Genomic DNA, 72,089 nt, shown 5'->3' on the forward strand with positions numbered 1-72,089 from the left:
TGCAATGCACCAGCTACTTTCCAAAGATATATGATGAGTCTTTTCTCTGATCTCATTGAGAACTGTATGGAGATTTTTATGGATGATTTTAGCGTATATGGTGATTCTTTTAGCCTATGCTTGGATAGTTTATCTAGAGTGTTAGACAGATGTGTTAGTACAAACCTTGTATTAAATTTTGAAAAATGTCACTTTATAGTAAAACAAGGAATTGTACTAGGACATGTTGTGTCTAATACTGGCATTTCTGTAGATCCAGCAAAGATGGATATTATTTCTAGTTTACCTTACCCCTCCTCTGTGAGGGAAGTCCGTTCGTTCCTTGGCCATGCAGGTTTTTACAGGAGATTTATTAAGGACTTCAGTAAGGTAGCATTGCCTTTATCCATATTACTGCAGAAGGATATTGAGTTCGAGTTCAGTGCGGATTGTATGCAAGCGTTTGATAAGCTGAAGATCACCCTGACTCAAGCTCCAATAGTGAGAGGACCAGACTGGAGCCAGCCATTATGTGTGATGCTTCCAACCATGCAGTAGGAGCGGCACTGGCTCAACGTGAAGGTAAAGACCCTTTTGTAATTGCTTATGCATCTAAGACTTTAGATGCTGCTCAATCTAATTACACTACTACTGAAAAAGAGCTTCTTGCTATTGTTTTTGCTCTGGATAAATTCCGAGCCTATTTACTTGGTACTAAGGTAGTAATATACTCAGACCATATAGCTCTAAAATATTTATTAGCTAAAACGGAGTCCAAACCAAGGCTAATACGTTGGATACTGCTGCTGCAAGAATTTGATTTAGAAATTAAGGATAGGAGTGGTAACCAAAATTTAGTGGCAGACCACTTGAGTCGCCTTGAGCACATTAAGGATGACTCCACCCCTATAAATGATAATTTCTCATTTGATAGCTTACATGCAGTATCTGAAGTAGTTCCTTGGTATGAACCTGTAGCTAATTATCTAGTTAGCCACACTTTTCCTCCAAATTTCACTAAGCATCAAAGAGACAAGCTGAAAAGCAAGTCCAAATATTATATATGGGATGATCCATATTTATGGAGGTGTGGTGCTGACCAGGTAATTAGACGGTGTGTGCCTCAATCAGAATTCCAGTCCATTTTAAAGGCTTGCCACTCATCTGAGAGTGGAGGACATTTTGGCCCTCAAAGAACAGCTATAAAAATTCTAGACTTTGGATTTTGGTGGCCTACTCTTTTTAAAGACGCTGCTGAATTTTGAAAATCTTGTTCCCCATGCTAGAGGTTTGGTAATATATCCAAGAGGGATGAGATGCCTTAACAAATTATGCTTTTCTGTGAAATTTTTTATGTTTGGGGCATTGACTTCATGGGTCCATTTCCAAATTCTAATGGTTACTTTTATATATTGTTAGCTGTAGACTATGTTTCTAAATGGGTGGAAGCAATTCCTAGTACTAATGATGCTAACACTATTGTTTCCTTTGTTAGAAACCATATTATTTGTCGCTTTAGATCACCGCGAGCAATCATGAGCGATCAAGGCACCCACTTTTGTAACAGGAGACTAACAAGATTACTGAAAAAGCATGGGATAGTTCACAAAGTAGCAACAGCTTACCATCCCCAGACCAATGGGCAAGCAGAAGTCTCTAACAGAGAGATTAAACGTATTCTGGAGAAGATAGTAAAACCTCATAGGAAGGACTGGAGTGCCAGGCTACAAGATGCACTCTGGGCATATAGAACAGCGTACAAGACACCCATTGGGATGAGCCCCTTCCGCCTAGTATACGGAAAGGCTTGCCACCTTCCAGTAGATGTGGAACACAAGGCTTTCTGGGCTGTGAGTGAGTGCAACATGAACTTTGAGGAAGCTGGTGCTGAAAGGAAGCTGCAACTAGTAGAATTTGAGAATTTTCGCTTAGAAGCATATGACAACTCCAGGAGATATAAAGAAAAGATGAAAGTTATCCATGACAAGCATATAAAAAGGAGAGAATTTGGACCAAGGGAGTTAGTTCTTCTTTATAACTCCAGATTGAGGCTTATGCCAGGTAAACTGAGATCAAGATGGGAAGGCCCCTACAGAGTAGAAAAAGCAGAGCCATACGGAGTTTTCCACCTGCGTCATCCTACTAGCTCCAAATTTCTAAAGGTCTATGGACATCACCTAAAGCTTTATCATGGTGAGAAGATGAAGGATCACAAAGAACAAGAGGTCTTCCTCTTGGAAGACCCACTAATAGAAGCAGAATGAGCCTAAGAAGCGTCAAACTTAAGGACGTAAAAGCAAAGTGTGAGGTGGGAGACAACTCACCATGGTATGATCATTCCGTTTCAGTCTTAGATTTATTTTACTTTATTTTATTTTTTATGGTGTTAATGACTCTTCTTATAATTTCTGCATATAGCATGCATTCTGCATTTTTCATTTTGCATTCTGCATATAAAAAAAAACACGCATGCGACGCGTAAGCGTCGCTGACGTGTCCGCGTCACAGGTGCGTTGGGAAGAAAACAAAATCGAACAGAAAGTCACGCGAGAGTGTGGTTGGAGGCGCACCTTAGGAACAAACATGCCCACATGACCGCGTCGCTGACGTGGCCGCATCATTTTGAAAATATGTCTCCCACGCATCCGCGTCACCCACGGGAACGCGTGCCCCTAAAATCGACGTAAAAGAAGTGTTTGGAAGCAAGTTATGATGGAGTGGGGCTGGAATGATGCTAGAAGCACCAGCCCTATCACGTGACCGCGTGCCCCACGTGACCGCGTCATTTTTCAAAATATGGCCATTCACGCGATTGCGGCACCCACGCGAACGCGTCACCTTAAATTTTGGCAAAATGAGTTAGAAACAGAGAGTTGCGTAAACGCGAGGCTACACTCGCGCCAATCGCACAAATCAGGTCACTCACGCGTCTGCGTCACATGCGGCGCATAGCTTATCCAGATCAGCCAAATATCTTATCATTTCTTTCCCGAATCCTAATTTTTCTTATCCTTTCTTATTTCTTTCTTCTCCATTCTTCCTTCTTTACTCTTTCTCACTTTTTACTTCCCCCATCCCTTATTTTTCACATCCATTATCAAGGTTCTTTTCTTTTCTTCTTCCCTTTTTACTTTTCTATTATTATTCTTATTTTTATTTATGCTTTCTTCTTCTTTTCCTTTTACTTTCATTATATATGTTTTTCTTTTTCTTTCTTTTTCTCTTTATTCCTTTAATTGGTGTTGGAAATTTATTTGGGTCATTACTTTCTATATTTTGCTTGTGGATTATTAAGGAATCGCTTGACAATTAATATTACTTCTTAAAGGGTTGCTTGCATGTTCAATTTAATACTTTCAATAACATATTTACCATGCATGCTAAGTGTTTGTGAAAACGCCCATATGGCATTGTGCATTATTTTAAAATTATTCTATTCTACTACTTTAATGCCTGTTTTTCACAAAATCCCTTTTGTATTTTATTGATTAAATATAATTGTCAATACAAACAGATTATTAGTTTGAAAGGCTTGGTAATCTAACTTGGACATTGAATGCTTAATCTATGCTACTCATGCCTTTGCCAGCATGCCAATAAACATCTTGCATTTAATTGTCATCACATGCACTTACTATGTTACCTTTGATGAACTTTTCACATGTAGTCTAGACCATGTGTTAACGACATCCTTCTTTACCATGCATTGATTACCACCCATAATATTCGCTCCCTTGCTCGAACCCTTAGCTTTACATATTACTCTCTCTTTCCTTTTTCAGGATGGCCACCAAGAAAGGCAAGGAAAAAGCTACTCCTAAACCACCAGCAAGGAGAGGGACAAAAAGAGTATTAGTGGCAGAGCCATCTTCAACAGCGGTGAAACCCTCAACAAAACGAATCAAGAGGATCATTAAGGTCGATGAAAAAGAAAAAGCCTTTCTAGCAAAGGACACTGCGCAGTTTACTAATCGCTACTGTGAGCAGATGTTCCCCATCCTGGCAGCAAGGAACTATAACAATGAGCACCTTCTCATCCTCCTAACCCACATTGCTGAATTTGTTGAGCCCCGCATTGAGCAAAGACAATGGGAATTCCTACGGAGACAGCCACGGCAGGTTAATCTATCATGGGTAGTAGAATTTTACTCCAATTTTCACATGCCAACCGTGCAGTCTGTCTATGTCCGTCAGAAGCAAATCCCCATAATTGAAGAGGCCATTCAACGAGCTTTAGATCTTCCCCCTACTTCAGAAGGATTGGACGCATTCCAAGAAGCCTCACTCAAGCGCCAGACATACCAATTTGACTGGGACGCCGTTCTCAGAGATATAGCACAACCTGGTAGCAGATGGATCTACGGATACCATCGTTCCCGACCTAAGGGCATATCGGCTTCAGCACTTACCATGGAGGCTCGAGTATGGGCACAGATTATGTCTCATTACGTCTTTCCGAGCACTCACGAGTCCTCCTTGACTGCAGACATGGTTGTTTTACTCTGGTGTATCCTTACAGACCAGCCTCTAAACCTACCAAGACACATTCAGGATGCTATGGGACACGTACAAATTACGGACAACTTACCTTTCCCCGCCTTGGTTTCAGATCTAGTCTCAGCAACCGGAGTCTCCTACAGGGCTGGGGACACCAAAGCGATGCTTCCACGGGAAATCAGTACGTCCCTAACGGGAAATATATCAGACCTCCAGCAGCGACTACCAACCAGCCGGCAAACCCAGCTGAAGATATTCCTCCTTCCACACCACAAGCACCTACAACAAACCAACTGCTCCATCAAAGTATTAGTCTTATTTTGCATATGTATATAATAAGCATAGTCAAATAATGAGATTCTCCAAGGATTTTTATCTATAGGGCACCCCAATTGATTGAAAAAAATTTTTTTTTAAGAACTTGCTTGAGCTATATATTGTGGAACATAATTTTTGAGCTGAAAACACAAGCTTGTGAGACTTGAGCCTTAATTATGTGGTTACATCATATAACCACTTATTTTCGTTCTTGTGTGCATTATTCTCTTCCTATGATTGTAATCTTTGATTTGTTTGATTCTTTATATCCATTATTTTGTGTATGCATGCACTTATATGATTGAGGTCATTGTTTCAAATCGCTCACTTACCCAAATAGCCTTACCTTTTATCTTCCATTGTTAGCCAACTTTGAGCCTATGTTTAACCCATTTGTTCTTAATTTTTGCACATTACAAGCCTTAAGTGAAAAATAATAAATGTCCCTTGTTTGAATCTTTGATTAGCTTAGGCTAGTGAGAGTGTTCATCATTTGATTTTGGCAAGAGTTGGGAACATTGGGTAGAGATAAAAGTGTGTTTATATTTTTTGTTGAAAATTTTGGGAATTGGGTACATACTCATGTGTTAATTAAATGTAAGACCATATGCATTGATACTTTTGTATATACTTTATTGCAAAAAGAAAAAAAAAATATATATATAGAATAAAAATATATATATATATATATCAAAAGAAAAAAATATAGAAAAAGAAAGAAAAAGAAAAGCAATAAAAACGGGACAAAAATGCCCCAAAGTAAAGTAACAATAACAATGCATATGGAATGTGAACTAAAGAGAATGCATGAGTATGTGGAAAAAGTGGGAATCATGGGTAGCTAGGTATTGTATTGGAATGGTATAGGTTGTTATATGTGTTTGGTGAAAGTTTAAGTCAATCAAAGATTCAAATTTCAAGCTCACTTGACCATATGCATCCTACCTTAACCCTAGGCCCATTACAACCTATGGAAAAGTCCTCATGATATTTGTATGCATGCATGAAATAATTGTTGATTGTTAGATGAAAAACAAATCTTGGAAAGCATGATTAGGGGAGAATTGATTGAATCAACCCCATACACTTGAGAGACTAGAGCGGATACGCATCCGGTGAGGGTTCGATCGCTCAATTACATGTTTCCACCCATGATCACCCCTTTTTCTTGCAAGTTTGTAAGGTTTTTCAATAACTCAATTCAATTGTGGGTTTACTTTGATTGCTATTGCTTTAGCTCTCGTACTTGTATATGTATTCTTGGGGATTGATTTATTTTGACCAAGTAATTGCATTCATTTAGATCGTCGCATTTAGATAGGTTGCATATAGTTAGTTTGCATTGAATAAATGTTGATACCCTTTGATTCTTTCTTGATTTCAGCATGAGGATATGCTTGGTTTAAGTATGGGGAGGTTTGATAAATCCCAATTTTGTGGTTTATCTTGTGCTTATTTTGGGGAATTTTATCACATTTTCTCACATTTATTCAATGAAATAGCATGGTTTTATAATTCTCCCTTAATTTGTGCTTAAGTGTAAAAACATGCTTTTTAGGCCCTTAAATTGGTGATTTTAATTCACTTTAATTCCATTCGATGCCTTGATGTGTTTTTTGAGTGATTTCAGGTTCATAAGGCAAGTATTGGATGGAAGAAGTGAAGAGAGAAGCATGCAAAGTGGAGAATTCATGAAGAAATGAGCATTTGGAGAATTGAGTGCCACGCGCACGCGTCATGCAAGCGTACGCGTGAGTAGAGGTTTTGCCAGCGACGCGCACGCATCACCCACGCGCATAAGTGACGCCTGACACATGACCCACTTAAAGTGAAATCGCTGGGGGCGATTTCTAAGCTGCCCAAGCCCAAATCCAACTCGTTTTTGAGGGTATTTGATGCAGAATTGAAGATTGAGCAAAGGGGGAGCACTTAGTTAGTCATGATGAGCCTTTAGTTAGTTTTCTGTAGAGAGAAGCTCCCTCTTCTCTCTAGAATTAGGTTAGGATTAGGTTAATTTCTCTTAGATCTAGATTTGATTACTTGATTTCATCTTGTTTCCTCTACAATTTCTTGCTTCTAATCTTTCATTCTCATGGTTTGTAGTGTTAATTTTCCTTTTATGCTCTCTTTTATGTTCATGAATTCTCATGTTGGATTTGGATCTCTTTTAATGCAATTTGATATTTGATGCTCTTTTGGTGATAATCTTAGTTGCTAATGTTGATTTCTTACTCTTGTTGGTTATGGTTGTTATTAATTCTTGCATTTTGTGATATTTACTTTTATTACACACTAGGTGTTTGATAGAATGTTTCCTATAGTTTTTATTAGTTTTCTTTACTCTTGGCCTAGGCTAAGGGAATTTTGTGACCTTGAGTCTTTGGGTATCATTGAATTGGTGATTTGAGAATCCTTAGTAGTCAATTTGATAACCATTGACTCAAGCCTACTACTAAGTCAATTAGTATCTAGGTTAGGACTTATGGATTGATGTTGATCAAGCCATTTGACGTACTTCAAGCCTAGGAGTAGATATTTTGTACCTAAGGCGTTTGGAAGTAGACTTAATGAGCTTGGTTCCTCATAATTGTCAATATATGGTTTGTTGACAAGGATGGTGATCTCAATTTCCCATGTCTTAGCCAAGAGTTCTTTACCTTGCCTTTCTTAATTTTTGATTTACTTTTCATGTCATTTAAATTCTTGCCCATTTAATTTCTTGTCCTTTTATCAATCAAACCCGTTGTTCTTCATAGCCAATAATTGACCACTTCATTACAATTCCTTGTGAGATGACCCGAAGTCTAAATACTTTGGTTAATTTTTATTGGGGTTTGTACTTATGACAAAACCAAATTTTTTATTGGGAGGATTGTTTGTTGGTTTAGAACTATACTTGCAACGAGAATTCTATTTCATTTGAGGAAATTTTAAACCATCAACTAAATTCTCTCTATCAGGCTCCTCTCTTCTCTTCGACCTCATTCCGCAATTTACAGTTTTTCTGAATCCTAGTTTTTCTCTTTGAACTATGAGCAACTAAACCTCCACTGTTAAGGTTAGGAGCTCTGTCTATTGTATGGATTGATACTATTATTTTTCTATTTTAATTCATGTACTGATTTATAATTCAAGAATTGTTTTTGTCCTTTATTTTATGAATCTGGGTGGAACGGAAGTATGACCTTGATTCTAATTGAGTTCTTGTATAAATTGGAAAAGCTCTTTACTTGAACAATAACTTGAAAGTAATTTCTCCTGAATTTCTAATTATCTGGATTTAACGGGATACGTGACATATAATCCTCTTATATTTGGGTAATTAGGGTTTTTGTGGTATATAACTAGAATTGAACTTCACCCTCTAATTGAAACTAAGTGACCAAGGAATTGGCGGTTGATGAAGGTTAGAGGAGACTAAAAAGGTCTAAGGAATTAGAGTTTAGTCACATATAGTTTGCGACAAATTGAAACTTGCATGATTAAAATAGTTAGTAAGAAAAGTCAATCCGGAAGATAGATATCTCTGAAGCCTTAACTGTTTCTCCATATATTATTTCACAAACCGTTTATTATTTACTTCTGATTCTCTGAATTACTGTTTAATGCAATTAAACTTTCAAAACATCATTTTCTGTTTGTCTGACTAAGTAAATCACTTAACCATTATTGCTTAATCCATCAATCCTCGTGGGATCAACCCTCATTCACCTGAGGTACTACTTGGTACGACCCGGTGCACTTGCTGGTTAGTTTGTGGATTGTAAATTCCATACCACCCACCTCTCATAAGCATCACTTATTATACATCAACATCAACAAACATCATAGTTTATTATCCATCTGCACAATGATCATTATTTAACATCATCACAATCATCAAAATCATCATACATCACAATTATCAGCAATCAATTTCAAACGTATCCTATGGTTCACTAGACTAAGTGTCTAGAAATATTACATATTACATAGAGGAAACCAAAACCACACCTTTGACGATCCCCAATATGCACAATACACCAAAACTTGGATCCCACAAGCTTCCGAAAAGCCAAGACAACTCCAATAAGCGCAAAAGCTCAAACTAACATCATATATATATATATAAATCAAAACCTAATATTCACAATTTACCAAACTACAAGGGCTTATGAAAAACCTCACCTTATCCACAAAAATTGGGGATGAAACCCAATAATTCCTCACTAATGGTTAGTACCTAAACAACAAAAACTCAAGCCTTCAATTTAGAATTTCTTGAGCAGAGGAAAGAAGTAAGAAATTAAAAATATTACCTATAAAGCTTAGCTAGAACTGATGGGCTTGGCAAGATCTTCACGTAGCAACTGACGGCACGTGAATTGGAGCACCGTAGCTCGAGATATAAGCGAATAAAGGTGAGGGTGAATAGTGCTCTCTCTCCTCCTTCACCTCTCAATGCAGCTGTCTATGTGTGTTTGTGGAGTTTATGAGCTGAAAATCTCATTAAGTGTACTTTTATATGTTGGGCTTGGGCCCAACTTGGGCCCGGTCCAACCTGTTGGTGTTGTTAACCCTTTTTGGCCCACTTTGGGCCAAAACCTTTAGAATTAGTGTCCTGTTTTTTATTCTAAAAGTTTTCCTAAGCTTTCCTACTTTTTTTTATTATTCTCACACAGTACTGGACAAACTTAAGCCAGTACTACCAGCTAAATTACCGGTATGCATTTTTACACAATTTTTCGCTGAAAATTACATTTTCCCACCAGAAAAATTCACTGAATTCAAATCTCCCCGTTATATTTCTAAATTAAGACTTCTAATTTCTTGAACCTATTTCGGGAGATTTAATTATTTTATATTATCTAAACGGTCGATAGGAATTACGGTTCTTACACTCCTTCTTAGCCAAAAATTCTTCCGACCTCTTCCGTGCAATCCGAAGACCTAGCTTCCAGTGAACACATATCTCCTCCTTAGCTTTTTAATTTTCCAAGTATTTTGATGGCCCAGCTTATGGGTCTTTATAAACAATTTGGCTTTGTAATAGTTATAGTTGGAACTATTTTTCTTTTTATTTTTGTTCTTAAAAACTCTTCTCTACTTTTTGGTATGGGGCAATTTGGTATGGATGAATGCTGTTAACATTGCTTGTTATAGATATTTCTTAAGCTTTTTGTGACTAAAAAACTTAAGTCGATGATAGCTACTGCGTGAGCATAATTTGTATCTTTTCTACATGATTTATATGGTATTTTGTTGATAATTTAGAGGATTTTAGTGGATCAGGCCCATTGGATGCTACTTTGAGTTTTTGTGGCTTTTGATTGATTTTAGGTAGCATTCAGATGAAGAATTGGTGATAAAGGCATGAAAAAGCAAAATAAGACCATGCCTGCTGAGGAATCCATATTTGATGATAAATTTTAGATTGAATTGAGTGGATTTCATTATATAAACCCACATTTATTCATTTAGATAGTATAGTTTTGTGTTTTATCTCTAAATTATGTCTAATTGTGAAAACATGCTCTTTTGTGCTTAATTTAATTAATGTTTTTTTTCGATTTTCATTCCATTCGATGCCTTGATATATTTTATGAGCGATTTCAGGTGTAATAGGTAGGAATGACTTGATAAGAGTGGAAGAGAAGCATGCAATTGGGAGGAAACATGCAGAAAATAAAGGAGAAAAGTACTTCAGAGTGTGCCCACGCACAACCACCTGTGTATGCAAACAGAATGAGAATCGGCTAGTGTGCGTACGCACACACCTGTGCATACGCACAAGTCACAGCGTGTGACTTCATTAAAAAGTCACGTGGCTCGCAATTTTGAAAGATTAGAAGACCAAATCTGATGGCTTAGAGCTCATATGGAAGGGGAAAACATGAGAGGACCATACCATACCATTAGGAACATTATTAGATAGTTTTTAGGAGTTTTTAGCTTAGTTTTTCTTAGGTTTTTCTCTCAACTTTCTTAGGGTTTAGTTAAGGTTTATATTACAAGTTGCAGTTTCCATTTTGATATTGGATTCTAGCTTGCTTCCATTGTAAGTATTTATTGATTTTTTCTTTAATTACCATACTTATGCTACACTTTCTTGTAGTTTAAACCACTTCGTTTATATATACATACTTTTGTAATTTTGATTTCTGGTTGATGAATTTGATGATTATTGGTTATTAAATGTTTGTTTGAGCTGCCATTGTTGATTTTGTTCATTGATTGTTCATAGTTTTAAGTATTTTTGCAATATGGCCATGTTTTGTGATTATGCCCACCTAGTGTTTGTGGAAATGTCAATTTTGAATATGGAGTAGATTTCCACTCTTTGACTTGGGGAAATGAGTATGTGGGATACTAGAGTAATAATGTCTGACATTTAGTGGTTATTCTTGGATTGTTAGTTGTTCTTGTTTCCACTAACGCTAGCTTTTTACTAAAATAATTAGTAGGTTAGCTAGGATTTGTGGATTAAGAACAATTATGCTCACTTGACTTACTCTTCGATGTTAAGGGTTGACTAGGTGAGATTAATCCATTACAATTATCATAGTTGTGGTTATGACAAAGAAGGGATCCCTTAACTCAACCCAAGCCAAGGTTCCATTTATATTTTCAACTACAATTCCATCATTTTGAGCTTTACTTGTTCTTACTACATTAATAGTTCTTTAATTCCTTTATTAGTTCATTAATTGCAATTTTGATTGTTCTGTGATTCCTTAATTGTTTGCTTCATTATTGAAACCACGGATTTCACAACCAAACTTGTGCACTTGAAGTCACTAGTTCCTTGGGAAGATGACCCCGGATCCTACTCCCAGTTAATTTGGTTTGAATTGTGACATCTCTATTCTAAACTTTGATCAATGGTCACTTTGTGAGTTGGGACTATACTTACAACACAAACTTCATTTTGAGGAATTCCTAACTGACGATCCAGCCCGCATCATGTGCACATCATGAATGCGTATACATCATTGGAGCAGAAAGGGAAGTCATGTGTACGCACATCTGTAGGGGATCAATTAGACCATTTCTTCTCGGGACAGGTGGCACTAAACTCCACGACTCAGTGTTTAGCGCCAAGAGCTTCGTAACTCGTGCCCTTGTTCTGGACGTTGGGCGCTAAACGGCCACTTACAGGAATTGTGGTCCCCATTGTTGTGTGCACATTTGGTGCTAAACTCTAGGTACTGGGCATTTAGTGCCACCCAAACAGCAAGCCTTGCATGCGAAATTAGTGTCTCAGCGCTAAACGTCGATGGCTAGGCGTTTAGCACTAGGTGTCCAGGCTCTAGGCATGAATTATGATGTCATAGGCACTAAACACTGAGTCATAGTGGTTAGCGCCACCTATCCAGAGCTGAATAGCCTAATTGGGCTTTTGTAATTGTGCGTACACACAGCACATGCATATGCATGACTCCTTTTTCTACTGCAATGATGCATATGCATGCATGATGCGTATGCATGTATGTTGCATATGCATGGTCGTCTTTTGCTTCTTGATGCCCTTTTCCATCAATTCTTCGTCCGAATGCTACCTGAAATCAATCAAAAGCCACAAAACTCAAAGTATCATCCAATGGGGCGTAATCCACGAGAAAACTCAAATTAAATCGACAGAATTCCATGTAAATCTCATAGAAAAGATACAAATGATGCTCACGCATCACAACACTAAACTTGAGTTGCTTATCATCAAGCAACTTGAACAATGAAAGCAAAAAATGATTTTGATTAGAAGTTGGAGTTCCATTGAAGTTCATGCTTGTCCTATGAGTGGGGTTTAGTACATTATGATCATGAGTGCATCCTTACTTCTCATTGTTCGTTAAAAGTTTGGGAATGTCAACATCTTAAAGGAACTAGAACCCGGATGATGTCATTAATTCTCACTCCCATTAAGTCCGAATTGATCCTTAAATTCCTTTCTTTGAATTTAGAAAGAATTTTTCTGTTAACAACTCTAAATGCTCCATCTCAAGGCAACTTTTGATAATGAGCTTTCGATCGGTAATCCCGAACTACTTGGTTCAAGTTACCGGGTGATAAAGCACACCTCAGATCTAGTTACTCAAACCTCTCTTTGACACGGTTGCACCACAAGCATATAACTGAGAATTTGATTCCAAATATCGATGTCCAGAGCCTCTTTGGGCTACTAAATGTCTTGTCTCAAGGTAGCTTGTGTAACGGGTTTACAATCGACAATCTCGGACCAGTTGGTCCAAGTTGTCGGGTGATGAAGCACCCCTCGGATCTAATCACCCAAGACGTCCTTGGACAATAAACACCATAGGCACATAATTGGATCTCAACCATTGATGCCCAAAGCTTTGCAACTTAGCTTTTTCTCTTTTTTTTTTTTTTATCTTTTCATCATTGTTTTTGTTTCTTGCACTTTCTTTTTCTATCTTTTTCTTGTTTTTCTTTTCAATTCTTTTTGTTTAAGGATCAACCTCTTTCTCACTTATGGAGGTTTCATAACACTTATCTAAATTTTTGTTCCTCAAGAGTCAACATTTCTCTTTGTTCAAGAAAGTTCACCTATCATTCTCCTAATGCAATCATAATCACAACATATATATACCACCACATGCAAAGTAACAAGACAATAGTAAATTAAACTCAACTTTTAATCATAAACATAATTTTTTTTCTTTTTAATTACTTCTTGTAGACAGTACGTAAGATACCATTTGAAATTAAAAACATAAACTAAAACGAACTAAAAATTAAAGGGAAATAGAACTAAGAGCCATTCATTAACAATAAATACTAGAAAACAAAAAATAGAAAAATAACATAGGAAACCAAAAAGGGGAAATAGAATGAAAAAACCTCAACCACCTAAGTCATGACGGTGGCCATCTCCCTCCTCAGGCTGTGCTCCATATGGTCCTCTCAAACGCCCGATTTCTTGCCCCACTTAATTAAGCTCGTGATGTTAGCTCTCTTGCTCAGCTATAATTTGATGGAGGAGGACATCGTGGCTATCTTGAGTGACTCTCATCTACTCAACTGAAGAGGTCAGCTGTTGACAGTACTCCTGAGGTGGGAAGTAGTGCTCTTGAGGCACTAAAGATGGTAGATGTGCTTGCTGAGCCTCTTCTTCGGCTTGTCCTCCTCTTGAGACCCTTGTATATTCCCGTGCATGCTCCATGGTCTTCCTTGAAATTAGCCGCTCAATGGGGATAGGAAAGTCATTGTCTAAGCGGACCTCCGCGGCCTCACAAACCCAGTAAATAAGATGAGGGAAAGACAACTTAGCATATATGTTGTCGTTGGAAGCGATGTGATAAATTTGTTGGGGAATGACTTCACTTACATCCACCTCGTGTCCTATCATGATGCAATAGATCATGACGGCTCTGCCAGTAGTGCACTCAGAGCAGTTGCTTGTTGGAATGATGGAGCGTTGGATGAACTCCAACCATTCTCTAGTAACCGGCTTGAGGTCACTCCACCTCAGTTGATTCGGATAACCATCTGCTCCCATCCTCCATTGTACACTGGTTAGGCAAATATTTGCAAGCACTTGGTCATAATTCTTGTCCTTATCCATCCTCTCACTGTATGTGTGTACAAATGGGTCTAGAAATGGCAATTGGAAGGTTTCCTTGATGCTCCTCTTGCAAAAGTCAAGGACCTTTCCTCTCACATAGGTTCGGTAATTCTTGTCATTCACCTCGCGAGCAAGATCCTTGTATGTAATCCATGTATTGCCATAAAATTCTTGGACCTTCAGCTAGCCCACCTTAACGTTAAAATTATAAAGCACTCCTGAATATCTTCTCTCTTTTTCATGCCGGATTTTTGGATATTCGTCCGGCTTGAGATCAAACTTAACCTCCGAGATCATCATCTTCTTGCTTGTGATCTCAAAGAAATGCTTCTCATGTAGCTTAGATGAGAACCTCTTTGAGTCAAAGTTCCCAGTTTGATGTTTCTTTCCCTTTCTCTTCCATGAAGATGATTCTCCTCCCTTTGATGCCAATGATGAAAAGATAGAAAACAAGTAGCGCGACAACACCAAACATAAATGTTTCCTTGCTCTCGAGAAGAATAAAAGAGAATAAGGGGGATGGAGGTTTGGTTGGGGTAAGAGGGAAGGAGGGGGTTGGGGCATGAAGGTGAAGAAGATTTAAAAAGAAGAAGAGATAATAGAGGAGAGACGGAGGCACGAATTTGAGGCTTAGGAAAGGAAGAGAGGAAGAAGAAGAAGGACAGGAGATATGAATGGTAGTGTGTAGAATAGGGAAGGTGGGGAGCTGTATTTATAGTGGAGGGTGGAAAAAAGTTAGGGATATCGGGTGTTCTGGTGGAGTTAGTGGGGATTAGAATTTGATTTGGGGTTTGTTATAGGGAAGGGAAGAGAATCAATGGGAAGGAAAGTGATAAGATACGGGAGGAGATTATGGGGATGATGAATTTGAAGGGGAATCTTGGGGATTGGGGAAAAGATTTGAATTCAAAATGAGGAGGGAGAGGTGCAGCGCTTTCGGCGCTAAACGCCGAGTGTGGACGTTTAGTGCCAGCCCTCCCGAATGGACTTCACCTTTTGATGTTCCCTTGGCACTAAACGCCATGCTTTGGCATTTAGCACCCAACCTCCTTTTTTTTAAGGAACCCTGGCGCGAAACGCTCAAGATTGGCACTAGACGCCAGGATGGTAGAGTGTAAAATCCCAAAAATTGATAATCCTGCCGCTAAACGCCCAAGACTAGTGCTAAAGGCTAGGGGTCTAGTAGCCTTCTCCTCCTTTTATACTCGCCTGGCGCTAGATGCCCAAGGTGGCAGTGAATCCTCCTCAACTTGTGCGCAACTTGGCGCTAAACACCAAGTCCCCGCGTCACTACAAGAAAACATGGTTTTTGTTACGTTTTTAGCGTGGTGAAAAATAAAAAAAAGCGTAGCGATAGCTTTTTCCCACGCTTTTTGAGCTACCAGCACGCTTTTGAAAGGGTCACATCTGATAGGGTGCCGATTGCTCTATCATAACGCTTTTGGTGATCTATCATCACGATTTATTTTTTTTCATGCTTTTTGATGAGCGGATATTTTATACGATTTTTAACATCACTTTCATATAGTTTTTAGTGTGTTTTATTTAGTTTTTATTAAGTTTTTATAGGTTTTAAAGTTAAATTCACATTTTTGGATTATACTATGAGTTTTTGTGTTTTTGGGCAATTTTAGGTATTTTCTGGCTGAAATTGAGGAGTTGGAGCAGAAGTTTGATTTAGAGACAGAGAAAGCACTGCATATGCTGTCCAGATCTGACCTGCCTGCATTCTGAAGAGCTTTTCTAGAGCTACAGAAGTTTGAATGGTGTGCTTGCAATGGCTATGGAAAGATGACTTCCAAAAATTTCCAGCAATATATAATAGTTTATAGTTTGTTTAGGATTAGAAGGCCCAAACTGGCATCCAATGTCAGCTTCCTGCCTCCTCCCAGGCGTGCAGCGCCCAAAGAGCAGAGCAAATGGTCCAAAGGCCCAAAGAGGACCCCCTAGCTAGCATTCCACGCCCAAGGAGCCTCATAGCACATGCATCTCATTAAAGCTCAGCCCAAACACACACCAAGTGCGCCTCAAAAGTGGATTTTAGCACTAAATACACTGTTTTACCCTTACTAGTCATCTGTTTAGTATTTAAAGTGTATTTTACTAAATCATTCAAACATATCATACTTTTCACCATTATAAATGTTTTTCCATTATATTTACTCTTCGGCATGAGTTTCTAAACCTCCTAAGTTGAGGGGAGGAGACCTGCTGAATCCTATGAATTAATAAAAGTATTACTGTTTCACTTCGATCCGTGTTTGATCAATTCAAAGATGTATACTCGTTCTTCATCAATATGAATGCGTTGAACTGGCATAAGGTTATCACATTCTACATGTGTTTAGAGTATGTCTTTCATTGGACAATGATAAACCACTAGCTTGAATATACGTCTCTCAGACGGCTAATCCACGATTTCGTTGGGGACTTCTCGAGACATCAGTTTAGCCGATTTACGGGGAGATTAGGATCTCTGTGGTAGAGGCTAGAATCCTAAGAAGCTTCATCCTCAAGTAGAGATGGATCCGCACTAAACTTGGAGTTCATATCTGGAGGAGTATTTGCAGCTGCTCAAACCAGTGTCAATCACATACAGCCTGCCATTGAAGAAATCACTCACAAGCAAAGAAAGCAGTAATACCAGAGTTAATTTAGAAAGACAAAGCAACTCCGACTCTCAACTCTATTCCTATTATTTAGTATTCCCAGCATATAATTCCTATCAGTATTTTCTACCCCTTTTCTTTATTTAGCATGAAATAGTTTCTCTTCATGAATGAAAGCCTACAACCTTCTTATTCTGCCTGACTAAAACATGCAAGACAACCATAGCTTGCTTCAAGCCATAATTCTCGTGGGATCGACCCTGACTCGCTCAGCTATTACTTGATCGACCCTGACTCACTCAGGTATTACTTGAATGACCCAGTGCACTTGTTGGTACAGCGGTACAAAAATGTGGGGATTCATGCCCCACTTTTAAAGATCGCCATGCTTTTAAAACGTGGCGATATGTGCCAGATATGGTTATGCTTTTAAAGCATGCCAATAACAAGATATGGCTACGCGTTTAAAGCATGCCAATAGAGAGACATTTGGCTACGCTATTAAAGCAGGACAATAGCGAGACGTATGGCTATGCTTTTTGATGAGCGGATAATTTATACGCTTTTTGGCATTGTTTTTACGTAGTTTTTAGTATGATTTGATTAGTTTTTAATATATTTTTATTACTTTTTAAATAAAAATCACATTTCTGGACTTTACTATGAGTTTGTGTGTTTTTCTGTGATTTCAGGTATTTTCTGGCTGAAACTGAGGGACTTGAGCAAAAATTAGATTCAGAGGTTGAAGAAGGACTGCAGATGCTGTTGGATTCTGACCTCCCTGCACTCAAAGTGGATTTTTTGGAGCTACAAAAGTCCAAATGGCGCGATCTCAATTGCATTGGAAAGTATACATTCAGGGCTTTCCAGAAATATATAATAGTTCATACTTTGCCCGAGTTTAGATGACGCAAACTGGCGTTCAACGCCAGATCTCTGCCCTATTATGGAGTTAAACGCCGGAAACAGGTTGCAAAGCAGAGTTAAACGCCAGGAACAGGTTACAAACTGGAGTTTAACTCCAAGGAAGACCTCTACACGTAAAAGCTTCAATGCTCAGCCCAAGCACACACCAAGTGGGTCCGAAAGTGAATTTTTGCATCATTTACTTATTTCTGTAACCCTAGTAACTAGTTCAGTATAAATAGGACTTTTTAGTATTGTATTTACATCTTCGGATCATCTTTTGATCATGTTTTGATGATTGAACCCTCTTCGGGAGGCTGGCCATTCGGCCATGCCTGGACCTTCATCACTTATGTATTTTCAACGGTAGAGTTTCTACACACCATAGATTAAGGTGTGGAGCTCTGCTGTTCCTCATGAATTAATGCAAAGTACTATTGTCTTTCTATTCATTTCAAGCCTATTTCTTCTCTAAGATATTCATTCGCACACAAGAACATGATGAATGTGATGATTATGTGACGCTCATCACCATTCTCGCTGATGAACGCGTGCCTGACAAACACTTCCGTTCTACATGAAAACAAGCTTGAATGCATATCTCTTAGCCTCCTGATTCACGATCAGAGTCTTCGTGGTATAGGCTAGAATTATTGGCAGCCATTCTTGAGATCTGGAAAGTCTAAACCTTATCTGTGGTATTCCGAGTAGGGTCTGGGAAGGAATGGCTGTGACGAGCTTCATACTCGCGAGTGCTGGGCGTAGTGACAGACGCAAAAGGATTACTGAATCCTATTTCAGTATGATCGAGAACCGATAGATGATTAGCCGTGCGGTAACAGCGCATCTTGGACCATTTTCACTGAGAGGACGGGAAGTAGCCATTGACAACGGTGATGCCCTACATACAGCTTGCCATGGAAAGGAGTATGAAGGATTGGATGAAAGCAGTAGGAACGCGGAGATTCAGAAGGAACTAAGCATCTCTATACGCTTATCTGAAATTCTCACCAATGAATTACATAAGTATCTCTATCTTTATTTTACGTTTTATTTATATTTTAATTATGAAAACACCATAACCATTTGAATCCGCCTGACTGAGATTTACAAGTTGACCATAGCTTGCTTAAAGCCGACAATTTCCGTGGGATCGACCCTTACTCACGTAAGGTTTATTACTTGGACGACCCAGTGCACTTGCTGGTTAGTTGTGCGAAGTTGTGACAAAGAATTAAGATTATGAACGTGCGTATTAAGTTTTTAACGCCCTTACCAAGGAATGAACGATCACGATTTTCCCACACCAAGTTTTTGGCACCGTTGCCGGGGATTGTTCGAGTTTGGACAACTGACGGTTCATCTTGTTGCTCAGATTAGGTAATTTCTTTTAATTTTAATCTTTTTGTTTTTATTATTCTTATTCTCGAAAAAAAAATTTCAAAAATAAATTATTCTATGACTTCAGAATTTTTAAGAATGAATTCTAGAGTTTCTTCATGATCTGTTGAAGCCTGGCTGGCTGTCAAGCCATGTCTAAATTTTTGGACTGAGGCTTCCACTTATCATGGCAAAAGTCCTTGGACTCTCATCTAATCAGCTGTTATATGCCTGATTTGTATCTGCTGGAGCTTGGTTGGCCATTGGCCATGTCTAGTGTTTTGGACCGGAGCTTTCACTAAAAGCTTGGCTGGCTAGTGAGCCATGTCTAATTCCTGGACTGAAGCTTTAGACTAACATTGCATGATTCCTGGAATTCTCATTAAAAATTTTGAAATCCTTATTTTTGTTTTTCCAAATAGTTTTCGAAAAATCCAAAAAATTTTAATAAAATCATAAAAACAAAAAATTTGATGTTTCTTGTTTGAGTCTTGTGTCAAATTTTAAGTTTGGGGTCAATTGCATATTTTTAAAATTTGTGCATTTTTCGAAAACTCATGCATGTGTTCTTCATGATCTTCAAGTTGTTCTTGACAAGTCTTCTTGTTTGATCTTCATATTTTCTTGTTTTATGTCTTTTCTTGTTTTTCATATGCATTTTCAATTTGTTAGTGTCTAAACATAAAAAAAAATTTTAAGTTTGGTGTCTTGCATGTTTTTCTTTTCTTAAAAATTCTCAAAAATAAGTTCTTGGTGTTCATCTTGAAATTCAAAGTGTTCTTGCATGCATCATGTGTTTTGATTAAGAATTTTCATGTTTTGAGTCTTTTTATTGTTTCTCTCTTTCTTCATTAAAAATTCAAATAAAAAAAAATATCCTTCCCTTATTATCTCATAAATTTTCAAAAATTTGGTTTGATTTAGTCAAAAAGTTTTTAAATTTAATTGTTTCTTATGAGTCAAATCAAATTTTCAATTTAAAATTTCTATCTTTTCCAAATCTTTTTCAAAAATCAAATCTTTTTCATTTTTTCTTTCATATTTTCGAAAATTTTAAATTTTGATTTTCAAAATTTTTTTCTTATTTCCATTTCATATTTTCGAAATCAATGCTAACAATTAATGTGATTGATTCAAAAATTTTAAATTTGTTACTTGCCTAGTAAGAAAGGTTCAATCTTTAAATTTTAAAATTATATCTTTTTGTTTCTTGTTAGTCAAGTAATCAACTTTAATTTTCAAAATCAAATCTTTTTAAATTTCTTTTTCAAAATAAGTTTCAATCACATCTTTTTCAAAATCAATTTCAAAATCTTTTCTAACTTCTTATCTTTTGAAAAATTGATTTTCAAATCTTTTTCAATTAACTACTTGACTTTTTGTTTGATTTTAAAAGTTTACTATTTCAATCATATCTTTTCAAAACTACCTAACTAAATCTTTTTCTAATTTTCGAAAATCACCTTCCTCTTTTTCAAAATTCCTTTTTAATTAACTAATTGTTTTAACTTTTAATTTAATTTCATCTTGTTTTAAATTTTCAAATTTTAATTTTAATTTTAAATTAAAAACAAAAATATTTTTCTTTTTTTTTCAATTATTTTCGAAAATTCTTCTCTCTCATCTCCTTCTAATTATTTATTTATCGACTAACACTTCTCTTCCTCTTAAAAATTCGAACCCTCTCCCTCTTTCTGTGTTCGAATTTCTTTTCTTCTTCTACTCACATAAAGGAATCTCTATACTGTGACATAGAGGATTCCTCTTCTTTTCTGTTTTCTTCTTTTTCATATGAGCAGGAACAAGGATAAGAACATTCTTGTTGAAGCTGATCCTGAACCTGAAAGGACTCTGAAGAGGAAGCTAAAGCACAACTCTCTGGAGAAAATCTGACAGAAATTTTCGAAAAAGAAGGAGACATGGCCGAAAATAATAACAATGCAAGGAAGATGCTTGGTGACTTTACTGCACCAAATTCCAATTTACATGGAAAAAGCATCTCAATCCCTGCCATTGGAGCAAACAATTTTGAGCTAAAGCCTCAATTAGTTTCTCTGATGCAACAGAACTGCAAGTTTCATGGACTTCCATCAGAAGATCCTTTTCAGTTCTTAACTGAATTCTTGCAGATCTGTGATACTGTTAAGACCAATAGGGTTGATCCCGAGGTCTACAGGCTTATCCTTTTCCCATTTGCTATGAGAGACAGAGCTAGAATATGGTTGGACTCTCAACCTAAAGATAGCCTGAACTCTTGGGATAAGCTGGTCACGGCTTTCTTAGCCAAGTTCTTTCTTCCTCAAAAGCTTAGCAAGCTTAGAGTGGATGTTCAAACCTTCAAACAGAAAGAAGTTGAATCCCTCTATGAAGCTTGGGAGAGATACAAGCAACTGACCAAAAAGTGTCCTTCTGACATGCTTTCAGAATGGACCATCCTGGATATATTCTATGATGGTCTGTCTGAATTATCAAAGATGTTATTGGACCATTCTGCAGGTGGATCCATTCACCTAAAGAAAACGCCTGCAGAAGCTCAGAAACTCATTGACATGGTTGCAAATAACCAGTTCATGTACACTTCTGAAAGGAATCCTGTGAGTAATGGGATGCCTCAGAGGAAGGGAGTTCTTGAAATTGATACTCTGAATGCCATATTGGCTCGGAATAAAATATTGACTCAGCAAGTCAATATGATTTCTCAGAGTGTGAATGGATTGCAAGCTGCATCCAACAGTACCCAAGAGGCATCTTCTGCAGAAGAAGCTTATGATCCTGAGAACCCTGCAATAGCAGAGGTGAATTACATGGGTGAACCCTATGGAAACACCTATAATCCCTCATGGAGAAATCATCCAAATTTCTCATGGAAGAATCAACAAAAGCCTCAACAAGGCTTTAATAATGGTGGAAGAAACAGGTTCAGCAATAGCAAACCTTTTCCATCATCCACTCAGCAACAAACAGAGAATTCTGAGCAGAATCCATCTAGCTTAGCAAATATAGTCTCTGATCTATCTAAGGCCAATCTAAGTTTCATGAATGAGACAAGGTCCTCCATTAGAAATTTGGAGGCACAAGTGGGCCAGCTAAGTAAAAGAGTCACTAAAACTCCTCCTAGTACTCTCCCAAGCAATACAGAAGAGAATCCAAAAAGAGAGTGCAAGGCCATTACCTTACTTGGTGTGGCCGAACCAGAGAGGAGGAGGAGGACGTGAATCCTAGTGAGGAAGACCTCCTGGAACGCTCAGTGACCAATAAGGAATTTCCCTTTGAGGAACCAAAGGAATCTGAGGCTCATCTAGAGACCATAGAGATTCCATTGAACCTCCTTTTACCATTCATGAGCTCTCATGACTATTTATCTTCTGAAGAAGATGAAGAAATTACTGAAGAGCAAGTTGCTCAATATTTAGGAGCAATCATGAAGCTGAATACCAAATTATTTGGCAATGAGACTTGGGAGGATGAACCTCCATTGGTCATCAAGGAACTAAATGCCTTGGTTCAGCAAACTCTACCTCAAAAGAAACAGGATCCTGGTAAATTCCTAATTCCCTGTAACATAGGCACCATAACCTTTGAGAAGGCTCTGTGTGACCTAGGGTCAGGCATAAACTTAATGCCACTCTCTATAATGGAGAAACTTTGGATCTTTGAGGTACAAGCTGCTAGAATCTCATTAGAGATGGCAGACAACTCAAGAAAACAGGCTTATGGACTAGTAGAGGATGTGCTAGTAAAGGTTGAAGGCCTTCACATCCCTGCTGATTTTATAATCCTAGACACTGGGAAGGATGAGGATGAATCCATCATCCTTGGAAGACCCTTCCTAGCCACAGCAAAAGCTGTGATTGATGTGGACAGAGGAGAGTTGGTCCTTCAACTGAATGAGGACTACCTTGTGTTTAAGACTCAAGGTTCTCCTTCTATAACCATGGAGAGTAAGCATGAAAAGCTTCTCTCACTGCAGAGTCAACCAAAGCCCCCACAGTCAAACTTTAAGTTTGGTGTTGGGAGGCCACAACCAAACTCTAATTTTGGTGTTGAACCCCCACATTCAAACTCTAAGTTTGGTGTTGGGAGGTCCCAACAATGCTCTGAACATCTGTGAGGCTCCATGAGAGCCCACTGTCAAGCTATTGACATTAAAGAAGCGCTTGTTGGGAGGCAACCCAATGTTATTTAATTATATCTATTTATTTTCTATTGTTATTTTATATTTTTTTAGGTTGATGATTATGTGGAGGCACAAAAACTACTAAAAAATAAAAAACAAAATGAAAAATAGCTTTAAAAATAGCTCACCCTGGAGGAAGAACTCAGTGGCATTTAAACACCTGTAAGAAGCATCAAACTGGTGTTTAACGCTAGAAAGAAGCATCAAGCTGGCGTTAAATGCCAAAAACAAGCACCAGACTGGCGTTTAACGCCAGAACAGAGCATGGAAGTGGTGTTAAACGTCAGAAACAAGCAGCAAGCTGGCGTTTAACGCCAGACATGCATACTAAGGGCGTTTTACATGCCTAATTGGAGCAAGGATGTTAAGTCCTTGACCCCACTGGATCTGTGGACCCTACAGGATCTCCTCAGGATCTGTGGACCCCACAGGATCCCTACCTTTTCTTCTCTCCTCTTCACACCTTTTCATAACTCTCTGTCACAAATACCCTTCACCAATCACCTCAATCACTCTTCCCCATCACCTCTTCACCACTCACATCCATCCTCTCTTCCCCAAAACCCCACCTACCTCCAAAATTCAAACTCTTTTCCCTCCCAAACCCAACCCTAATGGCCGAACCCTAAACCTTCCCCCACTCCTATATAAACCCCTCATTCCTTCTTCATTTTCACACAACACAACTCTTTCTTGTTCCCCTTGGCCGAATACACACCTCTCTCCCTCTCCTCCATTTTTCTTCTTCTTCTCCTTCTTTATTTCTTCTTTTGCTCGGGGACGAGCAAATATTTTAAGTTTAGTGTGGTAAAAGCATTGCTTTTTGTTTTTTCCATAACCATTAATGGCACCTAAGGCCAGAGAAACCTCAAGAAAGAGGAAAGGAAAGGCAATTGCTTCCACCTCTGAGTCATGGGAGATGGAGAGATTCATCTCAAAGGTCCATCAAGACCACTTCTATGAAGTTGTGGCCAAGAAGAAAGTGATCCCTGAGGTTCCTTTCAAACTCAAAAAGAATGAGTATCCAGAGATCCGACATGAGATCTGAAGAAGAGGTTGGGAAGTTCTCACCAACCCCATTCAACAAGTCGGGATCTTAATGGTTCAAGAGTTCTATGCAAACGCATGGATCACTAGGAACCATGATCAAAGTGTGAACCCGAATCCAAAGAATTGGCTTACAATGGTTCGGGGGAATTACTTAGATTTTAGTTTAGAAAATGTAAGGTTGGTGTTCAACTTGCCAATGATGCAAGAAAACGCACGCCCCTACACTAGAAGGGTCAACTTTGATCAAAGGTTGGACCAAGTCCTCATGGACATATGTGTGGAAGGAGCTCAATGGAAAGTTGACTCAAAAGGCAAGCCGGTTCAATTGAGAAGACTGGACCTTAAGCCTGTAGCTAGAGGATGGTTGGAGTTTATTCAACGCTCAATCATTCCTACTAGCAACCGGTCTGAAGTTACTATAGACCAGGTCATCATGATCCATAGTATCATGATTGGGGAGGAAGTGGAAGTTCATGAGATTATACCTCAAGAACTCTATAAGGTGGCTGACAAGTCTTCCACTTTGGCAAGGTTAGCCTTTCCTCACCTCATTTGTCACCTTTGCAATTTGGCTGGAATTGACATAGAGGGAGACATCCTCATTGATGAGGATAAGCCCATCACTAAGAAAAGGATAGAGCAAACAAGAGATCATAGACCTCAACAAGAGCATGAGGAAATTCCTTACCATGAAATCCCTGAGATGCCTCAAGGGATGCACTTCCCTCCACAGAACTATTGGGAGCAAATCAACACTTTCCTAGGAGAATTAAGCTCCAATATGGGACAACTAAGGATGGAGCACCAAGTGCACTCCATCATCCTCCATGAGATTAGAGAAGATCAAAGAGCTATGAGGGAAGAGCAACAAAGACAAGGAAGAGACATAGAGGAGCTCAAGAGCACCATTGGTTCTTCAAGAAGAGGAAGATGCCACCCTCACTAAGGTGGACCCGTTCCTTAATCTCCTTGTTCTTATTTTCCTATTTTTCGTTTACTATGCTTTATGTTTTATTTATGTTTGTGTCTTTACTATATGATCATTAGTGTCTAAGTGTCTATGTCTTAAAGCTATGAATGTCCTATGAATCCATCACCTCTCTTAAATGAAAACTGTTCTAAAAACAAAAGAACAAGAAGTACATTGTTTCGAATTCATCCTTGAAACTAGTTTAATTATTTTGATGTGGTGACAATACTTTTTGTTTTCTGAATGAATGCTTGAACAGTGTATATGTCCTTTGATATTGTGGTTTATGAATGTTAAATATGTTGGCTCTTGAAGGAATGATGAAAAAGGAGAAATGTTATTGATAATCTAAAAGATTATAAAATTGATTCTTGAAGCAAGAAAAAGCAGTGAATACAAAAGCTTGCGAAAAAAAAAGAGAAAATAAAAATGGCAAAAAAAAACAGAAAGAAAAAGAAAAAGCAAGCAGAAAAAGCCAAAAGCTCTTTAAACCAAAAGGCAAGAGCAAAAAGTCAATAGCCCTTAAAACCAAAAGGCAAGGGTAATAAAAAGGATCCAAGGCTTTGAGCATCAATGGATAGGAGGGCCTAAAGGAATAAAATCCTGGCCTAAGCAGCTAAACCAAGCTGTCCCTAACCATGTGCTTGTGGCGTGAAGGTGTCAAGTGAAAACTTGAGACTGAGCGGTTAAAGTCAAGGTCCAAAGCAGAAAGAAGAGTGTGCTTAAGAACTCTAGACACCTCTAATTGAGGACTTTAGCAAAGCTGAGTCACAATCTAAAAGGTTCACCCAATTATGTGTCTGTGGCATTTATGTATCCGGTGGTAATACTGGAAAACAAAGTGCTTAGGGCCACGGCCAAGACTCATGAAATAGCTGTGTTCAAGAATCAACATACTTTACTAGGAAAATCAATAACACTATCTAAATTCTATGTTCCTATAGATGCCAATCATTCTGAACTTCAATGGATAAAGTGAGATGCCAAAACTATTCAAGAGGCAAAAAGCTACTAGTCCCGCTCATCTGATTGGAGCTAAGTTTCATTGATATTTTGGAATTTATAGTATATTCTCTTCTTTTTATCCTATTTGATTTTCAGTTGCTTGGGGACAAGCAACAATTTAAGTTTGGTGTTGTGATGAGCGGATAATTTATACGCTTTTTGGCATTGTTTTTACATATTTTTTAGTATGATTTGATTAGTTTTTAATATATTTTTATTAGTTTTTAAATAAAAATCACATTTCTGGACTTTACTATGAGTTTGTGTGTTTTTCTGTGATTTCAGGTATTTCTGGCTGAAATTGAGGGACTTGAGCAAAAATCAGATTCAGAGGTTGAAGAAGGACTGCAGATGCTGTTGGATTCTGACCTCCCTACACTCAAAGTGAATTTTTTGGGGCTACAGGAGTCCAAATGGCGCGCTCTTAGTTTCTTTGGAAAGTAGACATCCAGAGATTTCCAGAAATATATAATAGTTCATACTTTGCCTGAGTTTAGATGATGCAAACTGGCGTTCAACGCCAGCTCTCTGCCCTATTCTGGAGTTAAATGCCAAAAACCGGTTGCAAAGCAGAGTTAAATGCCAGGAACAGGTTACAAACTGGCGTTTAACTCCAATGAAGACCACTACACATGAAAGCTTCAATGCTCAGCCAAAGCACACACCAAGTGGGCCCAGAAGTGGATTTCTGCATCATTTACTTATTTCTGTAACCCTAGTAACTAGTTCAGTATAAATAGGACTTTTTAGTATTGTATTTACATCTTCGGATCATCTTTTGATCATGTTTTGATGATTGAACCCTCTTTGGGAGGCTGGCCATTCGGCCATGCCTGGACCTTCATCACTTATGTATTTTCAACGGTAGATTTTCTACACACCATAGATTAAGGTGTGGAGCTCTGCTGTTCCTCATGAATTAATGCAAAGTACTATTGTCTTTCTATTCATTTCAAGCCTATTTCTTCTCTAAGATATTCATTCGCACATAAAAACATGATGAATATGATGATTATGTGACGCTCATCACCATTCTCACTTATGAACGCGTGCCTGACAAACACTTCCGTTCTACATGAAAACAAGCTTGAATGCATATCTCTTAGCCTCCTGATTTATGATCAGAGTCTTCGTGGTATAGGCTAGAATTATTGGCGGCCATTCTTGAGATCCGAAAAGTCTAAACCTTGTCTGTGGTATTCCGAGTAGGATCTGGAAAGGGATGGCTGTGACGAGCTTCAAACTCGCAAGTGCTGGGCATAGTGACAGATGCAAAAGGATTACTGAATCCTATTCCAGTATGATCGAGAACCGACAGATGATTAGCCGTGCGGTGACAGCGCATCTTGGACCATTTTCACTGAGAGGACGGGAAGTAGCCATTGACAACGGTGATGCCCTACATACAACTTGCCATGGAAAGGAGTATGAAGGATTGGATGAAAGCAGTAGGAACACGGAGATTCAGAAGGAACTAAGCATCTCTATACGCTTATCTGAAATTCTCACCAATGAATTACATAAGTATCTCTATCTTTATTTTACGTTTTATTTATATTTTAATTATTAAAACACCATAACCATTTGAATCCGCCTGACTGAGATTTACAAGGTGACCATAGCTTGCTTCAAGCCGACAATCTCCGTGGGATCGACCCTTACTCACGTAAGGTTTATTACTTGGACGACCCAGTGCACTTGCTGGTTAGTTGTGCAAAGTTGTGACAAAGAATTAAGATTATGAACATGAGTATTAACTTTTTAGTGCCGTTACCAAGGAATGAACGATCACGATTTTGCCACACCACTTTTAAAGCGTGCACATAGCGTGAAATATAGCTACGCTTTTAAAGCGTGCTAATAGCAAGAGATATGGCTACGGTTTTAAAGCGTGGCTGTTGATGACTGTTGTACAATATGGCTACACTTTTAAAGCATGGCAAAAGGTTTGTTCAGTCACTTTTTTTAATCTTCGTAATAAAACTTTACAAAATTCATAAATAATTTTTAAATTTAGACAATGACCAATAATTTTAAATCAACCAGTCTAACATACATAAAATTTTCACTAAAAAAGTATTTAATCACATGACAGTATAACAAAATACCAAAATCAATGTCATAACAACTACACATGTATTCCTAATACATGAATGGAGATTCCAATAACTTTGCGATGCTATCTAACAATAATTTTGATCAACCTCCTTGCATATGTGCACCCAATTCACCAAACTGATCATTAGCCTCCACTATGTCCTCAGATAGACGTACAACATCCAGCTTCTGCTTTAGGATTTCAGTGGCATTTAGCAACAACTGAGAGGCTTTTATGGCTCTAGTAGTTTCCATAGTGGATATAAAGCTATCCTATTTTACATTGATTTCTACAAGGCTGGGCTTTCCCATTGTTTCAGCTTTCTTGATGACCTCATCATCATAGGTGTGTGCCTCAGCATCAACCTCCATAACATGTTAAATTCTAGCAGTGATAACCAAAAATCAACATGGTATTTGAATGCACTGCTCTTTATCATCATCAACAGAAAGTAGATGGAGCCTGTCCACATTCTCAAGCTATAAATAATAAAAGTTATTAATAAATAAATGGATAAAGAAATCAAACTTTTAGTTAATTATCATATCAAAGCCAACACCACACTCTGTCAAATAGACTAATCAATAGAACATGGTATATTGAATAAGAACAAAGGAGAAATACCTCAACACAAAGACCAGCTGTAACACCCTACCACACAGAGCCTTATGCTTAAGTCATAAGACAGAGGTGGTTAGGTATTACGACCTCTAAAAATAAAATTTAGTATATATAGTAGTGTGAAAAATATTTATAACTAGGAGCCTTTGTTGAAAATGGTATATCAGAATCACTAAATTGAAAAGCGCAAAACTCACGAATGAGATAATGTAAGCGATACACAGAAAAAAGATAAACTAACATGGATAGATAAACAGAAGAGTGCCAAAATAAAAATAACCAAAATAAAGCCCAAAAGATAAAGATCTTCGCAAAATCGGAAGCTTCCAGCGTGCCTCAGCATGGAGCCTCACGTCCTGTGATGTGTGGAAAATGATCCAACACAAAACTCACCGGCAAGTGTACCGGGTCACATCAAGTAATAATAACTCACATGAGTGAGGTTGATCCCGCAGGGATTGAAGGATTGAGCAATTTTGGTTAGGTGGTTGATTTAGTTAAGCGAACAAGTGTTGATTTGAGTGATTTGTATTCAACAGAAGCTAAATGGCATGAAATTTAAAGGGAGAGGGGTAATGGACTGTAAATTAAAGGGCAAAGGAAGTAAAGAAGCTGAATCTTAAAGTGCAAGTAATATAAATGATAGAAGCTTAGATTGCAAGAAATATAAATAGCTGAAACTTAGATTACAAGAAATGTAAATTGCTTGAATCATAAAGGGCTTTGGGAGCTGGGATTTCAGAAATTAAACAAGAAAAAGTAAATGACATTCAACAGAGAAGTAAAAGATGAATTAAAGAGTAGCAGATCTAAACAGAAAAGAAGAATTGCTTAAAGAAGCAAAATAGAAAGTCAATGTAGCTCAATTGCATTAACTGAAAGAGAAGTTAAAGATCTCAGGGGTTGAATGAGACTAGAGAACAAGTCTAAATCTCAATTCCTTTCTTGATCCAACAGAGAACAATTGCAGAAGAAGTAAAAAATGAAAATAGTAAAGGAACCTTAGATCTAAATTCACAATTCTTTGAAATTATACAGAAAGTAAACAAAGAGAGATCTCAGATCAAGAATGAAACAGAATTCCTTCAATTCTCAATCCAAGATTCAAAACAAAAAATGAAGAATGTAGAAGTAAGAACAGAGAGGAAGAGAATTCAATTCTCCTTCCCAATTCCTGAATTCCCAGCTAGAAAATGAAAATGAAAAATGACAAGTGAAGTTCTAAAAAGTTCAAAAAAAAAAGATCGAAAAGATGAAAAAGTGTAAAAGCAAAAAAAAAAGTCCTCCTCTAAATCAAACTAGCTTCTATTTATACACTTCCTATTTTTAGATTTTAGAATTTTGGAGTGGGCTTTTTAATTTTGTGGAAAATTGAATTTAAATGATTTTTGGTTGAATTTTTGGATTATGGTGCACTCCCAGGGTCAAGCTCGGTTAACCAAGGGAGCGCAGCACTCTCCCTTTTGTTGTCCTTGGCAATTTGTTGTGCATGCCAAGCCTCCCATGTCAGGCCTCATAGCGCTCGGTTGATGCCAAGAGCGCAGCTTCCATGTTGCCTTGTTGGTGCGCACCAAGCCTTGGTGCTGCCTCCCTTGCGTGCCAATTTGTTGCGCTAGATGGGAGCCTTGTGACAAGCATCACTAACGCTCGGTGATGCCAGGGCATTTTGGCCAGTTTCACTGACCTTTTCTTTACTGTTTTTAAGGTAGTTTCATGCATTTTCTTAGAAAATAAGCTAGTTTTGGGTAGATATTCACTTACATCTTGATTCAAGCATATATTGTGTACTTTACATGATTTCATGCGAATTTTGCATGAATTATATGAAAAATTGGATGATGCATGACTCATGACTTGGACTAGAACTTTGATGCACTTTATTGCTTGATTTCAGGACAAAGGAAGCAAGGAAGAACCACGTTAGCAGCCACGTTAGTCTAACTAACGTGACCACTAACGTGGAATGGGAGCTAGCTTGCAACGTTAATGAGAAAAGTAATCGCCAATAACGCCCTCGAAGCCATCATAACCCACGTTAAGAGTCACGTTAACTAAGTTAACGTGAACTCTAACGTGGAAGAAAGAAAATGGAGCCAACGTTAGTGACACTTACCTTTGTCACTAACGTTGGACTAAGCTCATAAGTGGCCACGTTAAGAGCAACGTTAACTTAGTTAACGTGGGCTCTAACGTTAAGAAGCAAAAGAGAAGCCAACATTAGTGACATTCACCTTTGTCACTAACGTTGGCCAAGCCTCCATAAGCCACGTTAACTTAGTTAACGTGGAAGCTAACGTGGAGAGAGCAATTGATAGCCAACATTAGTGACACTTACCTTTGTCACTAACGTTGGGGTGAACCACCAAGAGCCACCATGAGCAACGTTAACTCCCACGTTAACTTAGTTAACATGGAAGCTAAGGTGGATAAAGAGATGATGAGCCAACGTTAGTGACACTCACCTTTGTCACTAACGTTGGAGATGGCTAGCATGACTACGTTAGAAGCCACGTTAACTTAGTTAACGTGGACTCTAACGTGGGAAATAGGGGCACATTGGAACGTTAGTGACAAAGAAAAGTGTCACTAACGTTCTCGAAGAATTGGCACTGCTACGTTAGAAGCCACGTTAACCTAGTTAACGTGGACTCTAACGTAGGGACAAGGGAGGACTCTCCACATTATTGGGAAAGGTAAGTCCCAATAATGTGTGTGAAGGACCAAGAGGCAACGTTAGTGGTCACGTTAGTGCCACTAACGTTGAAGTCAACGTGATCATATTTTGGTTAGGAACATTAGTGAAAAAGGTGATTGTCACTAACGTTCTCGAACCCACACTTTCACTTAACGTTGACACCACTAACGTCCTGAGCCAAAGTCCCTGCTTACTTCACCTTTTCTCTCTGCAAGCAAAGCTAAGCCCAATGAAAAGGATAACTGCTTCAAACTGAAGATTCAGAGGCCCATACCCAAGACTTGAAGAACCAACTAGAAGATCGGAAGAGTAGTATATATAGGAGTAGCTTTGAATTAGTTAGGGAGTTGGAAAACTTTAGAGAGCCTTTGGCATAGAACTACTCTCTGTATTTTACTTTCTCTGCCCTTCTAAGTTTACTTTCATCATGTATTCTCCATCTTTGTTTTCATTTTCCAGAGCTATGAACAACAAAACTCCTTTCATTGGGTTAGGGAGCTCTGTTGTAATTTGATGGATCAATATTAGTTTTCATTCTCCTTCTTCTATCTTTTCTCTTGATTTTACTAGAAAGCTTTCGATCTTCATCCAATTGGATAGTTATCTTGGAAAAGAAGCTATTCATACTTGGATCTCTTCTGAACCTTGAAAGAGGAATGAAGAGATCATGCTAGAAATGCTTTCTCATGCTGGACCAAATTGGGTTTGGATGGATATGTGACTATAATCCTACCAACACTTGATTTGGGAAATGCATGTGGTATAATCAGTGACCATACTTCATCTCTTCTCATGAGCAATTGACCAAGGACTTGGCTATTGATCAAGATTTGAGAGATTGAATTACCAAGAAATTAGAATTCGATCACTTAAGATTGCCAAGGAGATCAATGAATGCATTGATTGAGGAAGAGATGAAAATGAACTTGATCCGGAGAATGCAACATCTCCTGAGCCCAATGAACTCCCCATTTTTGATCTTACCCATTCTCTTTAATTTTTGTCATTTACTTTTATGAGAAATTACCCCATTCCCATTTAAGATTCTGCAATTTACTTTCTGCCATTTACATTCAGCTCTTTATTTCTAGCATTTAATGTTTCTGCTATTTACTTTCCTGCCATTTAATTTTCTGCAAATCTCACATCAAATTCTGGTTCGCTCAACTAGAACATTCCTCTAATTAAAGTTGCTTAATCAATCAATCTCTGTGGGATTCGACCTCACTCTATTGTGAGTTTTTACTTGACGACAAATTCGGTACACTTGCCGAAGAAAATTTGTTGAGAGACAAGTCTTGTGCGTATCAAGTTTTTGGCGCCGTTGCCGGGGATTGATTTTGTATCAACAATGATTAAGTTGGAGGATCACTAGATTGAGCATTTGTTATTCTGTTGATTTAAATTTCTATTTGAGCACTTTACTTTCGGTTTCAGTTGTTTTGTATTCCCATCTCTTTAACCCCTTTATTTCGGTTGTTTACACTCTGTTTCACTCACCCACTAACTGTTTGATATATTGCATCACTCACACTAACAGCAATTTTTTTTAGAATAGTTTCTGGATCTATTTCCTTGCTTGTACCTTATTGGTTGTATAACAGGGAGGAGAAGTGGGGCTTCAACTTCATTTGATTCTGAACCTGAGAGGACCTTCCTTAGACTAAGGAGGGAAGCAAGAGGAAAAAGAGTAGTTAGTACCGAGGAAGAGGAGGAATACTTTGAACCAAACATGGAAGAGAATATGGAAAACCATCATGAAGAAGAAGCTCACAACCATGGCAGAGAAGGTCTAGCAAATCATGCTGGGCAAGAGAGAAGAGTTCTAGGCTCCTACATCAACCCAAATCCAGGAAACTGTGGGAGTACCATTCAAAAGCCAACCATACATGCCAACAACTTTGAACTAAAATCACAGCTCATCACCCTTGTTCAGAACAACTGTTCATTCAGAGGAGGCGTCCAAGAAGACCCCAATCAACATCTAACAACCTTCCTGAGGATATGCGATACTGGGAAGTCTAATGGTGTTCATCCTGACACCTATAGACTACTTTTGTTCCCTTTCTCACTCAAGGATAAGGCATCTAAATGGCTGGAATCCTTCCCTAAGGAGAGTTTGACAACCTGGGAAGATGTGGTGAACAAATTTTTAGCCAGATTCTATCCTCCTCAAAGAATCAACAGGCTGAGAGCTGAGGTTCAAACTTTCAGGCAACAGGATGGTGAGACTCTATATGAAGCATGGGAGAGGTTTAAGGACCTAACAAGGAGGTGTCCACCAGATATGTTCAATGAATGGGTGCAGCTACACATTTTCTATGAAGGCCTTTCTTATGAATCAAAGAAAGCAGTAGACCACTCATCCGGGGGATCTCTGAACAAGAAGAAGACCATTGAGGAGGCCATAGATGTCATTGAAACTGTAGCAGAGAATGACTACTTCTATGCCTCCGAAAGAGGGAACACTAGAGGAGTGATGGAGCTAAACAATGTAGATGCTCTGCTGGCCCAAAACAAGCTCATAACCAAGCAATTAGCTGACCTCACCAAGAAGATGGAGAGGAACCAAGTAGCAGCAATCACCACCTCATCAACAACCCAAGAGGGAGTGAATGCAGAGGCAGAGAGTGAGCAGGAGCAAGCCAACTACATTGGAAATTCACCTAGACAAAATCATGACCCATACTCCAAGACCTACAACCCTGGTTGGAGGAATCACCCAAACTTTGGGTGGGGGAATCAACAAGATCAAAGCCAAGATCAGAGACGTCACAACCCCAACAACAATGCAGCCCACCAACAATTCACACAGAGAACATATCAACACCACCATAACAACACCTCTCCACACCCATATCAAAACCAAAATAACACTCCTCATCCTTCTACCTCCAATCCCAACCTACCATCATCTGATGACAGACTCTCAAGGATTGAGAACCTTCTTGAAGGCATATGCCAAGAGATCCAAGACAACAAGGTGTTCAAGGAGGAAGTGCGAGCAAATTTTAAGAACCAGGGAGACACCATCAAGAGGTTGGAATCTCAAGTGGGGTATCTCTTTGAGTAGATTCCCAAACCTACAGATGGATTCCCAAGTGACACAGAGAAAAATCTGAGAGGTGAAATAAAGAAAGTAAGATGGGAAGATTGCAAGATGGTCACTATAAGTGGTAAGGAGACTAAGGACAAGCCAAACAAGCCGTCAGAACAACCTGGAGATACCTCAGCAGAGAAGAAGGAAAAAGATCACCAAGAACCAAAAATCTCACAACAGGAGCTGCTGAGACTCTATGCACCCTTTTCCCAACTACTCAATGGTGCTATGGAGAAGATAATATACTCAAGATTTCTTGACTTGTTTGTATCTCTGCATGTAAACATACCATTCATCAAGACCATCCAACAAATGCCTGCATACATCAAGTATATGAAGGAACTGCTTTCTAGGAAAAGCTCACTCAAGGGAGGCCAAACTATAGTAATGAACAAGGAGTGCAGCGCCCTCATTCAACCAGAGTTGCCTACAAAAAAAGGACCCAGGGAGTTTTCACATCCCCTATGCCATAGGAGAAACAATGTTTGATAAAGCACTCTGTGATTTGGGAGCAAGCATCAACTTAATACCTTTATCCCTTATGAAAAGGCTGCAGATCAATGAGATAATGCCCACAGATGTAGTCATCAGGCTAGCTGATAAAACTCAAAAACAAGCAATAGGAGTGGTGGAAAATGTGTTGGTAAAGGTTGGGAAATACTTCCTCCCAACAGACTTTGTCATATTGGATATGGAAGAGAGTCACACTCACCCAATCATATTGGGAAGACCATTCCTAGCTATAGCCAGAGAACTCATAGATGTAGAGCGAGGGGAGCTAATCTTGAGGATCCATGATGAACAACTCAGCTTTAATGTCTTCAAACTCTCACAAGAAACAGATCAAGAGAACAAGGAACCAAGGAAGAATCATAGTGAGATACTGAAGGAAGAAACAAGCACTGAAGCACAACCAGCATATCTGGGAACTCCCTTGATTGATGAACAAGGCAACCAACAATTCCCACAGCTCAAAGAAAATCAGGAGGAACCCAAACCACCAGAATCATATGAGACCAGTAACCACATTTCCTTAGAGGAGGAGGTCACAAAGAGTAAGACAGCATCACAAGGAACAAAGAAGAAGGTACCAAGGAGGTGGAGGAACAAGAAGATCCCTACCGAAGACTTCTCTCCAGGGGATAAAGTGATCTCAGCTTACTTCCCAGATATCCCCCCTGATCTCCCCAATGTACCATCTCAGTTACCTAAGGTCTTCACTATCAACAGAGTTCTCTCCTTGGAACATGTAGAGATCATTGATACAACCAATGGATATAGGTCCACAGCAAGAGGGGAGGACTTGAAGCATTATCAACCTCCCTGATGAAGGAGAAACGTCAAGCTAGTGACGCTAAAGAAGCGCTTTATTGTAGGCAACCCATGTTTTATATGCTTTTAGAAAATAGTGAATAAGTCAATATTCATGAATTCTAACCCAAACTTGACAAACACTTGGTGAAATCCTTATTATGCAATATATAGTGAAGAATAAGTGGTGTTCAAAGCATGCCGAGAGATGCATGAATGCAAACCAGAGCATGCTAATCTTGGAGCCTTGAACAAACTTTTTCATCACAGTGCTACAAACTAAGTTTGGTGTCACCCAAGGTGCCACCAATGTGCATATAAGGATACACAGTTAGTTAGTTAGTTGGTGTTCATGAATAAACAATCTAGTTCTTTTTCTTTATTATTCTAGCCATAAAGTTTAATTTCTCAATGATATTAATTTTTCTTATTTTATTTTTATAGGAAAAGGGAAAGGAGCATTGAAGGGGATTGATTGGACAATTAAATGAGGAAGGTTCGGATAACATAAAAGGAGAATATTTCACACGTGTCTCAAGGGGGAATGCATTGGGAATGGTTGCCATGCAACATTGGAAGAAGAACAAACTTGGAAACTGAACCAACCCCATCATAAAGTTGGTAATCCTTGTGCTTATTCCATACAAAACCCCATCTGTTCATCATACACCAACCCCATCAATCCACACCTTTCATCTCCTCTTCACTTCCCTATATAAGTGAATCCTACTCCGTACTTCCCTTTCACACCCAAAGTGCTATTTCTCACACTTCACACCTTTGGCATCCAAATTCCTTCATCACACCTTATCCTAACCAACCAAATTCCTCATCTATCCGTACCTTCCACTCTCTTCACACAGCAACTCAAATTCATGGCAGCATCAAGCTCCAAGAGGAAAAAGAGGAAGGAACCAATGGAGAGCATCCCTTTTGATGAGAAGAGATTCAAAACTGCGTTCCATGAGCTCGAATTTGAACGGATAAAGCTTAAGAAGATACTGCCTGAGTTAACATTCCAAATTGACGAGGATGAGTGCCCACAGATTCGAGAGAAAATTGAACAAAGAGGGTGGCAAAGGCTCACGAACCCAGAAGGGAAGATCAATGCAAACCTCATCAAAGAGTTCTATGCAAATGTGGTTAGAGAAGATTAAACCAAAGCCCCAACCTTCAAAAGCTATGTAAGAGGAAAAGAGGTGGACTTCAGTCCAAATGCTATAACAAGAGCCCTTCAGCTGAAATCACCACATTTTGATGAGCTTAGTTATCATGCAAGGATAAGTTAGAGCCCTGACAATGATGAACTCGAAGAAATAGTGACTGACATATGTGTCATAGGAGCTGACTGGGAAAGGTATGCAGATAAGAGACCCCGGTTCATCAAGAGGGGATACCTTAGCCCAGAAGCCAAGGGATGGTTTGAACTGGTGAGGAGGTCTATCCTCCCAGCTGCAAATAATTCAGAGGTCAATATTAATCGAGCGACTATGGTACATTGCCTAGTACAGGGTGGAGAAATCAATGTGCATGAACTCATAGCTGAGGGCATTCAAGAGTCAGCTGAGAAGGTTGATTCGGGTGCCAGGCTTTGGTACCCCAGCACCATTCTCAGATTGTGCACAAAAGCCAAGGTAGTCTTTGAGGATAGCAATCCAGACTGGGTGAACCCTGGGAGGCTAGTTACACTCCAGCGTCTGATCTATACTACGCCCGCCCAACAACAAAAAAAACCTCAAATAAGAAAGCGAAAACCAAAAGAAGGAGCCCATCAAGAAGAGTCTCATAAGGAAGAATATCAACAAGAAGAACAGCATGACCCAACCAACTTGAATCTGAATCATCTTCTAAGAGCCATTGAAGACTTAGGGATGAGACATATGGAAGGACAAGAGCAAATACTAAACCTTCAGTCCAACTGGATGAGCCAACAAGAAGAGTGACAGAAACAACAAATGGAGCAGCAACAGGAACACTACTCCCAGCTCACTCAAGCCATCAACCAAGTGAATGAAAGGCAAGAGCGTCAAGATAAGCGCTTGCAAGAACTCAACCAGCGGCAGCTAGCTCAGATGAAAGCATTCAACGAGTTCAGTGTACTTAATGAAGGACGGCAACTACATAGGGAGGAGTTCAACGTAAACACTCAAGCCAAGTTAAACTAAATGTCTAGTCATATGCATCATCTACACAATGCCATCCCTACATATGATGAGGTCCAAAAAGATTTTGTAGAACAAGAAGAAAGGAAGGTGAAACAGCAGAAGGAAACATTAAAGAAGAAGATGGAAGATGCTGGCTTCTGGAAGAAGTTGATTGGAAAAGGCAAAGGAGGTGGGAGCTCAAGCGCAACAAGTAAACACAAAGAGGACGAGCAAGAGGGAGAGCATGGGCAACCCCATGAGTAAAAGGTGGTGGAGTTCCCTCTTTGGTCCATCTTTTTCTATGCTTTAAATAAGGAAGATCTTGTATGAAATAGAACATGCTTCCCTGTTAGTTTGAACCTTTTTCAATTCTGTCTTTTAAACTTTTTGTTGATTAGGGCTGTGTTTTCTAGTCTGAATGTCATTACTGCATCATTCCCTTACTTAATTGTATGCTTGTCCTTTTGAATCAAATGAAAAGAGAATGAGTGTTTTATAAAAGACCAGAGTGGAGTTCATACTATGGAGTAAGTTCCTGAGTTTGTGGTGTGGTCATAAGTTAGCTAAGTTGGTTCAACCACAAGGTGGGAAGATAACTATCTGTCATGAATCATATGCTTGAACACACCCCATGAGACTAGCTAAATAACAAGATCCTAATAAGAAAAAGGGAAAGAACAATCAAAGTTGAAGAATAAAAGAAAAATAGCAAGAAAAGAGGCTAGGCACCAAGGGTTTGAGTCTTGAGGGATGTGTCTGTGGTGTTCCTGTACCAAGGATCTGCTTGGATTACTAAGCTCTCAGGGGTGCTTTATCACCTGGTAACTTGGGTTAACTAACCCGGGATTATCAGCTGAAAGTCCACTATCAAGAGCAATCTTTGCTACAGAACATTTAGTAACCCAAAGAGGTGCTGGACACCAAGACCTCAAGGAAAGAAAATAAACAAACCATGTGCCTGTGGTGTGTATGTATGGGGGAGAGACTTGAGGAAGTAAGTCCTTAGGGGTGCTTCAACACCTAGCACCTTGAACCAACTGGTTCGGGAGTGTTGGCTGAAAGCTTATTCTAAAGAGTTGCCCCCTTACAGAGCACTTAGCCTAAGAACACAAATAAGACCTGAAATGACAACAAAAAGGATCAATGAATAAAAGTCTCATGGGATGCAATCAAGTGAGTATTCTAGAACATGATAAAGGTCTGAAAGCCAGTGAAGGAATGAACCTAAGTTGCTATGCATGGAACCACCATAAAACCAGGAACATGACTTCCACAAGAATGACTCATTTCTCTTTGCATTCCATTCATCATTCTCTTGTTTCAGTACTTGCTTAGGGACAAGCAAGCTTTTAAGTTTGGTGTTGTGATGCCAGGGCATTTTGGCCAGTTTCACTGACCTTTTCTTTACTGTTTTTAAGGTAGTTTCATGCATTTTCTTAGAAAATAAGCTAGTTTTGGGTAGATATTCACTTACATCTTGATTCAAGCATACATTGTGCACTTTACATGATTTCATGCGAATTTTGCATGAATTATATGACAAATTGGATGATGCATGACTCATGACTTGGACTAGAACTTTGATGCACTTTATTGCTTGATTTCAGGACAAAGAAAGCAAGGAAGAACCACGTTAGTGGTGTACGAATTGTGAATCACACTTTTCACAACTCGTACCACTAACCAGCAAGTGCACTGGGTCGTCCAAGTAATACCTTACGTGAGTAAGGGTCGAATCCCACGGAGATTGTTGGTTTGAAGCAATCTATGGTTATCTTGCAATTCTCAGTCAGGAAGTCAATTGTGTTTATCAGTTGAATTGCGAATAAACAAGAGAGCATGGGTTAAAGATTACTTGTTATGCAGTAATGGAGAATATGTTGGAGTTTTGGAGATGCTTTGTCTTCTGAATCCTTGCTTTCCTCTGTCATCTGATTCACGCACGCACGTCCTTCTATGGCAAGCTGTGTGTTGGGGCATCACTGTTGTCAATGGTTACATCCCCTCCTCTTGTGAAAATGGTCCAAATGCTCTGTCACAGCACGGCTAATCATCTGAGGTTTCCGATCATGCTGGAATAGGATTCACCCTCCTTTTGCGTCTGTCACTACGCCCAGCACTCGTGAGTTTGAAGCTCGTCACAGTCATTCAATCCCTGAATCCTACTCGGAATACCACATACAAGGTTTAGACTTTCCGGATTCTCATGAATGCCGCCATCAATCTAGCTTATACCACGGAGATTCTGATTAAGGAATCCAAGAGATATTCATTCAATCTGATGTAGAACGGAGGTGATTGTCAGACACACGTTCGTGGATTGAGAAAGGTGATGAGTGTCACTGATCATCACCTTCTCCATAGTTAGGCGTGAATGGATATCTTAGATAGGAACACGCATGTTTGAATAGAAAACAGAAATACTTGCATTAATTCATTGAGACACAGCAGAGCTCCTCACCCCCAACAATGGAGTTTAGAGACTCATGCCGTCAAAGAGTACAAAGTTCAGGTCTAAAATGTCATGCCCCCCAAAATAAGTTTCTAAAAGTTGTTTAAATACTAAACTAGTAGCCTAGGTTTACAAAAAGTGAGTAGACTATGACAGATGGTGCAGAGATCCACTTCTGGGGCCCACTTGGTGTGTGCTGGGGCTGAGACTTAAACAATTCACGTGCATAAGGCTGTTTTGGGCGTTCAACGCCAGGTTTGGATCCATTTCTGGCGTTGAACTCCAACTTTTAATCCTTTTCTGGCGCTGGACGCCAGAATTGGGCAGAGAACTGGCGTTGAACGCCAGTTTACGCCATCTATCCTTGAGCAAAGTATGGACTATTATATATTTCTGGAAAGCCCTGGATGTTTACTTTCCAACGCAATTGGAAGCGCGCCATTTCGAGTTCTGTAGCTCCAGAAAATCCACTTTGAGTGCAGGGAGGTCAGAATCCAACAGCATCAGCAATCCTTTTTCAGCCTGAATCAGATTTTTGCTCAACTCCCTCAATTTCAGCCAGAAAAATACCTGAAATTACAGAAAAACACACAACTCATAGTAAAGTCCAGAAATATGAATTTTTCTTAAAAACTAATGGAAACAAACTAAAAACTCACTAAAACATACTAAAAACTATATGAAATTAACCCCAAAAAGCGTATAAAATATCCGCTCATCACAACACCAAACTTAAATTGTTGCTTGTCCTCAAGCAACTAGACAAATAAAATAGAAGACTAATAGGTTGAGAAGCAATAATATCTCAGAGTTTTGAGTGAAGCTCAGATTCTAATTAGATGAGCGGGACTAGTAGCTTTTTGCTTCCGAACAGTTTTGACATCTCACTTTATCCATTGAAGCTCAGAGTGATTGGCATCTACAGGAACTTAGAATTCAGATAGTGTTATTGATTCTCCTATTTCAGTATGATGATTCTTGAACACAGCTATTTCATGAGTCTTGGCCGTGGCCCTAAGCACTTTGTTTTCCAGTATTACCACCGGATACATAAATGCCACAGACACATAATTGGGTGAACCTTTTAGATTGTGACTCAGCTTTGCTAAAGTCCCCAATTAGAGGTGTCCAGAGTTCTTAAGCACACTCTTCTTTCTGCTTTGGACCTTGACTTTAACCGCTCAGTCTCAAGTTTTAACTTGACACCTTCACGCTACAAGCACATGGTTAGGGATAGCTTGGTTTAGCCGCTTAGGCCAGGATTCTATTCCCTTAGGCCCTCCTATCTGTAAATCATGTTGCTTGTATGCGAAGTTTGTATTCGTAGGTTTTGATGAATGACAAACTAACAAACGACATGAAAGACAAACCAACAAACAACTTGAATGAACAAGCATATTGAAAGATCAACCAACATTCAACGTTGAGGAATGAAGAGTTTAAAGCAACACAACAACAACAAGAAACTCAAGTCCACAACATTTGAAGACAAGTATAGTGTCTTAGGACTTAGGTAACTTCTTGTTAAGAACCAATTGCTAAATCTCTCAACACACACTCACAAAATGTTTTGATGCACATCTTGCAATTCGATGCTAGCCAAATGGTTTAAAAACTTGTTTTCAAAGGTACAAAAGCATAGGAATTGACTCCAACAAGTTTGAGATCAATCCTAAGTATTTTGAAGTGATTTTAAGCCATTCTTTAAGGTTTGCATCGATGCACACTCATCTTGCATCGATGCAACCTAGCTGAAAATTCAAATTTCAGCTTCAAAGACACATTTGCATCGATGCAAAGTGTTATGCATCGATGCAAATGATTCAAAAACATAAAAAACGGCTAGTTTTAACAAAACGGCTCCATCCCATTAACTCCCCAACGTTTCTAAGGTTTGGGAAGTCTATAAATAGATGGATTGAAGCCTTATTTCATATATGTGAGTATTTGCAAACTATCTTGTTCATATTCTTTCATTCTACACATTTTTAAGGTGTTATAATACACAATTTGAGAGAGCAATATCAATTGGTTCAATAGTGCTAAACTTGTAATCATACACTCTTCTAGAGAGTACTCATTTCATCTCAACAATTCTTTGAGAATTGTTTTCTTGTAACACTTTGTAAATTGGAGTGTGATCTCCAAGGTTGAGTCAAGAGTTATAAACACTATAGTCGGTGAGGATACCAAAGGAGTATACTAAGTACTCAAGGCAAATCTTAGAGAAGGAATCTCTAGGTGGAGTGGGTTAGTATACGAGTGGTGATCATATACCGTGAGGTGTTAGAAACTAAGGACTCGGATTGTAAAAGGTTTTGCGCGAGCACCTTGAAGCTTGGCAATAGTGGAACTTCTCAATAGCGATTGAGAAAGAAAGTGGACATAGGACAAGGATTGCGCCGAACCACTCTAAATAGCGTTTGCATCTCTCCAAACTCATCTCTTCAATATTATTGTCTTTTACCTTTGAGCAAATAAATTGTGATCGAAAAGTAGCTTCGTAAGTACTTAAGGAATGGCTTAAGTCCGATTGGTGAAAAGCTTGATCAATTTATTTGAGTTGGTGTCTATTGGAAAGTAAAAGCTCCTTATAAATGCTTAGCAATTGAGTTAAGCTCTTGGAAAAATACTAGTACAATAACACTTTTGTATATTGTCTTTAACTTTCCCAAAAAGATTCATTGTTGTTGCAATACTCAATTCACCCCCCCCCCCCCTCTTGAGTAATTGTGCATAGGTTCTACAAGTGGTATCAGAGCTTAACCCTTTGAAAGACTTAACCGTTTAAGGGAAAAGATCATGGCAAGCACAAGCTTTAACAACAACAACACTAGTGAAGGTAACTCAACCGCTAGACCTCCTCTTTTTAGCGGAACAAATTACTCTTATTGGAAAAATAAAATGAGAATTTGGATCCGTTCTCAAGATGTGAGAATTTGGAAAGTGATTGAGAATGGAAATCACATTCCAACAAAGACAACAAGCGCTAAAGAAGGAGAAGTCTCCGTCTTAAAGCAAGTACCGAAAGGAGAAAATGAATATAGTGACGATGATTGGAAGAAAGTGGCAATGAATGATAAAGCCATCAACTTCATTCATTGTGCACTTAACGAGCATGATTATATGAAGATCTCTACATGTGAAACCGCTAAAGAGATTTGGGATAAACTCCAAATCACTTACGAAGGAACCGACCACGTTAAAGAATCAAAGGTATTTATGTTGGTTCATGAATGGGAAAATTTTAAAATGAAAGATGAAGAGAGCATTGAAGAAGCTCTTGAAAGACTCTCCAAGATCTTCAACAACCTAAGCATGCTTGGCACAAAATACAATGATAAACAAATTGTGACCAAGGTGCTTACAAGCCTTACACCAAAATGGAACTCCAAAGTGAACGCCATTGTGGAAGGAAGGCTATATGATCAACTTACATTTGATCAACTACGAGGTAATCTTCTCACCTATGAAATGACTATGCTAAATAGACAAAAAGGTGAAGAAAGCAAGAAGAAAAGTCTCGCCCTTAAAACAACATCACTACAAGAAGAGAGTGATGATAATGAAGAAGAAGGAGATGAAGAATTTGCACTCTTATTAAAAAGATTCAATAAGTTTGCAATGAAGAAAAAATTCAAGAGCAAAACAAAGGTACCAAAATGCTATGAGTGTGGAGAAGTTGGACACATTAAACCCAATTGTCCAAAACTTCAAAAGGAGGACAAAAACAAGAAATTTAAGAAGAAGGAGAAAGCATACATATCATGGGAGAACGAGGATGAATCCGACTCTGATGACGACGAGGTTGCAAATCTTTGCTTAATGGCAAGCGAAGAAAAGGTTAGTAATGACAACTCCACTTCTTTTAATTTACAAGATGAATATGATGCCTTACTTGAGGTGTACACAAAACTTACCCAAGATTATTCTCTCCTAAAGAAAAAGAATATGGATCTTTTAAAAAAAAATGAGATGTTGAAAAACGAGAATATCAATCTTGGAAAAGATAAGTGTAGCACAAGTAGTGATCCATACAAATCTTGTAAAATGCATGAAAATGAAATTACAAATCTTAAGAACACTTTAGCTAAGTTCAATGAATCTTCAAAGAACTTAGATAAAATGTTGAAAAACCAAAAGCATGTTCATAATAAGGAAGGTTTAGGTTTTGAAAAAGGAAAATTTAAAAATACTAAAACTTCTATTAGGCAACCGCAAGCCCAAAAGGCAAGCATGCCTAAAAGGAATGAAGCCTTTAAACTTCCTCCACAACATGCTTCATTTAGAAATTATAATCACAATGCATATAGATCAAAAGATGTTGCATTTAGGAAACAACCTAGGCAACCATTTAGAAACATGCATAGGATGCATAATCCAAATGTCATATGTCATTATTGTAATAAAGTAGGTCATATAGCACCCGTATGCTTTACTAGAATTAAACATATAAACTTTCGTAGTCAAGATACGAGATGGGCACCTTATGGGCATTATGCTCATACTAACCATCAAGGACCCAAATTCACTTGGGTACCTAAATCCCAATTTTAATTGTTTTGTAGGTATGTGTTGGAGCTAAGGATACAAATTGGTATGTTGATAGTGGATGCTCCAAACACATGACCGGCGATGAATCAAAGTTCACCGCAATAGAGCCTACAAACGGAGGAAACGTGATCTATGGAGACAACAACACCGGCAAAGTAATCGGCGTTGAAAAAAAAAAAAGATTTTGATGAAAATGTAGAAAACTTTGATTCACTAAATTTGAATGGTGAAGACAAAGAAAAAGATTTAAATGAAGCCTCTACAAGCTCAACAAAGGATAGTGTTCAAGTTGAAGAAATTGAACCATCACAAGCACAAATAAATGCACTTCCAAAGGACTGGCGTACTTCAAAGGATCATCCTCTAGACAACGTCATTGGTGATGTTTCGAAAGGGGTAACAACTCGATCCACTTTTAGAAATTTATTTGCATATAGTGCTTTTGTTTCTCAAATTGAACCATCTACCATTGAGTCCCCAATTGATGATGAACATTGGGCTATGGCAATGCAAGAGGAGCTTAACCAATTCAAACGAAATGACGTTTGGGAATTGGTGCCTAAACCAAGTAATCAAACAATTGTAGGAAGAAAATGGGTTTTTAGAAATAAACTCGATGAAAATGGTACAATTGTTAGAAACAAAGCTAGATTGGTAGCTAAAGGTTATAATCAAGAGGAAGGAATTGATTATGGCGAAACTTATGCTCCCGTAGCTAGATTAGAAGCTATTAGGATGTTACTTGCTTTTGCATCCTCTTATAACTTCAAACTTTATCAAATGGATGTTAAGAGTGCCTTTCTTAATGGTTTCATTCAAGAAGAAGTATATGTTGAACAACCTCCCGGTTTTGAGGATTATGAAAATCCTAATCATGTTTTTAAACTCAAGAAAGCTCTTTATGGTCTTAAACAAGCTCCAAGAGCTTGGTATGAACGTTTGAGCAAGTTTTTAATAGAAAAGGGTTTTAGAAGAGGGAAGGTTGATACAACTTTATTTATCATGATTGAAAACAAAAATATCCTTTTGGTACAAGTTTACGTCGATGACATAATATTTGGTTCAACTAACGAATCACTTTGCAAGTTTTTCTCAAACCTCATGCAAAGTGAATTTGAAATGTCGATGATGGGCGAACTCAACTTCTTCCTTGGTCTTCAAATCAAACAAGGAAAAGAAGGAACTTTCGTTAGCCAAACCAAATATTGCAAGGAATTGCTCAAAAGATTTGGAATGGACAATGCTAAGGCAATAGACACACCAATGAGCACTACTTGCTACCTTGACAAAGATGAACAAGGTAAAAACATAGATGTAAAGAAGTATAGAGGCATGACAGGATCATTACTTTATCTAACGGCAAGTAGGTCAGATATCATGTTTAGTGTATGCATGTGTGCGAGATACCAAGCTAATCCTAAGGAATCTCACTTAAGTGCGGTGAAAAGGATTATGAAGTATCTCATAGGAACATTAAATGTTGGATTGTGGTATCCAAAAGGATCCACTTGTGATTTAATTGGTTATTCCGATTCCGATTTTGCCGGTTGCAAATTGGATAGGAAAAGCACTAGCGGCACTTGTCACTTGCTAGGAAACTCTCTTGTTTCATGGCATAGTAAGAAACAAGTAAGTGTAGCCTTGTCTACCGCCGAAGCCGAGTATGTAGCCGCCGGTAGTTGTTGCGCCCAAATTTTATGGATGAAACAACAACTTGTGGACTATGGACTCATGCTTGATCACATTCCTATCAAATGTGATAATACTAGTGCAATAAATTTGACCAAGAATCCGGTTCAACATTCAAGAACCAAGCATATTGAGATTAGACATCACTTCATAAGAAACCATGTTGAAAAGGGTGATGTGGTTATTGAATTTGTCGAAACTAGTAAACAACTAGCGGACATCTTCACTAAACCTTTATGTAAAGAAAGTTTTTTTAACATCCGAAATGAACTTGGTATCTTGGATTCTAATCTAATATGATTTGTTTGAATTCATTGCATTTATATTACTATTTTTGTATCTCTTACTAACTTAAGCATTGGAGATATCCAATTAGCCATTGTTTTGTAGGTTTATGAGTTGATGAATGAGTGATTAATCTTGAGGTAGATTGAAGAATTTGAAGATTATAAACAATGGAGGATCAACAAATTGAAGTTTATTTGATTATATGAATTGTTAAACTAACTCCTAGTAAGCTAAGGATTTCTTTTATGGTTTAAATACTTTGATATTTTCTTCATAATTTTGTTTAATGATTAATGCTTGTATGCTTATTTGGTGAATAACTCAAAATAGGCTTGGTACCCCTATTTTAAGTTAATGTGCATGCTTTAATATATTTCACTTATTTAGGGGGAATTATGCATGCTTGTTTTATATATAAAAAGAGGAAATCAAATTCTTTTTGAAAGGGGGAATATCTCATCCTTGAAATTAATAGAGAAATTGAACTTAAAAAAAATTCATTGTTTTATGCATGCTTCAATGACACATTTCAAACTCCTTTCTTTTTGATAATGTCAAAAGGGGGAAGAGAAGTTTGAGGATATTTGAAATTTTGAACTTTTGAAAAAAGAAGAAGTTTTTGAAAAGAAGAAATAAGTTTGCGAAACAATGTTTTCAAAAAGACTTCCGCTAAGCAAAAACTTTGATATCTAAACCGTTTTCTTTGATAAACGCCCTTTAAGGGAACAAATGCACATATTTAGGGGGAACTCCTGCAAAATTTTTTTTGTGAAGTCTTCTCCAAAGCTTTCTATAAAACAAAGTGCATTATTGTTGCTTTCAAAATCATTTATAAATGCATATCCTCAAAATTGGTTTGTCATTATCAAAAAGGGGGAAATTGTAAATCATGTTGCTTGTATGCGAAGTTTGTATTCGTAGGTTTTGATGAATGACAAACCAACAAACGACATGAAAGACAAACCAACAAACAACTTGAATGAACAAGCATATTGAAAGATCAACCAACATTCAACGTTGAGGAATGAAGAGTTGAAAGCAACACAACAACAACAAGAAACTCAAGTCCACAACATTTGAAGACAAGTATAGTGTCTTAGGACTTAGGTAACTTCTTGTTAAGAACCAATTGCTAAATCTCTCAACACACACTCACAAAATGTTTTGATGCACATCTTGCAATTCGATGCTAGCCAAATGGTTTAAAAACTTGTTTTCAAAGGTACAAAAGCATAGGAATTGACTCCAACAAGTTTGAGATCAATCCTAAGTATTTTGAAGTGATTTTAAGCCATTCTTTAAGGTTTGCATCGATGCACACTCATCTTGCATCGATGCAACCTAGCTGAAAATTCAAATTTCAGCTTCAAAGACACATTTGCATCGATGCAAAGTGTTATGCATCGATGCAAATGATTCAAAAACATAAAAAATGGCTAGTTTTAACAAAACGGCTCCATCCCATTAACTCCCCAACGTTTCTAAGGTTTGGGAAGTCTATAAATAGATGGATTGAAGCCTTATTTCATATATGTGAGTATTTGCAAACTATCTTGTTCATATTCTTTCATTCTACACATTTTTAAGGTGTTATAATACACAATTTGAGAGAGCAATATCAATTGGTTCAATAGTGCTAAACTTGTAATCATACACTCTTCTAGAGAGTACTCATTTCATCTCAACAATTCTTTGAGAATTGTTTTCTTGTAACACTTTGTAAATTGGAGTGTGATCTCCAAGGTTGAGTCAAGAGTTATAAACACTATAGTCGGTGAGGATACCAAAGGAGTATACTAAGTACTCAAGGCAAATCTTAGAGAAGGAATCTCTAAGTGGAGTGGGTTAGTATACGAGTGGTGATCATATACTGTGAGGTGTTAGAAACTAAGGACTCGGATTGTAAAAGGTTTTGCGCGAGCACCTTGAAGCTTGGCAATAGTGGAACTTCTCAATAGCGATTGAGAAAGAAAGTAGACGTAGGACAAGGATTGCGCCGAACCACTCTAAATAGCGTTTGCATCTCTCCAAACTCATCTCTTCAATATTATTGTCTTTTACCTTTGAGCAAATAAATTGTGATCGAAAAGTAGCTTCGTAAGTACTTAAGGAATGGCTTAAGTCCGATTGGTGAAAAGCTTGATCAATTTATTTGAGTTGGTGTCTATTGGAAAGTAAAAGCTCCTTATAAATGCTTAGCAATTGAGTTAAGCTCTTGGAAAAATACTAGTACAATAACACTTTTGTATATTGTCTTTAACTTTCCCAAAAAGATTCATTGTTGTTGCAATACTCAATTCACCCCCCCTCTTGAGTAATTGTGCATAGGTTCTACACTATCCACTGATGCTCAAAGCTTTGGGATCCTTTTTATTACCCTTGCCTTTTGGTTTTAAGGGTTATTGGCTTTTTTTTTTGCTGCTTTTTCTTGCTTCAAGAATCATTTTTATGATTTTTCAGATTATCAATAACATGTCTCATGTTCATCATTCTTTCAAGAGCCAACATTTTTAACAGTCTTAAACAACAAATTCAAAAGACATATGCACTGTTCAAGCATTCATTCAGAAGACAGAAAGTATTGCCACCACATGTAACTAATTAGAATTTCTCTTTAAAAACTCGAAATTTTATTGCCTCTTATTTAAAAGATCTACTATTTTATTCATGTTTGCTGATGATGAGAAAAATAAACTATGGCTTAATTGGAGATAAAATCAAAATAGATACTAATTACTACTATATGACTCCTAAGGTGAACTTCTATAATGACACTTGATGAGATATTTTGGTGAGAAACGAATCTCTCACAAAACATCACAAAACCAACCGGCAAGTGTACCGGGTCGTATCAAGTAATAAAAACTCACGGGAGTGAGGTCGATCCCACAGGGATTGAAGGATTGAGCAATTTTAGTTTAGTGGTTGATTTAGTCAAGCGAATCAAGATTTGGTTGGGTGATTTGTGACTTGCAGAATGTAATTTGCATTAAAGTAAAGAGAACAAGAATTAAATTGCTGAAACTTAAAGAACAAGAAATTAAATGGCAGAAACTTAAAGTGCAAGAAATGTAAATTGCGGAATCTTAAAGTGAAAGGAATATAAATTGCGTGAAATGTAACGGGAATTGGGGAATGGATTTGCAGAATTTAAACAAGGAAAAACTAAATTGTATCAAACAGAAGAGGGAAAGGGAATCGGGATTGAACCGGATCTTGAAGCAGTAAAGTAAATGAACAGAAAAAGCAATAAACAGGGAATTGAAATGAGAAATTCAGATCTCAGGACCCAGAAACTAGAAAACCAAGTCTAGATCTCAATGCCTTCCTAGATCCAACAAGACAATTGCAAGGGAATTGTAAATTGCAAAGAAAAGAGATGAAGAACAATGAACCGGAAATGAAATTCAATTAACAGTAAAGAAAATAGAGAGATCCAAGATTGAGATTGAAACAGAATTTCTTCAATTCTCCAATCCAAGATCCAAGACAAATGTAAAATGAAATTGAAAGCAATGAAAGCAAGAAATTAAAGTTCACTCAAGTTCAAAAGCTCTCCCAAAACTATTATGAAAATTCTAAAAGGAAAGCTCTCCTTATAACTTGAATTCTATCCTATTTATACACTTTCCAAAATGATCTTCAAGCCTTGAGTTGGGCCTTTGTTCTTGGTGGAATTGGGTTGAAAGAGGCCTTGGTTGATTGCTCTTGAAGTTTGAAGAAGAACCGAAGTGAACCAATTGGACCGGTTTTGAAGTTAGCCATAGTTGGTCCCAACGTTAGGGCCAAAGTTAGGGGTCTAACTTTGACCCCAACTTTTCATAGCAGCAAGCATAATTCTCTGGTTTGGACGTTGGTGCCAACGTTAGGGGTCTAACTTTGACCCTAACGTTGGCCTTGCTTAGTGCTAGTGGCGCCAACGTTAGCCTCCAAGTTAGGGGGCTAACGTTGGTGCAAACGTTGGTGCCCCTCCCTTTGTGATTCATGTGCCAACGTTAGCCTCCAAGTTAGGGGGCTAACGTTGGCGCAAACGTTGGCCTTCTCCCCCTTTATAACTCATGTACCAACGTTAGCCTCCAAGTTAGGGGGCTAACGTTGGCGCAAACGTTGGCTGGCCCAGGGATGAGTTTCAAATTTCTCTTGCCAACGTTAGCCTCCAAGTTAGGGGGCTAACGTTGGCTCAAACGTGGGGAGTCCAGGGAGTGATCTTCATGCCCAACGTTAGCCTCCAAGTTAGGGGGCTAACGTTGGGGCTAACTTCATGCCTCCAGGATCAACTTCCATTCTTCACTTCTAGCCATTCCTCTTTGCTTCAACCTTTCTCCAAGCTTTCTTCACCTATCATTAATCAACCAAACTAATCAAAGCTATGCTCAAAATCATGAGATATTCATTCTTTCATAATATGCAACAAATATAGCACAAAATCTCATGAAATGGCATTAATTCATATATGGTTGGTTCAATCAAGGGAAACATGAAAATCTACTCAATTAGCTTGCTTGTAGCTCAAGAAAGTGCATAATTCTAATGAAAACTAAAGAAAAAGACTAGCTAAAACAGGCTAGGATGACTTGTCATCACAACACCAAACTTAAAGCTTGCTTGTCCCCAAGCAAGAAATGAATTATTAAGAAGAAAGAATGAAATGGAAGAGGAAGTTCATGCTAGCAGAGTATTATTGATAGTTCATGGGGTTTTGTGTGGATATGTAAATACTTACTTCTTATTGATTTCTAGGCCTAGAAAGTCTCCTTCAAGCTTCAAGTGATATACTGCTATGACCTCTCATTATTCCTTTATCCTTGGCTATTACTTTATTCAAAAGCTTTATTTGAGTGTCATGTGTAGCAAGTTCATTTTCTTTTCTTTATACTTGACACATTATTCACCATAGACACTTGGCTCACATTCCTTCTTAAAACATTGATGCCCAGCACCTCTTTGGCTACTAAATGCCTTGTAGTTAGGTTGCTCTTGATAGTGGACTTTCAGCTGATGATCCCGGGTTAGTTAACCCAAGTCACCAAGTGTTGAGGCACTCCTAAGAGCTTACTAATCCAAGCAGATCCTAGTACAAAGACATCACAGGCATATATTTTAAGGTTCAAGCTATTGGTGTCCAGCTTTGTTTCTTTTTGTTTTTCTTTTGTTTTGCTACTTTTTAACTATCTTTTTCTTCTTTCCTTCTTTTTGTTTTTCTTTCTAACCAAGGAATTTAATTCAATTGAGATTCATAGACAGCAGCCACTCTTTACTTAGAAAGGGTTATCCTAGCTCTTTATTCACTAAAAGTGAGCTATTATACAATTGATGAGATATTTTTTGAGGAAAAATAAATTTCTCCCAAAACAGCCAAAACTAACCGGCAAGTGTACCGGGTCGTATCAAGTAATAAAAACTCACGGGAGTGAGGTCGATCCCACAGGGATTGAAGGATTGAGCAATTTTAGTTTAGTGGTTGATTTAGTCAAGCGAATCAAGTGTTGGTTGGGTGATTTGTGACTTGCAGAATGTAAATTGCATGAAATTAAAGAGAGCAGGAAATTAAATTGCTGAAACTTAAAGAACAAGAAATTAAATAGCAGAAACTTAAAGTGCAAGAAATGTAAATTGCGGAATCTTAAAGTGCAAGGAATATAAATTGCTTGAAATATAAAGGGGATTGGGATGTGGATTTGCAGAAATTAAACAAGGAAAAGCTAAATTGCATCAAACAGAAGAGTAAAAGGGAATTGGGATTGAACCGGATATGAAGCAGAAAAGTAAATGAACAGAAAAAGTAATAAACAGGGAATTGAAATGAGAAATTCAGATCTCAGGACCCAGAGACTAGAAAACTAAGTCTAGATCTCAATGCCTTCCTAGATCCAACAAGAACAATAGCAAGGAAATTGTAAATTGCAAAGAAAAGAGATGAAGAACAATGAACCGGAAATGAAATTCAATTAACAGTAAAGAAAACAGAGAGATCCAAGATTGAGATTGAAATAGAATTTCTTCAATTCTCCAATCCAAGATCCAAGACAAATGTAAAATGAAATTGAAAGCAATGAAAGCAAGAAATTAAAGTTCACTCAAGTTCAAAAGCTCTCTGAAAACTATCATGAAAATTCTAAAAGAAAAGCTCCCTTAATAACTTGAATTCTATCCTATTTATACACTTTCCAAAATGATCTTCAAGCCTTGAGTTGGGCCTTTGTTCTTGGTGGAAATGGGTTGAAAGAGGCCTTGGTTGATTGCTTTTGAAGATTGAAGAAGAACCGAAGTGAACCAATTGAACCGGTTTTGAAGTTAGCCAAAGCTGGACTTAACGTTAGGGCCAAAGTTAGGGGTCTAACTTTGACCCCAACTTTTCATAGCAGCAAGCCACATCCTTCTAGTTTGGACGTTGGTGCCAACGTTAGGGGTCTAACTTTGACCCTAACGTTGGCAATGCTTAGTGCTAGTGGCGCCAACGTTAGCCTCCAAGTTAGGGGGCTAACGTTGGCGCAAACGTTGGTGCCCCTCCCTTTGTGATTCATGTGCCAACGTTAGCCTCCAAGTTAGGGGGCTAACGTTGGCGCAAACGTTGGCTGGCCCAGGGAAGAAACTCTCAAGTTCCAACGTTAGCCTCCAAGTTAGGGGGCTAACGTTGGAGCTAACGTTGGCCTCTTCCTTGCATGTTCATGTGCCAACGTTAGCCTCCAACTTAGGGGGCTAACGTTGGCTCAAACGTGGGGAGCCCAGGGAGTGATTTTCATGCCCAACGTTAGCCTCCAAGTTAGGGGGCTAACGTTGGGGCTAACTTCAACCCTCCAAGTTCAATTTCAACTTCCATTCTTCACTTCTAGCCATTCCTCTTTGCTTCAACCTTTCTCCAAGCTTTCTTCACCTATCATTAATCAACCAAACTAATCAAAGCTATGCTCAAAATCATGAGATATTCATTCTTTCATAATATGCACAAATATAGCACAAAACCTCATGAAATGGCATGAATTCACATATGGTTGGTTCAATCAAGGGAAACATGAAAATCTACTCAATTAGCTTGCTTGTAGCTCAAGAAAGTGCATAATTCTAATGAAAACTAAAGAAAAAGACTAGCTAAAACAGGCTAGGATGACTTGTCATCACAACACCAAACTTAAAGCTTGCTTGTCCCCAAGCAAGAAATGAATTATTAAGAAGAAAGAATGAAATGGAAGAGGAAGTTCATGCTAGCAGAGTATTATTGATAGTTCATGGGGTTTTATGTGGATATGTAAATACTTACTTCTTATTGATTTCTAGGCCTAGAAAGTCTCCTTCAAGCTTCAAGTGACATACTGCTATGACATCTCATTATTCCTTTATCCTTGGTTATTACTTTGTTCATAAGCTTTATTTGAGTGTCATGTGTAGCAAGTTCATTTTCTTTTCTTTATACTTGACACATTATTCACCATAGACACTTGGCTCACATTCCTTCTTAAAACATTGATGCCCAGCACCTCTTTGGGCTACTAAATGCCTTGTAGTTATGTTGCTCTTGATAGTGGACTTTCAGCTGATGATCCCGGGTTAGTTAACCCAAGTCACCAAGTGTTGAGGCACTCCTAAGAGCTTACTAATCCAAGCAGATCCTAGTACAAAGTCATCACAGGCATATATTTTAAGGTTCAAGCTATTGGTGTCCAGCTTTGTTTCTTTTTGTTTTTCTTTTGTTTTGCCACTTTTTGGCTATCTTTTTCTTCTTTCCTTCTTTTTGTTTTTCTTTCTAACCAAGGAATTTAATTCAATTGAGATTCATAGACAGCAGCCACTCTTTACTTAGAAAGGGATATCCTAGCTCTTTATTCACTAAAAGTGAGCTATTATACAATCACACACATACCACCACTTACTTTTATTCTACTTCTAACTAATAGAGACCATTATTCTTCACATTCAAACTGTTCTTTTATTGAATTTAAAGATGCAGGGGACAATACATACTTCTTGTAAAGTGAGAATGAACACACAAGCACACACATAAAAACTAGCCTACTTATTTTGAAAGAAACAAACATAATGCAAGGATTTTTAATTAAAACGGACTACTTGGAAATGCAAAGACAATTTAGAACAGATTGAATTTGTAGTGATGAATAAGGAGCAAGTCCACCTTTCATTTGTCATGTCTTTTCTTCCTCCTTTCATACACTTGGCTGCTAGTGTTCCCACCATCCTTGTTTGGTTCTTGTTGATCTTGCCAAAAGCCAGCCCTATTCATAGCCTCTTCCACTCTATCTTCAAGTCTCATAGCCCTGTTCACTTCCATCTCACTTCTCATTTTGAAAAATTCATCAAAAGTTGGGAATGCCGGATCCATGTTGTGCATATGTTCTCCAATATAGTTTAGTTTGATTTGGCTATTGACATTATAATCAGCTTGCACTTCGTACCTTGCTTCTTGGAGTGTTGTGAACTCCTTGAAAGCTTTCAAACTTTCAGCTTGCATTTGTTCCAACTTCCCAAAAGATTCATGAGATTGAAAGGCATGTTCTTCTTGCATCGCAAGAAATCTTGATTCAAATTCATTTTGTTTGTTGATTATTCTTAGCTCTCTTTCTTCTTGTGCTTGTTGGTTTTGCATGTACAGAGAATGGTACTCCTCTTGCCTCTCTTGGATTCTCGTGTACTGTTGAGACAATCTCCCTATTGCTTCTTGCATTTGAGTCATATCCATATTGCCATGTGGGAAAAAGTGTGGCTGCTCCTCCTCCTCTTGTGGCTCATCTTCTTCCATTGGTTCTTCTACTTCCCTTCCTCCATGTGGCCTTCGGCCTTGATGTGCTTCAAGGGGCATCATCATCCTTTCAATGGTTATGGGCATGCCTTGGCTTAACCACATTGGATTCTCTTCTTCCAATGGAACTTTAGCCTTTGCACACAGTTTCCAAATGGTGCTCGGATAGTACAACCAAGATCCGGCCGAATTCTTTTCAGCTATCTTTTGAATGTCTCTTGCAAGGATCTCATGAACTTTTATCTCTCCACCCACCATGATACAATGCAGCATCAAGGCTCTCTCCCTGTTAACTTCTGAGGTGTTCACTGTCCCCAGAATTGACCTTTTCATCAACTCATACCATCCTTTTGCTTCCGGAGTGAGGTTACATCTCTTCAGGAACTTGTATCTGTTCTTGTTATCTCCCTCCCATTCTGAGTTCTCAAAACAAATGTCTCTCGCAATCTCTTCATAATTCTGCTCCTCACTCAATCTTTGTTGGTATCCCGGTTCATCAAAGCGGACTGATTTTAATTTCAAGACTTTCTTGATTGTATCCGGGCTAAAGTCTACTTCCACCCCACGCACATAGCTCTTGTACGTTAGGGGTTCACGCATGTCAATCCTTGGGACATTTGCATAGAACTCTCTTATGATGTTAGCATTAATTCGGGTGGCTGGTGATGTAAGTTCCTCCCATCTCCTCTTTCGGATTTTGTTCTTTATTTCTTGACATCCATCATCCGGCAACATGAATGGAATTTCAGGATAGATTTTTTTCTCGTTCATCCATTGAATTTGCATTTGATGAGACCAAGACTTGAACTTCCATTGGTCATATTCATATGTTTCTTCCTCTACTATTGGATCTTTTCCTTTTCGTCGTTTGGTTCTTGAGGAGGATGCCATGATCACTTGGTTGGTTGAGAGGGAATGTGAAGAATGTTGGAGAATTTGATGTGTGGTTGGAGGAAAAAGAGATTCGGACTGAACTTGTTATGACAAGAAATTATGAAGAGAAGTTTAAGTGGTTGAAGTTCAAAGTAGAAGAAAGGTTGCACAAGGCTTGTTATGTTGAGGAATGATTCGGTTATGTGCATGGCTTGAAGGTGGTATGCTTTTAAATGAGCAATGAAGGGCTAGGATGCAATTAGACATTATGGGAATCAAGGGTGTGCATGTGAGGATGAATGAAGACAAGATTTGCTCCTTCACTTGCCTTTGCCGTGATCATTCTCAAGGAGTGGCAGATTTCTTCCTTGAAGCATGTGATAGGATTTTGTCCTTATGCTATGCTTTCCCTTGTCTTGTCTTTTTCATTGAAGATTCTTTGACCTCCTAGTCATCACAACAAGACAACCTATATTAGTCTTATCCACCCGTAGCACTATTGTTTTTTTTTTTAGTAAAAATATGTGAACCATCATTTCTTATCTCATGTGAACCGTGACACTCTTTTTGGAGGACACCAAATTTAGTGTTTGGTAATGTATAAAGAAAATGAGTTTCTTCCTCCAATTGGTGAAAATGTTCATAAGAATTGTTTTCATCATACTTTCTTTTTCTCTTCTTTTTTTTTCATGAAGGATTAATTGTATTCTTGAATCGGTGCATCAAGGTTTGATGAACACCACACTTGTTTCTTGTCGAAGGGTACATCACAATTAATGCCTTCATTATTAAAAAAAAAATATTTTCTATTTATAAGGTTTTAGAAAAATAACAAATGTATGAATATTGATGCATGAGTTTCAAACTTTCATGAAGCTATGTGAACACCAAACTTAGTGTTCGGCCATATGTTCTATCAACACATTTTAAGCATGTGAAACAAAATCCTTTGTAATATTGGTTGAGTGTGCTTGAAGATACACCAAACTTAGTATATGTTTCAAAATAGTTCATGCAATAAATGGTCATGTTCATGAAAAGAGAAAAGAATTCATGCATCAAGTAATCATAATTTATTGAATGTAAAATGACATGAATCTTAAAGCATGGGTTGCCTCCCATGGAGCGCTCTTTTATTGTCACTAGCTTGACAGTGAGGCTTTCTTTTATGGTGGTTGGTGCTTGTAGGGCCTCAATTTGTCTCCCCTGACCGTGATCCTCTTTTTTTATCTCTGGTGTTCAATTTCAGCATGCTCTAATGATAGTATGTTGCTGACAGTGTAGTAATCCTCGGTTTGTTGATTTGCCTCCAGCTGTTGATATATCAGTTGCACTTTGTCACCTTTAGAAAGCCCCTCTGTTGGAATCTTTCTATTCTTCCAGCCCCTTTTTGTTTTGTTTCTGCGCTTCATCTTTCCTTTTGTTGATCTTTCTTTTCTGGCTGTAGACTTTCCTTGGGGACCTCTCTTCTCAGTGGCTAATACTCTAACATCCTCTGGGGCTTTGTCATCAGTCTGCACAGTCCTTAGCATTGGGATGTTGCTGTGACTTCCTTGGTTACTCTTCATATAGTCTTTCTTCTCCTTGCTAAATTGTGCCTCTGGTAATACTTTCAGAGTGATGCTTTGGTCATGCGTCCTGAGAGTTAATTCCCCTTCCTCTACATCTATGATAGCTCTAGCAGTGGCCAAGAATGGCCTTCCCAGTATAACAGAGTCACCATCATCATTATTTGATTCTAGAACCACAAAATCAGCAGGGTATATAAAATTGTCCACCTTGACCAAAAGGTTTTCAATTACACCCTTGGGGTATACCATTGACTTGTCTACTAGCTCCAGAGACATTTGTACTGGTTTGACCTCCTCTATATGCAACTTTTTCACCAAGGAGGATGATATTAAGTTAATACTTGCTCCGAGATCACACATTGCTTTAGTGATTGTCAATTTCCCAATGGTGCAAGGCAACAGGAAGCTTCCTGGGTCCTCAAGCTTAGGAGGAAGCCCCCTTTGAATCAAGGCCCTGCATTCCTCAGCAATCATTATGGTTTCTTTCTCATCCCAGCTTCTTTTCTTGTTGATAAGCTCCTTCAGAAACTTGGAATATAGAGGCATCTGTTCAAGTGCTTCAGCCAAGGGAATATTGATTTCCAGCTTCTTAAAAGTCTCAAGGAATTTGTGAAATTGCTGGTTTTTAACCTCTTTGTAGAACCTTTGAGGATAAGGCAGTGGAGGTGTGATGCTTTTTCCCATTTGCTGCTGCCCTTGAGCTACTTCCTTTGAGCTATGTGGCTGGTTGTTCTTCTCTTTGAGTTTCTCAGTGTCTTTGTTTGGTATCACATCTTGCTCCTTATCCTCATCTGCCTTTGTTTGATTTTCATCCTCTGTTGGTTCTTCGATGTTTTCTGCTGGCTTCCTTGTAGTGTCATTGTTGCTTGTCAATGTTCTTCCACTTCTTAATTGTATTGCCTTGCATTCCTCCTTGGGATTTGGAATTGTGTCACTGGGCAGTGCGTTTGAAGGTCTCTCAACAGATACTTGCTTGGAGAGTTGCCCCATCTGTCTCTCTAGGCTCTTTATAGAGGCTTCCTGATTCTTGGCTACCATTTCTTGGTGTTTCAACATTTTGTCTATCATGGCCTCCAAGTGAGTGATTCTTTGGGCTTCAGGTGATATTTGAGGTGGGTTATGAGATGTGGGTGATGGATGGTAGGCATTTTGGTTGGTGGGTTGGTTATTAGATTGGTATTGGTTGAGGTTGGGGTAATTATTTTGAGGTTTTCTGTAGGGGTTTTGGTTAGTCTGCTGCTGGTTGTGATTTTGGTTGTTTCTTGGATTGTGTTGATTTGAGTTCCTCTACCATGGTTGTTGGTTTTGGGTATGGTTATCTCCCCATCTGAGGTTTGGGTGGTTTTTCCAGGATGGATTGTATGTATCACCATACACTTCATTTGGTCCTTGGTTGTGCATATACTGTACTTGTTCTTGTTGTTGCTCTTCTTGAGTTTCTTCACTCTGTCCCCATGTGGTTGATGGTTGGCTAGTGTTGACTGCTGCAACTTGGAGACTATCAATCCTCTTGGCCATTTACTCAAATTGTTGTTGAATTTGCTGCTGCATCATCTTGTTTTGAGCTAGGATTGAATCCACTCCTTCTAGTTCCATTACTCCTCTTCTTTGTGATGGTTGGCGGCTTCTTTGATGAGCAAAGAAATATTGGTTGTTGGCCACCATATCCACAAGATTCTGAGCTTCCTCAGCAGTTTTCATTAGTTGTAGTGAACCTCCAGCAGAATGATCTAATGCCTCCTGAGATTTCAATGTTAGGCCTTCATAAAAATTTTGCAGCACGTCCCATTCATTGAACATCTCTGGAGGACACTTTCTGATTAAGGCTTTGTACCTCTCCCATGCTTCATACAAGGATTCAGCATCTAATTGTGTGAATGTCTGCACCTCGGTTTTCAGCCTGATGACTCTTTGGGGTGGATAGAATTTAGCTAGAAATTTAGTCACCAAGTCATCCCAACTAGTGATACTTCCTTGGGGAAAAGTTTCAAGCCATTGTGAAGCCTTATCCCTTAATGAGAACGGGAACAGCAGAAGCTTGTAAGTTTCAGGATTCACGCCATTGGATTTGACAGTGTCACAGATCCTTAAGAAGGTAGATAGATGTTGATTTGGATCCTCCAATGGTCCTCCCCCAAATGAGCAATTGTTCTGGACCAATGTGATGAGTTGTGGCTTCAGTTCAAAGTTATTTGCATTGACATTAGGGGTGAGAATGCTGCTTCCACAATGTCTAGCATTTGCAAAGGTATAGGAAGCCAATACTCTCCGCTGTGGTAGTTGATTATTGACTCCTCCTTCTGGATTAGATGTATCTCCTTCCATCTCGTGGAATTCTTCGTCTGATTCCTCTTCTCCAATAATGCTTTTCCCTCTTTCAGCTCTCCTTAACCTCCTGAGAGTTCTTTCGTCTTGTTCATGAAAGTTGGGTATGGCTCTTCTTGTACCTGACATACAAGCAGAACATAAGAGCACACAAACCAGTAGCACTTCAATCTATTGCTAGAATGAAGTTTTAGTTAGCTTAAGCAATAAATCAAACAGTTAGTGGGTTAATCAAAATTAAAGAAAAAGTGATTGATCTAGATTACCACCTCACTTAATCATTGTCAATCTGATCAATCCCCGGCAACGGCGCCAAAAACTTGATGAGATATTTTTTGAGGAAAAATAAATTTCTCCCAAAACACCCAAAACTAACCGGCAAGTGTACCGGGTCGTATCAAGTAATAAAAACTCACGGGAGTGAGGTCGATCCCACAGGGATTGAAGGATTGAGCAATTTTAGTTTAGTGGTTGATTTAGTCAAGCGAATCAAGTGTTGGTTGGGTGATTTGTGACTTGCAGAATGTAAATTGCATGAAATTAAAGAGAGCAGGAAATTAAATTGCTGAAACTTAAAGAACAAGAAATTAAATAGCAGAAACTTAAAGTGCAAGAAATGTAAATTGCGGAATCTTAAAGTGCAAGGAATATAAATTGCTTGAAATGTAAAGGGGATTGGGATGTGGATTTGCAGAAATTAAACAAGGAAAAGCTAAATTGCATCAAACAAAAGAGTAAAAGGGAATTGGGATTGAACCGGATATGAAGCAGAAAAGTAAATGAACAGAAAAAGTAATAAACAGGGAATTGAAATGAGAAATTTAGATCTCAGGACCCAGAGACTAGAAAACTAAGTCTGTAGAACCTATGCACAATTACTCAAGAGGGGGGGGGGTGAATTGAGTATTGCAACAACAATGAATCTTTTTGCGAAAGTTAAAGACAATATACAAAAGTGTTATTGTACTAGTATTTTTCCAAGAGCTTAACTCAATTGCTAAGCATTTATAAGGAGCTTTTACTTTCCAATAGACACCAACTCAAATAAATTGATCAAGCTTTTCACCAATCGGACTTAAGCCATTCCTTAAGTACTTACGAAGCTACTTTTCGATCACAATTTATTTGCTCAAAGATAAAAGACAATAATATTGAAGAGATGAGTTTAGAGAGATGCAAACGCTATTTAGAGTGGTTCGGCACAATCCTTGTCCTACGTCCACTTTCTTTCTCAATCGCTATTGAGAAGTTCCACTATTGCCAAGCTTCAAGGTGCTCGCGCAAAACCTTTTACAATCCGAGTCCTTAGTTTCTAACACCTCACGGTATATGATCACCACTCGTATACTAACCCACTCCACTTAGAGATACCTTCTCTAAGATTTGCCTTGAGTACTTAGTATACTTCTTTGGTATCCTCACCGACTATAGTGTTTATAACTCTTGACTCAACCTTGGAGATCACACTCCAATTTACAAAGTGTACAAGAAAACAATTCTCAAAGAATTGTTGAGATGAAATGAGTACTCTCTAGAAGAGTGTATGATTACAAGTTTAGCACTATTGAACCAATTGATATTGCTCTCTCAAATTGTGTATTATAACACCTTAAAAATGTGTAGAATGAAAGAATATGAACAAGATAGTTTGCAAATACTCACGTGTGTGAAATAAGGCTTTAATCCATCTATTTATAGACTTCCCAAACCTTAGAAACGTTGGGGAGTTAATGGGATGGAGCTGTTTTGTTAAAACTAGCCGTTTTTTATGTTTTTGAATCATTTGCATCGATGCATAACACTTTGCATCGATGCAAATGTGTCTTTGAAGCTGAAATTTGAATTTTCAGCTAGGTTGCATCGATGCAAACATCTTTGCATCGATGCAACAAGTCGTTGCATGCTTTGCATCGATGCAAGATGAGTGTGCATCGATGCAAACCTTAAAGAATGGCTTAAAATCACTTCAAACTACTTAGGATTGATCTCAAACTTGTTGGAGTCAATTCCTATGTTTTTGTACCTTTGAAAACAAGTTTTTAAACCATTTGGCTAGCATCGAATTGCAAGATGTGCATCAAAACATTTTGTGAGTGTGTGTTGAGAGATTTAGCAATTGGTTCTTAACAAGAAGTTACCTAAGTCCTAAGACACTATACTTGTCTTCAAATGTTGTGGACTTGAGTTTCTTGTTGTTGTTGTGTTGCTTTCAACTCTTCATTCCTCAACGTTGAATGTTGGTTGATCTTTCAATATACTTGTTCATTCAAGTTGTTTGTTGGTTTGTCTTTCATGTCGTTTGTTGGTTTGTCATTCATCAAAACCTACGAATACAAACTTCGCATACAAGCAACATGATTTACAATTTCCCCCTTTTTGATAATGACAAACCAATTTTGAGGATATGCATTTATAAATGATTTTGAAAGCAACAATAATGCACTTTGTTTTATAGAAAGCTTTGGAGAAGACTTCACACAAAAATTTTGTAGGAGTTCCCCCTAAATATGTGCATTTGTTCCCTTAAAGGGCGTTTATCAAAGAAAACGATTTAGATATCAAAGTTTTTGCTTAGCGGAAGTCTTTTTGAAAACATTGTTTCGCAAACTTATTTCTTCTTTTCAAATCCTCAAACTTTTTCTTTTTCAAGAGTTCAAAATTTCAAATATCCTCAAACTTCTCTCTTCCCCCTTTTTACATTATCAAAAAGAAAGGAGCTTGAAATGTGTCATAGAAGCATGCATAAAACAATGTATTTTTATTTTTATTTTTTTTTTATTTTTTTTTTTAAGTTCAATTTCTCTATTAATTTCAAGGATGAGATATTCCCCCTTTCAAAAAGAATTTGATTTCTTCTTTTTATATATATAAAAAGCATGCATAATTCCCCCTAAATAAGTGAAATATATTAAAGCATGCACATTAACTTAAAATAGGGGTACCAAGCCTATTTTGAGTTATTCACCAAATAAGCATACAAGCATTAATCATTAAACAAAATTATGAAGGAAATATCAAAGTATTTAAACCATAATAGAAATCCTTAGCTTACTAGGAGTTAGTTTAACAATTCATATAATCAAATAAACATAAAGCAATAAAAAGTGACTTGATGAAGAGGAGACAATCAATCTTGGTCTTCATCATCATCAGTGTCCTCTTCATATGGTAGGTGGATCCCGAAATGCTCATATAAGTCATCAATACGACGATCCAAGCGACCCGTGCGATGATCTACACGAGACACACGACGATTAAGTGCTTCAAGTTGCCTACCATGCTCTACGTCAATCCTTTGGATGTTTTGGTTGATGGATTGTAATTCTCTCATTACATCAACCAAGGAGGGTGGTTCTTGAGCTTGAGGTGCTTGTGGAGGAGCTTCCTCTTGAGGACCTTGTTCATCAACATTTCTTCTTCCCATTTTGTTGAGAATATGAGTGTTGATACAAGATTGAGGTGGTACTTCCTTGGCAATCTCATTTGATACATCAATACCAACATAATCAAAGACTTTAGACCATAGGCAAAGGAATCCTAATCCACCATTCCTATCCTTCATCTTGAGCCTAATCATATGTTGTACTATAAAGTATGGCCAATTAATCTTAATTCCATTCATCACAGCCCACATGACAATCAAATCTTCATCATTTACATTCGCATGCTCGGATATTCTAGGTTGCAATACATAGGTGACTAGATATAACAAAGTTCTATTTTCCGCACTCATTGAATTGCAACTAATTTTGGAATGAGCTCCTTGTACAAGATTGAACAAATGCATGGCATTGTCCTTTGAATAACCCCATTCATCAATTGGGGTTTTACCACCTTGAAACAAGTCACCTTGATTAGGCAACTCCCAAATGGTGGCTAACTCATCACCATCTAGCCTATAATCCTTTCTTCCTATCTTGAAGAATAATGTGAAATTTGATTCATCTTCCTCATCAATCTCAATCATGAGTGTACTATAGGCTATGGCAACTAAATCCGGATAAAATTTACTCTTAATTTGAACAAAATCCATGAGACCTTGATGAACTAGAATAGCCTTAAGAGTATCAAAGTTATGAATGACAAGAAGGGTCGGATCAAAATACCTCGGAGGAATTTCCTTTCTTCCGGCGAGCCTTGCCTCATAGAATTGAAGATCTTCATTAGAAGCAAAGTACCTTGCCAAAGGATGATTATTTGGAGGTGGAACCACACTTGAAGAGCCTTTTGACTTCTTGACGGTTCTCTTGATTCTAGGCATTGTGGATGATTTTGTTTTATGGGTTTTGTAGAGGAGAATGTGGGGACTTCAAATATGTAATTTGTTTGTAGTGGGTATCTAAGTTTTGTGAGTTGTATGAAGCTATATGTGAGCTTGTTTTGGAGGTTATGGAGGTTTGAAGGTGGGGATATGAGTTGTGAGGTTGAAGATGATGAAAAAGTGGGGTTTTGTTGCTCAAAAATGCCAAATTCACGTATTTTTGTGCAATTTGGTCGTGTTTGCATCGATGCAATGGGCTTTGCATCGATGCACATAGCACGTTGTGTGCTTTGCATCGATGCAAAGCTTGGGTGCATCGATGCAACATGCATCATTTTGCCCAAAATCACCAAATTTTCATCCTTTGGTGGTTCTTTCTTCAATCCTTTGAGTTCTATCATGTATATACTCATTTAAACCATTATAAACTTCAGTTTGTTGATCTTCCATTGTTTATAATCTTCAAATTCTTCAATCTACCTCAAGATTAATTACTCATTCATCAACTCATAAACCTACAAAACAATGGCTAATTGGATATCTCCAATGCTTAAGTTAGTAAGAGATACAAAAATAGCAATATAAATACAATGAATTCAAACAAATCATATTAGATTAGAATCCAAGATACCAAGTTTCATCATTTTTACTAACAAGGCATTTCACATCATTTGAGGAAACTTCATCTAGATTAATCATGTATATATTGTCAACACGGTGCCCAATTAGCACAATTTCATTAGTGTCTTGCCTTTTTATCAAATAACATTTTGAATCAAAGGTGACTAAGTTTCCTTTGTCACAAAGTTGGCTAACACTAATGAGATTATGTTTGAGACCTTTGACAAGTATAACATTATCTATGGAGGTAGAAGAATTTTTACCAACTTTTCCAACGCCGATTACTTAGCCGGTGTTGTTGTCTCCATAGATCACGTTTCCTCCGTTTGTAGGCTCTATTGCGGTGAACTTTGATTCATCGCCGGTCATGTGTTTGGAGCATCCACTATCAACATACCAATTTGTATCCTTAGCTCCAACACGTACCTACAAAACAATTAAAATTGGGATTTAGGTACCCAAGTGAATTTGGGTCCTTGATGGTTAGAATGAGCATAATGCCCATAAGGTGCCCATCTCGTATCTTGACTACGAAAGTTTATATGTTTAATTCTAGTAAAGCATACGGGTGCTATATGACCTACTTTATTACAATAATGACATATGACATTTGGATTATGCATCCTATGCATGTTTCTAAATGGTTGCCTAGGTTGTTTCCTAAATGCAACATCTTTTGATCTATATGCATTGTGATTATAATTTCTAAATGAAGCATGTTGAGGAGGATGTTTAAAGGCTTCATTCCTTTTAGGCATGCTTGCCTTTTGGGCTTGCGGTTGCCTAATAGGAGTTTTAGTATTTTTAAATTTTCCTTTTTCAAAACCTAAACCTTCCTTATTATGAACATGCTTTTGGTTTTTCAACATTTTATCTAAGTTCTTTGAAGATTCATTGAACTTAGCTAAAGTGTTTTTAAGATTTGTAATTTCATTTTCATGCATTTTACAAGATTTGTATGGATCACTACTTGTGCTACACTTATCTTTTCCAAGATTGATATTCTCATTTTTCAACATCTCATTTTGTTTTAAAAGATCCATATTCTTTTTCTTTAGGAGAGAATAATCTTGGGTAAGTTTTGTGTACACCTCAAGTAAGGCATCATATTCATCTTGTAAATTAAAGGAAGTGGAGTTGTCATTACTAACCTTTTCTTCGCTTGCCATTAAGCAAAGATTTGCAACCTCGTTGTCATCGGAGTCGGATTCATCCTCGTTCTCCCATGATATGTATGCTTTCTCCTTCTTCTTAAATTTCTTGTTTTTGTCCTCCTTTTGAAGTTTTGGACAATTGGGTTTAATGTGTCCAACTTCTCCACACTCATAGCATTTTGGTACCTTTGTTTTGCTCTTGAAGTTTTTCTTCATTGCAAACTTATTGAATCTTTTTAATAAGAGTGCAAATTCTTCATCTCCTTCTTCTTCATTATCATCACTCTCTTCTTGTAGTGATGTTGTTTTAAGGGCGAGACTTTTCTTCTTACTTTCTTCACCTTTTTGTCTATTTAGCATAGTCATTTCATAGGTGAGAAGATTACCTCGTAATTGATCAAATGTAAGTTGATCATAGAGCCTTCCTTCCACAATGGCGTTCACTTTGGAGTTCCATTTTGGTGTAAGGCTTGTAAGCACCTTGGTCACAATTTGTTTATCATTGTATTTTGTGCCAAGCATGCTTAGGTTGTTGAAGATCTTGGAGAGTCTTTCAAGAGCTTCTTCAATGCTCTCTTCATCTTTCATTTTAAAATTTTCCCATTCATGAACCAACATAAATACCTTTGATTCTTTAACGTGGTCGGTTCCTTCGTAAGTGATTTGGAGTTTATCCCAAATCTCTTTAGCGGTTTCACATGTAGAGATCTTCATATAATCATGCTCGTTAAGTGCACAATGAATGAAGTTGATGGCTTTATCATTCATTGCCACTTTCTTCCAATCATCGTCATTATATTCACTTTCTCCTTTCGGTACTTGCTTTAAGACGGAGACTTCTCCTTCTTTAGCGCTTGTTGTCTTTGTTGGAATGTGATTTCCATTCTCAATCACTTTCCAAATTCTCACATCTTGAGAACGGATCCAAATTCTCGTCTTATTTTTCCAATAAGAGTAATTTGTTCCGCTAAAAAGAGGAGGTCTAGCGGTTGAGTTACCTTCACTAGTGTTGTTGTTGTTAAAGCTTGTGCTTGCCATGATCTTTTCCCTTAAACGGTTAAGTCTTTCAAAGGGTTAAGCTCTGATGCCACTTGTAGAACCTATGCACAATTACTCAAGAGGGGGGGTGAATTGAGTATTGCAACAACAATGAATCTTTTTGCGAAAGTTAAAGACAATATACAAAAGTGTTATTGTACTAGTATTTTTCCAAGAGCTTAACTCAATTGCTAAGCATTTATAAGGAGCTTTTACTTTCCAATAGACACCAACTCAAATAAATTGATCAAGCTTTTCACCAATCGGACTTAAGCCATTCCTTAAGTACTTACGAAGCTACTTTTCGATCACAATTTATTTGCTCAAAGATAAAAGACAATAATATTGAAGAGATGAGTTTAGAGAGATGCAAACGCTATTTAGAGTGGTTCGGCACAATCCTTGTCCTACGTCCACTTTCTTTCTCAATCGCTATTGAGAAGTTCCACTATTGCCAAGCTTCAAGGTGCTCGCGCAAAACCTTTTACAATCCGAGTCCTTAGTTTCTAACACCTCACGGTATATGATCACCACTCGTATACTAACCCACTCCACTTAGAGATACCTTCTCTAAGATTTGCCTTGAGTACTTAGTATACTTCTTTGGTATCCTCACCGACTATAGTGTTTATAACTCTTGACTCAACCTTGGAGATCACACTCCAATTTACAAAGTGTACAAGAAAACAATTCTCAAAGAATTGTTGAGATGAAATGAGTACTCTCTAGAAGAGTGTATGATTACAAGTTTAGCACTATTGAACCAATTGATATTGCTCTCTCAAATTGTGTATTATAACACCTTAAAAATGTGTAGAATGAAAGAATATGAACAAGATAGTTTGCAAATACTCACGTGTGTGAAATAAGGCTTTAATCCATCTATTTATAGACTTCCCAAACCTTAGAAACGTTGGGGAGTTAATGGGATGGAGCCGTTTTGTTAAAACTAGCCGTTTTTTATGTTTTTGAATCATTTGCATCGATGCATAACACTTTGCATCGATGCAAATGTGTCTTTGAAGCTGAAATTTGAATTTTCAGCTAGGTTGCATCGATGCAAACATCTTTGCATCGATGCAACAAGTCGTTGCATGCTTTGCATCGATGCAAGATGAGTGTGCATCGATGCAAACCTTAAAGAATGGCTTAAAATCACTTCAAACTACTTAGGATTGATCTCAAACTTGTTGGAGTCAATTCCTATGCTTTTGTACCTTTGAAAACAAGTTTTTAAACCATTTGGCTAGCATCGAATTGCAAGATGTGCATCAAAACATTTTGTGAGTGTGTGTTGAGAGATTTAGCAATTAGTTCTTAACAAGAAGTTACCTAAGTCCTAAGACACTATACTTGTCTTCAAACGTTGTGGACTTGAGTTTCTTGTTGTTGTTGTGTTGCTTTCAACTCTTCATTCCTCAACGTTGAATGTTGGTTGATCTTTCAATATGCTTGTTCATTCAAGTTGTTTGTTGGTTTGTCTTTCATGTCGTTTGTTGGTTTGTCATTCATCAAAACCTACGAATACAAACTTCGCATACAAGCAACATGATTTACAAAGTCTAGATCTCAATGCCTTCCTAGATCCAACAAGAACAATAGCAAGGAAATTGTAAATTGCAAAGAAAAGAGATGAAGAACAATGAACCGGAAATGAAATTCAATTAACAGTAAAGAAAACAGAGAGATCCAAGATTGAGATTGAAACAGAATTTCTTCAATTCTCCAATCCAAGATCCAAGACAAATGTAAAATGAAATTGAAAGCAATGAAAGCAAGAAATTAAAGTTCACTCAAGTTCAAAAGCTCTCCGAAAACTATCATGAAAATTCTAAAAGAAAAGCTCCCTTAATAACTTGAATTCTATCCTATTTATACACTTTCCAAAATGATCTTCAAGCCTTGAGTTGGGCCTTTGTTCTTGGTGGAAATGGGTTGAAAGAGGCCTTGGTTGATTGCTCTTGAAGATTGAAGAAGAACCGAAGTGAACCAATTGAACCGGTTTTGAAGTTAGCCAAAGCTGGACTTAACGTTAGGGCCAAAGTTAGGGGTCTAACTTTGACCCCAACTTTTCATAGAAGCAAGCCACATCCTTCTGGTTTGGACGTTGGTGCCAACGTTAGGGGTCTAACTTTGACCCTAACGTTGGCAATGCTTAGTGCTAGTGGCGCCAACGTTAGCCTCCAAGTTAGGGGGCTAACGTTGGCGCAAACGTTGGTGCCCCTCCCTTTGTGATTCATGTGCCAACGTTAGCCTCCAAGTTAGGGGGCTAACGTTGGCGCAAACGTTGGCTGGCCCAGGGAAGAAACTCTCAAGTTCCAACGTTAGCCTCCAAGTTAGGGGGCTAACGTTGGAGCTAACGTTGGCCTCTTCCTTGCATGTTCATGTGCCAACGTTAGCCTCCAAGTTAGGGGGCTAACGTTGGCTCAAACGTGGGGAGCCCAGGGAGTGATTTTCATGCCCAACGTTAGCCTCCAAGTTAGGGGGCTAACGTTGGGGCTAACTTCAACCCTCCAAGTTCAATTTCAACTTCCATTCTTCACTTCTAGCCATTCCTCTTTGCTTCAACCTTTCTCCAAGCTTTCTTCACCTATCATTAATCAACCAAACTAATCAAAGCTATGCTCAAAATCATGAGATATTCATTCTTTCATAATATGCACAAATATAGCACAAAACCTCATGAAATGGCATGAATTCACATATGGTTGGTTCAATCAAGGGAAACATGAAAATCTACTCAATTAGCTTGCTTGTAGCTCAAGAAAGTGCATAATTCTAATGAAAACTAAAGAAAAAGACTAGCTAAAACAGGCTAGGATGACTTGTCATCAACAATCACACACATACCACCACTTACTTTTATTTTACTTCTAACTAACAGAGACTATTTTACTTCACATTCAAACTATTCTTTTATTGAATTAAAAGATGCAGGGGATAACATATGCTTCTTGTTAAGTGAAAATAGCATACAAGTACACACATAAACTAGCCTATTTATTTTAAACATAATGCAAAGATTTTAAAACGGACTACTTAGAAATGCAAAGACAATTTAGAACAGATAGAATGCATGCTTTTTTCTTTGAACAAGGAGCAAGTCCACCTTTCATTTGTCATGCCTCTTCTTTCTCCTTTCATACACTTGGCTGCTAGTGTTCCCACCATCCTTGTTTGGTGCTTGTTGATCTTGCCAAAAGCCAGCATTATTCATAGCCTCCTCCACTCTATCTTCAAGTCTCATAGCCCTGTTCACTTCTACCTCACTTCTCATTTTGAAAAATTCATCAAAAGCTGGGAACGCCGGATCCATATTGTGCAAATGTTCTCCAATATAGTTTAGTTTGATTTGGCTATTGACATTGTAATCGGCTTGCACTTCATACCTTGCTTCTTGGAGTGTTGTGAACTCCTTGAAAGCCTTCAAAGTTTCAGCTTGCATTTGTTCCAACTTCCCAAAAGATTCATGAGATTGAAAGGCATGTTCTTCTTGCATCGCAAGAAATCTTGACTCGAATTCATTTTGTTTGTTGATTATTCTTAGCTCTCTTTCTTCTTGTGCTTGTTGGTTTTGCATGTACAGAGAATGATATTCCTCTTGCCTTGCTTGGATTCTTGTGTATTGTTGAGATAACCTCCCTATTGCTTCTTGCATTTGAGTCATATCCATATTGCCATGTGGGAAAAAGTGTGGCTGCTCCTCCTCCTCTTGTGGCTCTTCTTCTATGTGTGGCTCATCTTCTTCCATTGGCTCTTCTCTTTCCCTTCCTCCATGTGGTCTTCGGCCTTGATGTGCTTCAAGGGGCATCATCATTCGTTCAATAGTTATGGGCATGCCTTGGCTCAACCACATGGGATTCTCCTCTTCTAATGGAACTTTAGCCTTTGCGCACAACTTCCAAATGGTGCTCGGATAGTACAACCAAGATCCGGCCGAATTCTTTTCAGCTATCTTTTGAATGTCTCTTGCAAGGATTTCATGAACTCTTATTTCTCCACCCACCATGATACAATGCAGCATTAAGGCTCTCTCCCTGTTAACTTCTGAGGTGTTCACTATCCCAGAATTGACCTTTTCATCAACTC

At 38.1% G+C, this 72,089-nt stretch overlaps 2 non-coding genes across 2 annotated transcripts; both read right to left on the reverse strand.

Moving 5' to 3' along the window:
* Nucleotides 1-21,563: 21,563 nt before the first annotated feature.
* LOC148564427 (small nucleolar RNA R71) lies at nucleotides 21,564-21,671 on the reverse strand. Its single transcript, XR_015884295.1, has one exon. It is a non-coding gene; the product is annotated as a small nucleolar RNA R71 (small nucleolar RNA).
* Nucleotides 21,672-34,052: 12,381 nt separating this feature from the next.
* On the reverse strand, nucleotides 34,053-34,159 carry LOC148564428 (small nucleolar RNA R71). The gene has a single exon (XR_015884605.1). It is a non-coding gene; the product is annotated as a small nucleolar RNA R71 (small nucleolar RNA).
* Between the last annotated feature and the right edge of the window lie 37,930 nt (nucleotides 34,160-72,089).

The sequence above is a fragment of the Arachis ipaensis genome, chromosome B5 (assembly GCF_059453495.1).
Source record: "Arachis ipaensis isolate K30076 ecotype BB chromosome B5, ASM5945349v1, whole genome shotgun sequence".
Taxonomy (NCBI): Eukaryota; Viridiplantae; Streptophyta; class Magnoliopsida; order Fabales; family Fabaceae; genus Arachis; species Arachis ipaensis.